A 72,089-nucleotide genomic window follows, 5' to 3' on the forward strand; every position below is an offset into this window, starting at 1 on the left:
GTGAAAAGTTTCTTGTAGGAGCGCTCGCGGGCGATACCGGTGCAAATTTAAAGTATGTATTACTAGCGCCGCAAACCGTGAGCGGGGCGAGCATGAGAATTCCATTACTGGTGCTGAAGTGACACGTTTGCCGCGTAACCCCGTCGACGTCGCTCCGCGCGTGGCCCCACCGCGTAACTTGCAACTCGCAATTTAAGTTGCTGGTTGCTCGGGGTTTTTTTTGTAAAGACGGCTTTTTGTTTGGTAACAAGAATTTATTTCCATTGCAAGACTTGCATTTACTTAAGAATTAAAGTCACAACAATTGTTTGCATGTCTTTTTAAAGAAGAAGAAGAAGAAGTGGTAGCAACCGGCAAAATTGGATACCTTTTTGCTATTTTAGCCTACCTTTAGCTAAAATTAGATATTGATCAAAAATATTTTTATCAAAAATTACTGTACCTATTTGCGATTGTACTAGTACCTATGACTAACAATCGAAATAGAACAAAGTGTGACAGCAATAAAATAAATAAATAAACATCAATAATAATCCTAGTAGTAAAAACTATTAAACCAAATAAATCTAGAATGAAATGATTGCATAAATCAATTTTACGGTTTGCAAAATAATACAGTGACAAAATTTATGAAGCGTTCCAAAACGTTATTGCTACTGGTAGCAATTGCTAGTTACACAATAAGGCGTCAGCAACGCTCGAGCGATAAGTAGTGGATTTATTTAAATCGCTCATTGACGTTACGCGTTTACACAGGGAATTATAGATTGCCACTGTTCTGTTTCAGTCGTGTTCGCCAGTTTTTTTTTGCGTCATAAAGTGCGCACAGAACATTTTGTTTGATGCAGTATGTTTTTTTTTTATATATTTAAACGCAGCAGAGAATTATTTAACTTGTTTGACTAGGGATGTGAGTTATTGACATTTCCTGATACTTAAAGTCAGTGTTAGTTATAGCTAGCTTTAAAGTAACATTTTTTGATAGTTTTACGCCTTCTCTAAGTATATTGTTTTTAGAACACATAAAATAATGAATAAATGTAAATACGCGAGCACAATTGGTTATTTTATTTGGAATCTCTAAGTAAAACTAAAAATAAACTATTATAATTAGGCCCTCGAATTTCAACTTATGATCATAAAACAGAAATGTAGACATGATATTATTTTATTACGTATTACTCTTAAAATATGCAATATATCGAGTGCTGCAATAAAATATTTAGTACTCATTAAGGTCGATGACCTCACAAAGTGCAAAATTTCAATTGCATTGAACCACGCATAAAATTACACTAATGATTAGTTCACAATTATCTAACTCGTTATTTGTGTATATTTGCATATAAAACATCATAATTTTAGAGCTAAAATTCAATTATACGGCACACCTAGGCTTCCAAAGCTATTTAATGAATGTATTAAAATATATTTTCCGTATTTTATTTAAAATTCCGAAAAGTTCGTAGTTAAAGATCTTTTTAACAGGTACTTACTGAAAAATAAATAAACGATAAATTCACACCTTTGTTCGTGATTATATATATTTTATTTTTCAATATATTACACCAATATTATTAACTGTAAAACAATAATCGAATCAATACCCGAAAAAGAAACATTGTATAAAAATGATCAACACGGAGAGCTCATTAAGCTTTTTAATTAAATTCTACGGTGTCCATATGACGCGGTGCACGGTACCTACGTAGGTAAGTGAATTTGCCTGACAGCCTGTGTGTCAGGCCCAGGATAATACACAGACGTGTGTTGAAATACTGGATGCGTAGAACAGTGTATGTTATAGTGAGGGGAAAATGGTGCAGTTTGTGTTAGAAATGGGTCCTTAAAATTCATTTATTTTGTCAAATATATGATGATGATATTGTGTAAAAAATCATATATGTATATCTTTTTATGTGTTTAATGGTTATTGTGCCATAAGGTTGCGGTTAAAATTAAACTCTTTTAGGAGATGTGGGGGTGATAGGTCAAACTCGGCGAATGACCATGACCACCAAAGTTTTTAAAATACACTTACGTAAATCATCACGCAAATATAAATAAAAAAAGTAAATCGATATATTTTTTTAAATACTTTATAGATAAAATGTATGCAACAGAATTCAAACTATGTAAATCTCTCACCCAATAGTTCTACAGTTTCATGGATCCTCGTTACTCACGATAATGGAACGGACATAAAACAACAATCAATGCTAAACAAAAGACGAGGTAATTGGTTTTCTGTACAAACCTATGTAGTGCACATTCGCTGTTCCCGCACAGAAACGACGTGGCGAGCTCATAAAACCTTATCTGTACCCTTCGGGGAGCGTTCGCACTGATTTTGCTACTTGCCACTCTCCTGGGATTTTGGGCGAGTACTTTTTTTTTGCATGGAAATAAAAAATACACCCTTGCTTTTGTTTCTTTTGAGTCTAATTTCTAGAGCAATGGTTTGTTATGGTCTGTGGTTGGTGACTATTTATGTCACAATTAGTTTCTTCGTGCTTCGAATGGCACATAATATCATTATAATTAGAGGAGTCTGGCTGTTATTTGAAAAAGTTTGGCAGTCCTTACTGGGAGTCAGAATCTAGAAAGTCTGACAACTAGTCCTACTAATATGTATTGTATTGTCTGGGTTGCAAGGTTCTGGAAGTCTAATAGGCAGTTACTGGTAAACTTCTAGATGCTCAATATGTTTAGGAAAAATTAATATACATCGATCCGAAATGGATGATAATTCCGAATCAGATTTTTGTGCAAACGATTAGGGAGAATGTAGGGGTAAATAGGAGAATGTAGACTACATAAAATAGTACCTGAGTGAGAAAAGGGAGTTCATGAAGGATTACATAGGGGTAGTAAATATACCAATTGTAATGGAGTAGGTAAATAAGGGTAGTACTTAAGGTAGTATAAAGGGGTAGTACATAAAAGAAAATAATAGATAGTACACAGTCAAGTACACATTTACTTCATTTATAGTAAATAACATTTTACTCTACGAATAAAAACGACCTCTCTGTGGTGGTTATGCTAACTATAACAATTTTCTGTAAATATTCAAAGTTTATTTTTGGTCAGAATCAATATTGGCCAAGGATAATGCATGCTTCAACATGACTAAATTGTTTTCACATTACCCTCGTAGACAACTTCAACACATATACGGATCATCGTCTCAAATTCTCAATAGACCAGAGAGAAAGAAGTGGGACGTCACAAGTAAATAAGGCATGCTCATAGAGCCCACTATAGAGTAGATCTGCCACTGCTTCGTACATAACCTTACAATGGAAAAGTATAAACCATATTGTTACCTTATTTATGGAAACTACAAAAAAAGCGAAGTATCCCATGACCGTTACTTTCACGCTATGAGAAATCGATATCTTCCTTGGAAATTCCGTTTGTTTATATTTGTAACTGAACTGGTCATTACAATATTTTATTAGCTATGACAATTAAATGAATCCTCCAACAAAAATAAAACAAGGAACATTTAATTACAGATAGCCTTTCACTACTCTCTCAAGAATATCAGAGAAGGCAAGTAAACTCGCCCGTTCAAACGCGCCAACGCGTCGGGGATTGAAGTACCAGCAACAATGACGGTCTTTGGCTTTTGTAATACTTTATTATGTGCGCCCAAGATCCCCTGACAAAACTTTATTGGAACATCGAGTATGAACACTCGCTGATATGAGACACTAGTTATAATAGAGTGATATTATTCGATAGACTCGTGACGGAAGCCTTATAAAGTAATGATTTATGTATTCACAAGTAATGGGCTTCTCTTGTACGGTTGTTTATGTTATTTATAGGGAAATTACGTTTTATTCGTAGTGTTTATATAGGTCGCAAAATATGTTAATAATTCTTTTTTGTTTTTTTTTTTTCGTAGATCACATTATTTTCAGATGTTTTCGTCATTTTTATAAAGTACCTACTTTTTAATATAAAAAATACATAACAGTTTCGTTATTACAGACTTTTTTTATAAAAAGGTCAAAGTAGTGTTGAAGACAAAGGCATAATATAAAAAGGAAATTACTTTCACATTAAGTACGAGTGAAAATATTTCCTGCAATTTGCGTAACCAAAAAAAGACTTTCAGGAAAACTTAATTTATAAACATTTCATTTTCTCAGTGAAATGTGGAAATAATTCCTGGAGAAGGTTTTATATAATGATTTACCGTTTCCCAAGTTTTGTCCTTGGTGTCATAGACCTATGTTTTTTTTAGGTTTAGTTAAAAAATATCATCACTGTTTTCATTTGGCGCCTTTATGTATTCACCAACGCGATCAGTTCATCTATACAAAAATGTAATACAGAGGAAATATTTTGTTGTTTGATTCGCTAAACTACTGAACTGATTTGATTTTAAGCTACATTCGCTCTTCCCGAGTAACATAGGCTATATTTGACCCGGTACACACAGTAGCTTCCACGGGACTTGGGTGAATCCGCGGTCAGTCGCTAGTTTCAGATAAAAATATAGCGTTAGTGTAGTTTACTTGTAAGTTTAGTAAGAGGTATATAATGACGAAAGCTGAAGTTAGTGACTGTCAGAATATTACAAATGTACTTATATTAGCAGACGATACTTCGCCGATGCGAAGAGGAACGCACTTCCTATAGTTTGACCTGTTATTTCGGGTTCAGTACATCGGAACAGTACACACTACACGACTTTTAGCCACCCACTCATTTCAATAGGTTATTAATTCGACCTTTGAAAAATTCCGTTATTATGCCTACTGGTTTCTACACGTGGAAATGTGAATCCATGAAAGAGTTTCCTGCTTCTGAAATACCTATTATTTTAAACTATGGTTGGCAACAGTGGGGACAGGTTATGAACTTTCTTCTTTGGTCTAACCCACCATCATTATTTTGTCTAGGTCATCTGATCGACTTTGGGCAATATGAAGTAAATACTTAAATAATACTCCGTGTTTTGTTTTGTCTATTAAAACAATTGATGGAGCAATTCAATTATGCAAAAATAATGAAAATGATATTAAACTGCCTTTCTTTTCTTTCTTCAGTATCATTACAGCTTAAGTATTTTCTATACCAACCGTGTGCACCGATTCGCTCTTGTCGTGTAACAACCACCATTGACTGGTCATTCCTCCTGCTGCCGCCATGTAGTCTAGTCAAAGACGATATAATATCACACTCCAGCGCAATCGCAAAGGTAATCACGACTCTTAAAGCTTAACTCACTTATTGAACCCTGGACATGTTTGTGCAATACTTAGAGGTGCCAAAATTTGGAATCAAAAGGATAAAGTTACGATCTAGTAATGGCAATGGTAATAGAATTTGTACTGAATGATTATGAAGTGACTTCATTGATGGAACTTATGTGCAAGCAACAAGATACTAGATGGTCTATTGAAAATTGTACTTACGTGTTCTGATATTTTGTTCCGTTCCGAGAAAAAAGAACTTTACAGAGCTATGTGTGCTTATGTAGTGCTAGTGATGGTAAAAAGTAAAATAAATTTATTAAGGTAGGGTAGGTACAGTTTTCACTCATTTTTAACCGACTTAAAAAAGTATGATTTCTTTCATTCAGATATCTTTAATACCAAAGTTACTTTTCTTTTACTTTGGACTTAATTTAACATTTTTGCACGTTGGTACCAGTTTAGCGTTTGTTTATATTTCACAGCAATAAAATAATTGCAACTTACATTTCGAATAACCAAACAGACCACAAATATCGCTTTCGAAATTATTACAGTTTATTTACACAATCTCGTCTGGAATGGCCAAGAATTAATTACTTAGAAATGTTAGCATACCCAAGACGACATTCAATGAAAGATGTACCTTCCAGTTGTACGGGTCCATTTATCATATAAATGGTCTACCCTAATTACTGATTCTACTCTAGTTAAATGAATCGATGATTACGAATGTGAACATTTAAATCTGTGTGCATCTGTGTGTATTAAACTGGGGGATAAATCCGTTACAGCCTTTTTATCGTCCCACTGCTGGGCTGCGGCCTCCTCTCACACGGAGAAGGATTGAGCATTAAGTGAGAGAGTTGAGTTAAGTGAGAGGAGGCCGGGGGATAAATAAAATGAAAAAAAAACCCTGTTGTGTTTAAATTGCAGCTGTTACATTCAAGTTGAGTTGACTATAAAATACTTCAAGGTTACTATTTTGTAATATGATAGTATTATATGGTGATCAAACACGTGTAGTTTTAATGTAGCAAGATATTTGATTCCTTTATCGATGTTTCTCAAAATGAAAGCCGCTAATAATCAAACTGGAAGTAAAATAACAACAGCAAAAACCTGTCCAAATTATATTAAAAAATGCGAACAAATGGAGTGATGTGTGCTGAGTTTTACGGCAGTAATAACTCATAAGTCATGGGCGTAATGTGCGTGAAATAGATTCTGCGCGCCCTCTGCCAGAATCTAGAAGAAATGTTTAAATTCTGCCGGCGCGGCCCGCTGGTTCGGAACGCTAAATTAGACTGCCACGCCGCAGATCGCGTTGTTTGAAATATTATGTCAAATGATATGAGTATTAATTCTTAGTTTTTGTTAATATTATTTAATTTTAAATTAAAACAAATGCAAATGTGTCTTCATTTGTTCTGATATCGTGGTATATTGAGCATAATGCCCGGGATACATGAGGCTAGTTTTTAAAGCCAGTACCCATGGCAGTTCTCTACTGAAATGTCCTGGGTTGCTGGCCGGCATTGAAACATGCGTATTGCGTGAAACACTAGTCACTAGCATTATGGGCATCTTAGATTAGTTTCTATAATAATGCGTACGTTAGTAATTTAGGTATAAAAATGTATTTTTTTAATTTTTTTTTTTTTTTATTGTAAGTGCATTAAAATCAAGATGTACTAACGCATATGAATTATATTTTGCATAATTGTCTTATTTATCTACGTATTTAATTTTATTATAATTTATTACTCTTTGGAGTACAACAGAAATTATCTAAACATGATATTGATAATTATTTAGTAGTCCCGAGGGTGCAACTTAGTAATAACTGATTCGAATCCAGATTCTGCTCTAGATTCTAATTGCATGTAGATATATACCTAGGTATTATTTTATTAAACGTAATTGTAATTAATTATAATTATATTTTTTTATTATTATTTTAGGTAATTAAGTTTTAAGTTATCAGTAAATTAATTTGACCTAATAAAGTAAGTGCCTAATGCAATTTCTTTTTTACACTAAAAACCCGTTAAATTTTCTTGTTACGTTCGATCCAAGGAGTCTTATTTACGTTGATAGCTAAATATCACATAGGAATACTACGTGTGTTAGCCAAAAGTAGTAAAATGCAAAAAATCTCAAACCACACCTATAAAATTCTAATAAATAATAATATCCAACCACATTTTACATTCATTGACATAACATTGGTACATTTGGCCTAATTCGCTAAAAACGTATTGTGCAAATTGGCAACGACAGCGTATTCCGCGTCGGAATCAATTCGTGAATGTTGAAAAACCACAACAAATTGAAATACACCGAGACCGACAAAGCTCGCAATATTATTAATTGATTGAAGTAGACGCGATGCGGATATTTTCATCTATTTGTTGATTGTACGTAATCTACATAAAGGTAGCGTAGGTTATGTGTGTGTGTAACTGAAATATACCTGCTATTTTTTCTATCTCCTAATTTATCTCATTTCAGCTAATTAGCCAATAAACGATGGCAGATTCAATTCTTTTCCATAAAACAAAAACAAAGTCACAAAACTAAAAATCAGCACCAAAGACATTGAAATAAACCTACGAGTACATAGATCAGTAAAGTTAAAATGCTCTAAAAAGTCCGGGGCGATAATAAAAAAATCCGCGCGGAATAACGGCGCGACGGAGCGTTGGCGCTGAAGGGGCAATGAATAATCCTAACGTCAGCACCACGCGAGCTCACTGCCCAATTAAAAACGTACTCTTTCCACGATTTTTAGCTTAGAATATTGTATAATAAGCCAATAAAATACCCCACTTAACGCCTTCCGAGCCCCGCTGCTATGAAATATGCACTTCTCAACCTCATTATGGCAAGCTGAAATTAAATGCAAGAACTACGACGAAAACGTCGCTTACAACTTAACTAATTGAAATTTAACGTTTTAATTTGTAATTTTATTAATATATTGTTTGTAGCTGGGATTAATTTTGGACTATCTAGTATTTAGAAGATTCGTACGAGTAATGATAAACTGTGCGTTATGTACTACTTTTGAGCCACCTAATAAGGTAGATATGTAGATTCATAACTATATAAGTAAGTGGCAAGCTTGACATTTAACATTTCAGTTGAAAGGTGAGCAACCGTGGTATCTACCACTATCATGCAAATGACTACAAACTTTAGGTTAACCATTTTCAGGCTAAGTAATGAACGTAAAACCTTCATAGCTTCTAAAAAGTAGATAAGATAGTAATGACAACTGCAAAAGTAAATAAATACTATTCAGTCGACTCTTCACTTGAGAACCGAATTCATTATTGTACATTTGTACATCTGTCCTATATTTAGCTCACTATAATAAACATCTTTACAAGCTCCAAAATTATCTACACTTAATTACATCTACCTAACTGCGATATTCTAAATTCATGCTTCCAATTTACGTATTAATGTATATGTTCCAGAACCTATGATTAGACACATCGGTATATAATCAAATTTCACACTCTGCCAATAGCTAATCTGTGCTAGGAACACACTGCTGTCTTTGACGTGGCGTTCTGGCTGATTCGAGTATGAAATGCATCGTGTGTACTTGCCTTGATTGCGTTGAAACGACATAGTTATTAGAGTAAGGCTAGCTTGGGACAGTTATTTGTGTTTTGCAGGTGACATCTGTTATTGGTACACTGAAAGCACCTTAACTTTGTACTTTACTTAGACCAATCTTTGACAGAATAGTCATGATTTAACAAGGACTCGAAAGCTTCGATAGTCCTAGTAACTGATCGTTTTGATCACGCCTTCCTCCTGTATTAATAGTATTAATAATTAATATTGTGTTATAAACTTTTGTTATAGAAGACACGTCTTAATAATGTATAAAATTGTCTAGGAAGAACTTAGTACCGCTATTCACGTGGTTCTCTTTGCTTATCCATAGAATTCGGTAACAAGCAGAAATGAAATGACTTATAGCATTCCAAGTGGAGGATCATATCCCCAAAATGAAAACATAAGGATATAAATCTTGAAAGTATGCAGCAGTGTTCAGGCCCGCCGTAAGCGGGCGTGCAGCGCGTGCACAGCACGCGGGCGGCACGTCCTAGGGGGCGGCAAATCTAGCGAGTTATCACGTAATATTTAAAAAATACAATATCTTTTTACTAATGATTTGATTTCAATATTTCCGAACTCAGCAATAGCGCTAAGAATATTACTTAGACTGCCGGTTTCAGTTAGGTACATCTGTTGAAAGGACATTTTCAAAATTAAAGATTCTTAAAAACGATTTAAGATCAACCAGTGGCGTAGCGTGGGGCAAATGCTATTTAGGGGGCGGCAAAATTAAACCAATAAAATTTCAGAAAAAGCCGCCCTAGCTTTGGTCGTCTCCTATCAATTTTGACTGTTTCACCCTTTGCATCTCCAAAAAAATTCGCGCTCGCTGCGCTCGCGGCTCCATGTCAGATGTCGCATTTTGTCTTTGTTTAATTGTTGAGGCATTCAATTCCGAAAAAACATTTTTCGCGCACGTCCATTATGGCTTTTTATGATAATATGTTTACTTCATGAAAACACTAAGGAAAAAATCGCGCTCGCTTCGCTCGCGGCTTTTGCACTTCACTTCTGTGCATGTCTTACTTTTTGACTTTGCTTTGTTAATTTACAGTGATTTTTATTTGTTTTGTGTCCTTAGACTAAAAAATTTTCGCGCTCGCTCCGCTCGCGCTTCCTTACATATGACATGTGCCTTATAAGTTTTCAACGGGAAACCCACCAAATAACATATTTTACTGACTTTAAACATTGTTATAGATATTTAAGTGCGTTAGTTTAAGTTAATCACAATCTTTCAATACATAGGGGCCACTTGGGTAATGATTGCACTGCATTGATGCCCTAAGCAATTGCTTAGTTTGCTTATGGGCTAACCCAGGACTGCTTAGGTTACTCTGAACATTTCAAGTAAATAAAAAGTTATGTGTAATGTATGTTATGTATTGCAATAGTTATTTATCCAAAAGTAGGTGGGTTTTCTGCAATCAGAGCGGTGCACGTACATATTTTTTTCTGTTGGACAAGTAAGATGGATATGAATTGGCGGGGGGGGGGACCCCCTGGATCCGCTCCCCCCCCCCTTATATATTTTTTGTCAAAACGTATGTAGTCGTAGGGTGGCATAATCAGTTTTGCACGCGGGCGAACAAACAGCTAGCGGCGGGCCTGGCAGTGTTGCCAAAACGCTATGTAAAGGTACTTATAAAAAATCATGAAAAGATCGTCGGGAGCGTCTTAATTCATCGTGAAAAATGGCCACTTTGCTACTTGTAATTTAGATTCAATTTACTAGAACATGTTCGGCTAATATACAACTTATTAAATTATATTGTAATTGTGATATAAATTAATATATTGAACTTTATTTTAGACTAGCTTCCACCCGCGGCTTCGCCCGCGTCAAGTTCGGTTATATCGCGTTTCCAAGAGAACTCTTCTAAAGTCCGGGATAAAAACTATCTTATGTTTTTTCTCAAGGACAACTCTGTATCTGTACCAAATTTTAATAAAATTAGTTCAGTGGTTTAGACGTGAAACCGCATTTATAATATTAGTAGGGATGTTAATGAATAGGACATGAAAATATGTATAAGTTTACAATGTAGAAATAACCATCATTGTAGAAATAGCGGGTTTTTTACAAGCCGAGCAGATAATAATAACTTGAGTTCAAAAAACTCTCAACATCGTACATAAGTCAAGTTATAAAAAACTTGTAAGTATGAAACCCATAATTTGTGTAACACCTCATTTAATAAATAAATTGGAACCTAAATATTAAAAGTGAGGGATCAAACGCACATTGTTTGTTTTCCTTCAGCCGTTCCGAAGCGGCAACAAGTGGCCCAAAATAAATAAATGCCCGTTATGGATAAATATGTTTGTGTTATGGTTCTCACAAAATGTAACCCGTTTATGGTAAAAGATAAGATGAAAATGTAAGATAGCTAGTTAAAAACTGGACTTTTTTGTTTGTACCGTAAACGTAAAAAATTATTATGTAAAAAAAATCGAAATTTATGTCGTTAAAGAAATCAATTTAATTTTTTTTTAACTGACTTACCAAAAAGGATGAGGTTCTCACTTCGGATGTTTGTAATTTCCGTAACAAATAAAAAAAAATCTCTGTAGTGATTTACAAAATATGTGAATTTATAATTTAATTCAAAATACTTTTCACTTAAAAAGAAAATTAGTTTTAAAGTAAACCCATATTCATAAATAGCATCATTATTTTTGCATTCCAGACCAAATTATAAGCATAAATAAATACACGCATATAAATCTAAATTATCAGTCATCATGGAATAAAAAATGAAAAAAATGTGGCAAATTATTCTTCATTATTTGTAAAAAATCGACGCAACCCCAATGTTTGTTTGTGCTCGCCCTAATTCAAGGGCTGTTGAGAAGTAAACAAAATGGAGTAACCATGGAGTAACATATTGCTCTCTTGAAGTGATGACAGGTGGTGAGAAAGACAATAACTTCTTCTAGGAAGATTTTTTTGATAAGGGTTTTTGTGATGTTCGAACGGCTTTACGTCTTATAATTGATTAGGATAGGTAAATGGTATTTTTCGTAGATATTTTTTGCGAGTATATTCTCCATATTGTAAAAGAAATAGTTATATGACTATTGAAGTTTGTGTTTACATTTTGAACACAACAGAGATCCGTATTTCAAGTCATTTCTTCAAAATTTTAATAAAAATATTTTTTACGTTCATTAACAAAAAAAATATATACATAGAAGTACTTATCATAATGCTAAGTAACTCCATTATACCATCATCATCATCCTCCTGCCCTTATCCCAATTTTATTTGGGGTCGGCGCAGCATGTTTTCTTCTTCCATACTCTTCTATCTGCCGTCATCTCACAAGTAACATTCTTTCTTACCATATCTACTTTCACACAATCCATCCATCGTTTCTTTGGTCTTCCTCTTCCACTATATCCGTCCACGTTCATACTCATCACCTTCCTCACAACATGACTCTCATCCCTCCGCATCACATGCCCATACCACGACAGCCGGTTTCCACGCAGTTTTTCTGATACCGGCGCTACTTTCAAACTTCCTCTTATATACTCATTCCTCACTCTATCCATTCGCGTAACTCCACACATACCTCTTAACATTCTCATCTCTGCCGCATGCAATTGTCTTTCATTCGTCGCTTTTGTGGGCCAGCACTCTGATCCATACAAGACAGCAGGCCTGACCATACTCTTGTAAATTTTCCCCTTAACTTTAAGGGGAATACGAGGGTCACAAGTTGTTCCCGTTACCTGCCGCCATTTCATCCATCCTGCGTTAATTCTGTGCGTAACTGTCCGATCTATTTCGCCATCGCCCTGAATAAGCGAACCGAGATACCGGAAATCGGAGCAGACTGGAAGAAGTGCGTTATCCAGCGCTATGGCTTCAGGACTGGAGAGACCGCCGAAATCGCAGAACATATATTCGGTCTTGGTTCTGCTGATTTTTAAGCCAACATTCTCCAGTCTCTGTTGCCAACTCCCCAATCTGCTCTGGATCTCAGGTCCGTCTTCACTAACCAGGACGATGTCGTCGGCAAACAGCATGCACCAGGGTGCCTCCTCCTGTATGTCCGCCGTCAAGGCGTCCATAATAAGCAGGAAGAGGTAAGGACTTAAAGCAGACCCTTGGTGCAGGCCCACAGCCACACTGAACTGGTCAGTATTGCCGGCCGACGATCGGACATACGTACAGGACTGCCTGTACATCGCACGAACAACACACACTCCATTATACCAACAACTAAACAAATTATAATAAAACCGTTTAAAATTACGTGCCTATTACCAAATTGGATAAAGTCTAGAACAGTACACGGAGACAATTTCTTTAAAAGCCCTTAATATCTTTTTAAGAGTTCTTATCGCGGAAGGGGTACTAAACAAGGCGAGTCGCGAACATTATTTAGAAAAAAAAAACCGCAAGGAGTTTACTTGTTTCGAAAAGGCGGGTGGTTGCGGCATCAGATAGTAGCAGATTTGCGGCCGCGCCATTAACAAATTACCTCTTTAAAGCGCCCCTTTATAGGAAGGTTTAGCCGACTTTATTTCTACATTACTTGTGAATATTTGCACTACTTTAAATATCATATTTTAGCGATTGATTTTTGGTTTAAAAACTTTTTCTTGATCATCGATGGATTTAATGATTTTGGAAAAGGTAAAATCTATTTGTGTACTGAAACATTTAAAAATACACAAATCAGTGTATTTTCATGAATATTGAATCGGCTATTTATTACCATTAAATATCGAAACGTCGGTGTACCACTTTACCTATATTTTTAGCTATTTATGAAGTAACTTAGTTCTATTTTCACACAAGGTCGCGTGTTTACATGCGATAATACAAAAATGTATACGGTCATTTTGTATAGAATCTAGTATATAAATAAGGTACATACATCCTACTCGCGTAGAACTCCTTTGTCTAGGATATTATCATAAATATCGTGAGCTTCTTTCTTTGCGGAACTTACTTAGATAGTCACGGTCAACACGATTTTATTATACCTATGGAACCACTTAGAAGTGAGTGGGTAAAAAGATTTGATTCTGGTTTGAAAAACACTGTTTTTATTCAAACAGAATGCCTATTTATTTTGGCTGTATTTTATTTAGCTAAAAAAATATTATATTAGCTAATTTTTCAGTGGTCTGATGATGGTTGCCAAGGGCTTTTTCAAATTGTACGGGGAATGCTAGCCTTTTTCAACAATATGATGATGATGATGTCCTCCTAGCCGATTATCGGCTACGGCGGCTGTTCTCATGTAAGGAGATTAGCCAACTGCGCAGGACATATTATAGTGCACAAGCATTTGCGCAGACACAGGTGCACTCCCTATTCCTTCACTCTCATAGCCCGATGGGACGGCAATCCGACACGACCGGAAAGAGATCAGGCGCAGGACCGACATTTACGTGCTCTCCGATGCACGGGTGAATCAATCACCAACTTCCAGGCTTCGGGCTGCTTTGTGAAAGTCTTCTAAAACCCACAAAGCGATTTCGGCCCGACTCGGGAATCGAACCCGAGACCTCGTGCTCAGCAGCCACACTTGCGACAGCTAGACCAACGAGGCAGTCAACAATATAATATTGTGTCGGCTTCACGTCTAAAAGACTACACAAAACAAAATATATTAAATATGTAAGTATTATTTTAGTTTTTTTCATAGTTACAAAGTTAGTGTAAATGCCTCTTGATGCCAAAAATCATGTAGGTAATTCTTCGTGTCAGTAACACAAATTATCCAAAGCCCCAAGCATGAATGAAAATAATATTTCTTAGCGTTTGTCGAAATATTTTCACTTCGAGATAGAAATATTTTACAGTTAATCAGCCTATTTAATTGTAAAAACGGCTCGCTATAATTTAGAACCTCGTGCCATAACTCAATTAAGTTCTTTAAATAAAATCTCATGCAATGCAATGTATCTTTTCTTTTTCAGGCAGTATGAATTATTTCCAAGATAAGAGGAAGTAACGATTATGAGGTGTTTTATATCTATCATATTTTTATTTCTATAACATATTCTATATGCAGCTGAAGATCCCCCTAAAAGATATGTATAAAAGAATACAACAAATATAGCTGCTTACATAAATCGAAATATGAGAGTAGGCTTGTAAGTTGTAAGGCAGCTAAGTTACTCCGAGCGTACATTTTAGTTAAATTAAAAGAGCATAGCTGGCTAGAACTTAATATAATAATTTTAAAAGCAGGGTCCGTGCAATATTAATATTTTTAAGAACGCGTCGGCTTAGATTAGAGTGGTAGGGTCGAGAACGCAGCCGCAGTCCGTTGCGGCCGGAAAGGAAGATTTACCCAAATTTCGAGCTACGTTAAACACTCAGTTTCATTTTTAAATATTTAAATGTACCCACCATATGTGCTCACTGAATGTAAAGAGATACTTTCTGTATCTTGGATACGTGTGGTCTTTCAGTGGCTTGGATAGGTAGACTTTTTTCTTTGACGTATAAAACCATATTGGTTTCTGATCGTCATGACTGATCATGCAGTTCTTCTACTGATATTTATGCAAAATTAAATAATTAGGTACTAATTAGCAAAGTTTATAAGTTTTCTTCGCATAATAAAATTTCGTGGATGTATCGTAATAGTTGTTCTTATTTTAAATGGGGCGTATCACGATGCGGAAGTGACATGCCGTGACGTCACATCCGGGCGGTGTTACGCACAGCGCAGGCGCAGGGTTGCCACCGGAAGCAGGAAGTTGTGGTGTTGCGGCGCACAATCTGGAGTTGGACGGCGGGAAACACTGAATCAAGTGCAGCCTGAGCTTTCTGTTTTATATATGAGAGTGTAAAAGATATATGGGTACGTTTTCATATCATCCGCCGAGGTAATTCCCGTTGTTAGGTTTAATTGTTCTTACATGCGTATGTCCGCTGTAGTGGGCCTGCAGTCGTGCGTATGTAGGCGTGTGCCGGCCGTCTCGGTGTGAAGATACCTACCTACATAGGTACTTGTGCAGTGACGGGAAAGGGGATTAGTGTAGTGCTACCGTTTCAATTGATTTAGACAATTAAGTTGGACTGATTTAATGTTATCGCTGATATATCTAATGGAAAGTTTTCCAAGAACGTCTGCATCATCTATTCCGTACATTATTATTTATTTTAGAAGTATCATAAAATTGGCTTATAAACAGCAACAATACCACCCTGTGGTAAATTTTAATTTTGGAAAGTATCCAATAAGGATCGACTTAACCCTACTTTGCATTATACTAACTAAATATAATGGTCTAACAATATCCATTTGATCACTTTTCAAACTTTAAAGAAACGCGTATGAAGTACAAATCGAATAGGTAACTACTGGAGGACTATTTGTCTAGCTAAAGCTCGTAGGCTCAGTGGCGTTGTAACGTAAGTGAGTCAATAGTGGATCTAGAAGGCGCTGAATCGCCCCCATGACCTCGATAACGTAATGAAGCGTAACCGAATGTTATGTCTATTTGAATTGACGGGGTGTTACTCAAAACCTGTACTTGTTTTTGCCGAAACATAGTTGGTTACTCTATCCCCGTATTGGTAGGAGGACAATCAGATAGGTATCTACAGATCGCGTCATTTTGAGCTCATCATTCGAATCTCACTATCCAATTTCATCAATTGTTTATGAAAATTATCACACAGGACTTATGTCGGTAAAGTTATTCTTAACGTTTTTTTTTTATGTAAAATCCAAAACATAGACAATAGATCAGACATAGAACACAATTAACCAAATCCATCGCATTAAACGTTCTAAAATAGTTTCGTCGAAAATCTTCATAACACAATCCGTTTCAAAATTTATTTGTAGACATCTAGAGACGTGGATTCCGAGACTTCCGAGACATGTGTCTGAACTTTCACTCGAAAACTTCATCGGAGCAAAGAGTAAAGCCCTGTTCTTGTAACGTGCACCGGGCACGGTTTTATATCTTCATAATTTAATAAAATGAGTAATTTGAGAGCTTTTACCGTAATTAAGGTTCTTATTTCTCGAGGAGTGCCAGTTTGAAGGAATATTTTGTTCCCGTTTCGAGTGTGTTTTGTTTTGTGGTACTTGAATGAGAAGTTATATTGTTTGTTTAATTAGGTACTTTGATAATTTTGTTGCTGAATTTAATTAGTTTTTATTGTTATGTGAAACTGAATTTTTAATCTTTAAGACCGAAATATTATTTTTACTTCATAGTAGTTTAAAAAAAATATGGTTCGTATGAAAAAAAAAAAACATTTAAGAGGTTTGGGCAACTATTTCCTGAAATTCGACACTAAAGTTGTCACACAATTTGTAAGAATCGGGTTTGAAGACTTCTAGCCCAATCCAATTTTTACGTAAGCCCTGGTAACGACTGTAGCTGGTGTCAAATTCTCTGAAAACTATTCGACTTACCGACCTACATAAGTACTAGATGACTAACTTAACAAACAATAAATAAGTACCTACTTAAAATAATTTATATTTATTTATGTAATATCCTATTACACTAAATCCTGGTTCCAATAGATCGAAATCCTTTAAACCCATTCGACTTATCGCTTTGAATTATCTTCGATATTGATAGAATCACCTAAAATTCTTCACGGACCGTGTTACCGGTGCATGCACCTGCATTTTATTCGTTATAAAACAGATCATAAAAGTTTAATCAAAACCAGACATTGGCACCTCAATTTCGGTTATAACAGATGTTGGGATATGAAGAAGGCGTACGTAAATATGGTGATTTCGGATTTTCAAGAAATTTATGTCTATTGAATGATAGCTTGGAATTTAACTGGTATTTTTAATATGCATTATAAACCTTGCTGCATCGCTGAGATCATGTCATTTACTTACCATTACTAGCTATTACTATTATATACTTACTAGCTTCCGCTCGCGGCTTCGCCCGCGTGGTGTGTTGATAAAAAGTAGCCTATGTGTTAATCGAGGGTATCGCCTATCTACATACCCAACGAAATCGGTTCAGACGTTTTATCGTGAAAGAATAACCAATATACATTCTCACAAACTTTCACATTTATAATATTAGTGGGAATAGGAACTAATAGGAATATTAGGATTTATAATATTATTCAGGAATATTAACGTCTCGACTTATCACAAATCCTAGATAATTAAACTGTTAACTGCATCTAATAACAAATACAACAATATAAATTTCGCAATTTACAAAAACATTATCAACTTTGCTTTGCGCATTCTGTCACCTAAAAGTTAGTTTTCCAATCGCAACTGCTGTACCGGACTAACTCCTGTTCTGCGGTTAAAAATTGTATCAGTTAAGCAACTGTTGTTAGTTTGCGCTCAACTTTACATACTTGCATGATTTATTTTTTTCAATAAACTCTCCTTTTTCCCTTTTATTTTGAGTATAAATAATTCCCATAAGATGTAGGAATCATATTGCATAAAAGTGGAGCGATAAGGCAATGTGTAAAATAATCAAACCTTTTTCATAGACCATATACCTACTTATGAAAAAAAATACGCAACATTTGTTTGTCATCAATGACATTATTGTTTCTATCGCGTTATTTTATAGCAAAGAATAATATTAATCATGAATTGCTTATTGTCGAAGCTAGTAAAAAGGACTTTGGTAACTTCGTTACCACGTAAATTCCTTATTGGCATTCCTGCTGCAGAAAAAGACATGCAAGTTAATAACCCATTGCTCATTGAACCGTTAGAATATGAAAGCCACACATTGAGGAGACATGACAATGCCAAACGTCAAAGGCTGTACGAATATGGTATATACGTAGCAGCGTGCCTGCCTAAGTGGGTGCAGAAGGTTCAGCTGCAGCAAACAGATGAGCTGGAGGTACTGATAGCCCCTGAAGGTCTGTTCCAGGTCCTCAGTTTTATGCGCCTCCACCAGAACGCTTGCTTTGCTCAATGCTCTTCGGCAACTGCCATAGATGTACCCAGCAGACCATTCAGATTCGAAGTAGAATACGACCTTCTTAGCTTTAGATTTGGAGAACGAATTCGTGTTAAGACCTACACAGACGAGTTGACACCTCTTCGTTCTGGCTCTGGGGTCTGGAAGTCCTGTCAGTGGTACGAACGAGAAATATACGACATGTTTGGAGTTATTTTCAGTCATCATCCGGATTTGAGGAGGATTCTCACAGACTATGGATTTGCTGGACATCCATTACGAAAGGACTTTCCTTTGATCGGGTATATTGAAGTTCGTTATGATGATGAACTGAAAAAAATAGTTTATGAACCAATGGAATATCCTCAAGAAGCGCGGTCGTATGAGTTGCAGACACCGTGGCATTATTTGAACAAATTTCATCCGGGATATGATGAGCCTAAGCCTCCGCCTAAACCCCCTGCACCCGCTGCTGGCTCTTGTTAGGAATTTAATTTATATTCAGTAATACTCAGAAAGTGTGTTATGTTATTTGTCAATAAATGTTATTTAATTTCAAAATCTACTTTGCATAATTTAAACTCCTCAAAAATATGCTTTAATATCCAATGTCTGAATTTCTTTAGGCGTTGCTTCGTTTGAATCCAGCTTATTCACTAATGAGCTTTTGTCTTGACACAATGGGCGCCGCTTAGTGGAGCGTCACACATAGCTCAAGATAGCTCCCCAGCCAGATGACGGCCCTTTCTAACGCCTCAATTAATAACTTGGAAATTAGCGGAAAGTGGCTAATTATTCTATCTCGGTTTCATTAAGTGGCTTCGTAAGTTGAACGGTGTGGGTCACTCAAATTGGATTTCGATTCCTCATTATTATGCAGTTAATGCGGGATTTTAAATTGGTTGAATTATCTTTTTAGAAAGAGTAGCTGACTTTGATTTTCTTTGTTAGTATACGATGAGCTAAACTTGGATCACTGTTTTAGCTATATTTCCACAGAGTTTACCTGTGATAAAACAACGATATACGAATAGGTACATTGTGTAAGAAGGAACACAGCATTTGTTCTTACAGAAACACAGAAAACGATGGTGTTTCCAGATATTAAAATGAAAGAAAATTCTGAGAATAGAATAATACTGAAGTCATATCAATTATATTATTTTACTGCAATGTAAAATAAAGATCAATTGTTGTACAGTTTTAATGAATAAGCTATCCAATCCATTCTCTGAAATAACTTTTTAATACCATAAACCTACTTACACAGCAAACAATCAGTATTAAACAATTAATTACAGAGAAGGCGTCAACAAAAACCGACTCAATAATATTTATGATTAAAAGGGAACGATTCTAAGAATTATGAAAAAACTCCCCCGAGAAAACTGCCGCTGTTGATTCAAAATAAGTACTGAGGTTGGGTAATGAAAATACCTACAAAATTGTGTGAGAAGATTGTTGAATTTTTCGAGGGATTCCATCGGCTTCATATCTGGCGATCATACGGACATCTGCGTAAGAATAACGACAGAGTGGAGAGCTGAATGAACAATTGGTTCAGTGTGTGTCGTGGGCGAGAGTCGTGCGCACGGCCGCGCGCTCCCGGGAGACCGGGGAAGTTTCACGCGCTCGGGAAACTTTACACAAACATTGGGACCAACGAACAATAACATGCGCTCATGTATAAAGAAGCAAACGTTCTGGATCATTCTAGAAGTTAATTGGTTTCTTTATTACTGATTGACTTCTTTGTAAAAGGTAAGTTGCATGTATTTTTTTTTTATTTTTTTGGTAGACTTTCTGTTTCCGTTTGTGTGATTACTTATTTTGACTGTCAGTAGTTTCAATAATTCTAAAATTACTAGCGTTGATTTATTTTTAAGGTTTTATTTCAGTTTAGAACACGTAATTATTCCCACTTTACTTGATTGGCTTTATAATTTATTGTTATTTTTTTTTAACTTAAATATTTAAAAAAATTACCTACAAATTCCCTAAATAATAATATTTTACTACCAAAGGCGTTTTATATTATTTAAATTTGTAGATGTCAATTACGTTAAATTAATATTAAATTGGTCGTAATTCTAGGAATAATAATTGAATTATTTGTCTTCCATAAACAATATGAAAGATTTTCATTATTATGAAATTAGACGTTTACATCGGCATCGGCATTCGTAGTAAAAGTTTATTAATATTAAAAAATAATATAATGAGCAAATTACTGCAGTATTGAAAAAAATCGTACATTATTTGCTTATAAAGGTATTTTGTTATGGAATTCCCGTGTAATTGCATCATACCTAATTATAACAAGGCATGTGTTTATCAATAGGTATCAACAGCCTCAGGAAGCGTTGATATAAAAGTTAACAAAAACAACTGAGATAATTATAATATTTATGAAATTCCCTGCTGATAAGAAAGTATTATTTTTAGTGTACTATCCTAACTAAAGTACATATTATTTTATTTTTCCCATAGCATATTAACAACGTGATTTAAATACACAATTTAAAATATTTTATTTAAAAAATAGATAAGAATTCAATGAAAATAATTAAATAAATATTATCTCGATTTTAGTTGGACAAAGTACGCATTTAATTTTTATACATATTTTCATAATTATTAATTATAGGTAATAAAATGTATTCAGTGTAAATAACTTCAAGGGAACACTTCCAAATTACAAACAGTAACAGCTAGTAATAAACATTTACACGATATTAGTAACTAATGCGTTTATGAGGCTTCTTTCAAAATTCCTAACACTTCTTTAAATATTTATTTCCTGCTTTCCAAAGGAGTTTAACACTCGAGATGTTAATTGGAAAGCCCTTACCGACACACTTGTTATGCTATGGGTACTTAATTAGTACTCATTAGAACATTGTTCTTAGGCATGTTAAGAACAGTCAGTATGGTTAGCATGTTTATTGGTTGACCTATGTAGCTACTTTTGGCAGATTTAGGCTAAATAATTGAAATGTATTTGGGTATTTTTATACCAGGAGAATTAAAGTGGATTCCTTTAAGTTCTAATCGTAATCTTTTATTTTTAATAGTAGGTACAGTCGGCATTACTAGTAAGATGTTATTGAGTACCTACTATGACTTTTATCTGAATTCTGACCGTTACTTTGTCAGAATTTATGGCTTATTTATGGAATCATAATTCATAATATCTGTATATATATATCTGAATCTATACGTGGAGGTCTGTAATTGGCTGTCCGTTTACCATACTGTTCTTAGTTTATTTTCTTTAGCTGTAGGTTTCCCATGTAAATAAATAAATAAATAAATAAATAATAGTATGTCTCTCAATCAGAACTGACCTGTACTTAGTTGTTGAGATTTACGCATTCAAGCAAAGAAACCAACAAACTCTTGAGCTTTATAGCATTACCAGGTATAGGTAGATACATTGAACTTCGGAATACCTAAACATTATCCTCGCAACACTTGAAGTTACGCGTTCATAGTAAATCTACTTAGTATAAATGTTTAGGGTATGAAGTTTGCCGGCCGGCCGGTATGAAATTTCCGACAGCACAACGTTTGCAAACTTTGTTCCCACTAAGTTGGGGAGTCTAAGACAGGTCGTTCAAGACAATGCACATCAAAGCAAGGCCTAGAAAATTATTGCGATTATAGTTACTTTAGTTTCAACTGCTTTACACTTTGGGCTCAACTGCTTTACACTTGGGTATGTCAGATAACTTACTATCTTTGGATATCCGTGATATAAACTTTGTTTGACCTAGAGCCGCGGGCTTAATAGCCAAATATGGTGTCGTGTATGTGCCAAATAAACTTGGTTATTGTCGAACTCTGTCTTACAAGTGCTTGGCTTTATTAAGTACTAATAATGCAGTAGTTGTGCGTTCATTCGGATGAACGTGAAGTTTGTGTAACAATATTTTTTTACAATATTTTTGTCTAACTAAAATAACATTATTTAGCACATAAGACAAGCACATTGTGAATTATATACATGGTTAAGAAAGTTTTTACATTGTTTTTTTATTTATTTAAATTATAACTAGTCAAAATGTAGGTGTATAAAGCTATGCAGGTATATTTTTATTGTAGCGGCAGTACAAAAAATATATAAATCCAAAAAATAAGCAACATTTATGACGCATTTCTTTTTTCATTTTGCTTTCGACTGTCCTTTTTGGGCACACGTTGTTTTATTTCTAAATGTTTTAGGAATGAAAACCAATATATTCGATTGCGTTGTAATCCGACTAAACTGAAAGGGGCAGCTGACGGACAGATTACATTCGCACTGGCTTTTAGTCTGACATCTGTAGACTTATACTACGTATCAATGGGTATATAGCAAAAAAAAATGGAATTCACTAGCATCTATACCTATGCCTGAAAGAAATAAACGAAAATATAATTAAAATTAACTTAACTTAACTATTTTTACAGCACATCATTTGGTAACTCCTGTAACCAGCATGTTTTATGTAACCAAAAATATAATTAAGTACATTTCATTTCTTATTTTTTTTTCGTAACTGCTGAAGTAAAACCATATAAGAAAAATAGGTTTTTCATTTTAGTAACACAACAGATTTGTCATTTTATAACACTATATAAAAAAAAAACATTAAAAAATACTAGAGGTATATCAAAATAGCACGCAAAACAAGTCCCCATGAACAAGGCATTAGTGACGTTGTAACAAACAGTTATGTATAACATGTTGCGACACTGCCAATAACAATTGAGACCGGGATTATTCTTCGACAGGCATGTTCCACTGACCCGCCTGTCACGCTCCCAGCATTTACCTTATTTATTTAGATATTTCGTGTTTCATTACATTTTCTGATTAAAATCGATGCCAATTCTAATACAAGGCCGTGTTTGGCGCTTTGTAAATTAATTGTTTGTGACTTTCTATTATGTTTCTGTGGACAAAAGGAGTGATGGTTTAAGAAATTATTTTGATTGAAGGTGCTGTGATTTTAAGTTGTAGAAAACTTTGAAGCTCTGAAAACATTTAGTGATAAAAAATGTACCCAAATAATTGAGAGAATCAATCGGAGCCGCTACGCATATACACCAAATGTAATCAGTAAATATCTCAGTTAGTACCAAATGCTCTGTTATGAGTACATCCTTTAGATTTCAAAATGACATCTCACAACACCATATATTTTTATCTAAACGCACACTGAAATAACACGGTTCATATCAATACGAGGGTGTAGGCAAACTGATTTTTTCTCAAACATTATATCTTCGCGGAAAAGTAGTTACCGGTGCTCGATCGCATCCGTGCTCATTTCACACGCTCTGCCGTTGTTATGATGTTCACACGAACGACTCCGATAAACAGGAATAGTCGTAACAACGAATCATTATTGAATCGTAGGGTCGGAACATCGAACTTTCAAAGGTTTCTCCTTATGTGGCGCGCGTCATAATTGCCACAGTGACAATGAGCCATCAAAATATTTATGCCACCTCTCTCGTTTTATGTTGATGCGATGTATCATAAACACCAGCTTTAGCGGTTATGGAACAGCAACTTTTTAGCCCATACTGTATCCTTCTAAATGGTATCGTTATGATATTAATAGAAGTCATAAAAATATTGGCTCGATGTTTGTATTATAAATCAATGGGGAGATTGTGAGATGTTTGGAGAACGTTATGGTGGTGTTAGAGAGATCGAAATTCTATTTATGTACGTATCGTGGTATTGGTTTTGAATGTATCACCGTGCAGCACACATTCTCAATCAATTATTTATTGTCAATGTTCGTTTCCCAATAATGGCGGGGATTTGCTTCCTAATACCTGTCGTGTAATGTGTGTATTATATCTACCAATAATTACCTACATCTGTGTTTCATACATGTGAGGACATACTTATAGTATAGATTTCCATTCATTTCGCAAAAAGGTAACACAATGTTAGTATTGTGTTGTTTGGTTGCAGTGCCATGGCAACCAGAGGCTTTGCTTGAGAGCAGAGCCGGTCGGCGTGCCTAGAAATATGCAGCAGCCTTGGTGGTCCATATACTTACTGGCTATATTCATGCTAGGACTAGACTCGAAGCTAGTTGGTGAGTACATAGTGCAACAGAACACACAAAATAAACTTTGAATAATATTATATTGACATAAAAAACAGAAAAGCAAAAAGAATATCCATAAATTATGACCATTACTTATCTCTAGAAATTGGTATCGCAAGTCTTCTGCTGTGTTGATTTTACCACCGAAATTAAGAAATATTTTTATGTCAACAAATAATAAACAATATGATTTACTACAATGAGAAACAAGGTTATGAAATAATCGGCTCTTTAACAGAAATATTTTTTATTTGTACTTCTAAATAAACCTACACAATATAAAGTAACAATCCGTTATATACTTATAATATGAATTTGTAATAAAAACAAGAATTTTCAGGCCAAGCATTTCAACCAGAATTTGCTGAGTCACTAATGAATCTGACTGTACCAATCGGCCGGGATGCAACTTTCAGATGTCTAGTACAAAACTTAGGCGGATACAGAGTAAGTATCAGGATATTAGTAATACAGGTACTTAGTTATTTCAATTTTCTTTTTAATCAATATTTCAATTGCGTTTCCCAGGTAGGATGGGTAAAAGCCGATACTAAAGCCATTCAAGCAATACACGTCCACGTAATAACAAACAATCACAGAGTCGGAGTATCACATAACGGTCAGACCGTTTGGAATTTACACATTAGAAACGTCCAGGAGGAGGACCGGGGTCAATACATGTGTCAGATCAATACGGACCCAATGAAAAGCCAGGTACGTACCAATAACTTAATGAGCCTTTGAATACGCAGACTAAATTGACGCCATTGCGCTCCAAGACACATCATCCTTGCCAATTTCGCTGCTTGAGTCTGTTTTCTCTTTTTGCTGGCAGACAGTAACTGGCTTCTTCTTCTTCTTATAATAGCCTCGTATACGTACTTGTCGGTACAAGAACTCTCTCGTCATTATTTCAGGTACAAACATTTTTCTACTTCTATACAAAATCTTGTCTTTAGGCCCCCAACTTGTTTTAGCACAGAATAACTTCGTAAGTTCACCTCGACGGTAATATTTTAATATTCGTGCTAATAGCCCGATAGTTAAAATAAAAACATACATGCTCAGTAAAATATAGAGAACAAGCATATCACAAGACATAGCAATGGAATCAATATAATATGAATCTTTGAACTCATATGTGCTTATAATCTCCCATCGAGCGTAGAGAATAATAGCTACAAAAATCGGATTTAATAACCATGCTAATTTCCAAAGGACATTAGTTTTGATTCCTATCATGAATATTATGTCCACGTTATGGTTCTTAATGCCGTAAAACCAATACAGGGAAACGGAAAAAATTAAACAATTCATGGCCTGAATAATTTCTGTAGCATCTGTGAGGATACTAGCGACGTCGGAACATAAAAACGGCAGAGTGCAAATTATTACACAAAGTAACAAAAACATACAAGAAAGTTTAATGTAGTAATGAGCCGTGCTCAGTTGAAGCAACAGTTCTTTTAAAAATATGTATAATATCCAAAAGTTTATGAATAAACTAAAAAATATGGAAGAAAACCACAAAAATCCCCAAATAGGCAAAGCATCAAAGTAACTCAAGATTTCGGTCATTGAAGCAAATGCCGGAAAAAATAAACTGGATCCAATTTCTAGGACATTAACTTCTTCTCCATGATAATAAGACATGGTTTTAATACCGCTATATGCTATTAGTGCTAACATGAACGTCACAAATAGTGAAAATAATGGCATACTTATAGCAGTCATCGTGGCATGGCTGCGGAATGATACATCGCGAGTTAGGAAGATTATTATACCATACCCGGTGCCTACTGACAGGAACCCCCTTGTAATTGTGCTGTAACAATTCAGGAAATTGTAGTGACTCCAATTAATACTAATTTTTGTTGCGTACCAAGTCCCGTTTGTAGACAGCGCAACACAAAAAAGAACTAGTATTACAATAGAAACATAGAATGCTGAGATTTTAGCTGCTACCTGAATCACTTTTTCCTTTTTAATGGATAAAATGAATACAGCCATACAGATTGAAATAAGAGCTAAAATTGTCTTCCATGGAATCAAGCAGTATACTCCAATTTCTATAGTAGAATTATCACCTATTTCACGTTCGAAGAAGCAGTTGCTCGCAGTTTTCATGCCACAATCCTCTTCAAACAATATTTGGGCTTCTAAACAATGTTGGAATACTGAGACATTGACCCGTTTCACCATACACTTGGTATGTCCGTAGTCGTCACAACTAAGCCAAGGTGGTACATCCAAGGCCGCATAAAATGAGTACACTAAATACCAAGAAGCTAAGACCAACAAGTGTATTGTTTTCAACCAAATCAAATATAATGTACCGTATCCAACATTCCGGAACAGGGGGAAGAAATTCCACATGGTGAATATATTGCAGTTGGTGTACTGAGCCACACATATCTCTGAGTACGCCAGTGGCATCCCGACCACGAGTACTGCCAATGTTTGCAGCGCTGCATGCGCATAAAATCCATTATGCGATATCTCAGCAGGGGAGAACACCACCGTTATTTCGTTCATCATCCATGCCCATACGAGGACTTTGTAGCTGTTGTAACTACTCCAGCGACATTTCTGTTCGGGGCCATATGATCCATTAATTTCACTTTTCTGTTCTGGCATTTTTCGAAACAATTTTATTGTAATTTTGACTGCCAACTCAACTCACATCACGGGAGCATTGTGACCATATAGATTAAAACTATTCCAGTTGGTATCTTATCGTGTCATTTATATAAAAGTGGAATAGTGCCCTGGGAAGAATAAATGTGCGCTGCATATCAGAGAAAATTAAATTGCAGTTAAAATAAACATTGGAGAGATAAAGTGAATTAAGCCACGCAGACGGGAGCGGGCGAGGGACGCAGCGGGTAATGATTCGTGCATGGTGCACCTAAATTATTGCGCTGCGCTGTAATTTATACCCGGAGCTGATAACGACATAAATCGCTCGCGGCGACAGCGCTCGGGGTTTCGACTCCGACGTTGACGCGCCATGACGCCACTTGACGCAATGTGCTTTCGATAATTGTTTCACATTGTTTTGTACGAAATGCCTTCTCGTTGTTGTTAATTATTTTGCTATGAAGGGGTGCAGCAGGCGTTTTGTGAATTCTTATTAACGATTTTAACATCAGTACAGATTATTTAAGAATACGATTGCTTTCATTGCAGTCATGAAATAACCTACTTGTTTCTCTATAGATTTGTGGATAATTACGCAATTTAATACCAAGAAATAAAATATTACTATGGCGAATTTCATTAGTTCTTTCTTTTTGTCAGATGGGCTACCTAGAAGTGGTAATCCCACCAGATTTTATACCAGAAGAGACTTCAGGAGACATAATGGTACCAGAAGGTGGTACTGCCAGAGTCTCTTGTCGTGCAAGAGGCATGCCAGAACCTCGTGTTCTTTGGAGGAGAGAAGATGGAGCTGATATCGTTATCAGGGACCCAAATGGTACCAAAACTAAAGGTGTGTATATTGTCCTAATTTTTTTTAAGACTGCTTTGCCATTGTTTCACAATTCACGAGAATATATGTTTCAAATATTTTAAAACTGTACATCATCTTTAACATTTGCCAATATTCTTGCCTAACTCTACGTATTCAATGTATATCTTCTTTTTACGATGTTTAAAGAAAATGCTGTTATTTATTGAGTATATATTTTCCCTGCAGTTGCCATGTACGAGAAAGACGTGTTAACACTGACGAAAATATCTCGTTCGGATATGGGCGCATATCTGTGCATCGCGAGCAACGGTGTGCCGCCCACCGTGAGCAAGCGAATTACTATCAAAGTGCATTGTAAGTAAACTTAATGGATTCTTTAAGGATTATTTTTATCATTAATTAAGAAATATTTTATGTTATTTAAAAAAATAAGAAAAGTATGAAAGCTTATACAAAATTATGTATATCTGTCAAATTATATGGATATTGGATAAATATATACATGTTGCCTTAATAAAAATGGCAAGACTAAAGTACCGATTAGGTTTCCTAGGAGTCTACTTTTTCTCCCAAAAAATGTCTTAGGACCATCATTTTGTAGACGAAATAGGTCCTCCCCAAATTCGCGGTAATTGTTGTTTATCTTGGCAACTTTCAGAGGTTTCTTGTTATTAATGGTGTTATTTAATGTCAGCGAGTAGTAGCTTTTAATTATTTTCTGGCTCCAAGGGACTGTTTGTGTCTTCGCGTCAACTCGAGCGGACAGTTCGCTTTTATGCAAGATTTAACTTAAATATTATTAGCCCACTTCTCTTAAACAAAATTCGGGCTAACGAAATTTTCTTATTGCATTGTGCAGCGTGTACAATTTTGTGACTTGTTCTTAAGTGATATAAGGTTCATACCTTTGTACCACAAAAACTTTTAAATGTCTGTTGAACACTTGTCTAAAATAATGTCAGATTATGATGTTGAAATAAGCTTCGTTTTGAAACCACTCTTTTTTTAGACAAGTGTTTAAGTTTTTGTAGAAAGTCTGTTAGAGTTTTATTTTGGGTCTTTTGTTCAGTCCACCCGGTGATCCAAGTGCCCAACCAGCTGGTGGGCGCTCCACTGGGTACTGACGTCACCATAGAGTGTTACGTCGAGTCATCGCCCAAGTCTATCAACTACTGGGTCAGAGATTCCAGTAAGTAACTTCAAATTACCTCTTTATCTTTTAATGTTACTTAATCAACGAATTTATTTCATCTCTATAGCCTATTTGGACTGTAATTAAAATCTGCGTACCTGTTAATATTTTTTGCAAACCTTGCAAGATTGAAATTTCAAAACCACAGCAGTGAAAATTAACTTTGACTTTCATTGTTCTATTTAATTTTGTATTTAACTACGTTATCTGACTGAAACTGTTACCGAAAAATTCAAGTAAATTAGACGAGAACTTCATTTTGGAAATGTTGTATTTTAGTTGCAAAAAGCTTTGAGATATCGAGTTTAAGCATAATAGTCACAATTATTAGCAACGCTTTGAGATTTGAGTTAGGTACTTATTTTTTTTACATCCACTTAAAAATAATTATTTTTTAACTCATTTAATACTTACAAGCTATTATTCAAAAATATTTGAACTAGTTTCTAAAAGTTTCTACAGAGCATTTGTACCGCAATAAATGAATACACAAATGCAGTTGAATTTACAAACACACACGTGGCTGTCAGTGCTGCGTGCTTAGAGCTCGTGGACATGATTAATTTTGCGTTGTAACAACAATTTCACGAGATATTTCAAATTGCCTACTTACTTATCTCATGGTAATATTTATCATTGTTATGAACTTTATCGTGCGTTTAAAAGACTGTTGCGTAGCACTGGTCTACAATGCTACGCTTTCTTGGCTACGAAGCGGTGCAGTCGCTGTGTAGTAGTAGGTATATCTGCTGTCAAAGTGATAGCATTTTATTATGCAGATGATTTTGTTATTTAGAAAGAGAGTCGTGAAAAACAAATCCTATGTTATCCGTATGCTAGGTTTCTATTTTTTATCATTTGAATTGAATTCAGCATTGTCGTACTATATCAAGCAGCAAAAATTATAATTATTATTCTTTGGAAATACATCGCCAAAAATGTCCGCTTCCTAGCAAAAAAATATTTATTTCCAAACTGTATCAAAAGCCGTTAAATAACGCAGATTGTGTTGTGTCAGTAAGACGTTTGGTGTCGTGTCCAGCTCACTTTAGCACTCCTTAGGGACCACGATTCTCGGTTGCCATAGCAACGGCACGCAAGTGACCTCTAAAACGCTGAGTTTAATCGCAATTGCACAAGTAATTTAGGACGACATCACTTAGGAAATAATGCTAATTACGACCAAGATTTATTTTGATAGTAACTCTGTGGAGTTCGCTTTTGTATTTGTGAAAAAGTGGGTACTTCAGTTGTTAAGGGTCATTTGGAATGAGTAATTAGACGAGTACACTTATTAAGTACTTTGCCATTTTCATCATTTACGTCCCTGAAGTTACTTTCGGTCAAAATAAAATTTTATGTAACTAGGTATTATTTCGTGACTTTAGATTCTCTTCTAAGAGATTTAATACCATTCTGTGAAATAAAGTAAAAATTAAAGTTAACATAATTTATAAATATCTTCAAAATTTTCAGACAAAAAAAAAAAAACTGAAAGCATTTAAACGCCCACAAAATTATTGACGGTTCATTAAACAGGCACTTAGAAACAAGGAAATGTAAGTGACTATCAAACCAAAAAACGTTATGAAATTGATACGTTACCAACCTAACTTAAAAAAATATATATTTAAATCTGGAAAATCCGAGGTGAAATAAAGAAAGTCTGGTTATAATTGAAGTTTTTTGGCTCGAGCCAAACCGGGCGTAACGCTTGCAAGTAATGAGATATTAGTTTAAATTTACGAGTGCGTCGGTTTAAGTCTTAAGAAAAGTGACCTATTGTGGTGAAATAAGACAATGCTCGTTAGTTCCGTTCGACTGGACGCGTTTACGACTCTCTTCGTCCAACAATGCCTTTATAATTTACTAGTTTCTTCCACGCGGATTCACTCTTTTTAAAAGGGAACTTTATTAAAATAAAATGCGTAAAAAATTATACGGGTTATCTCCTATATCCAAAATAAATTTCAACAAAATTGGCCCATCCGTTTGAGCGTGAAGCAACGAACACACAAACTTTCTCTTTTATAATATTAGTGTTATAAACTTAAAGATGTACGATATAACGAAAGCCATTAGCTTTTATGTGGTGCAGTGTTTTTAAAATAACTAGCTATTAGAAATTTATCGTAAAACTGTGGATGCTATAGCAGTTTTCTTTCAAGACTGTTCAGTGTTCGTCGTTGTAGAGTTTATGGAGCGGCTCGCGGACTAGTTAGGTAATGGGATGCTTAACGGTTGATATAGTGGAAATTATATAGCTATAGTTAAACTTGAAGTTACCAGATGAAAGTGAAAATGGTTTAATTTGAACCAGTAAGCTTCTTCAGTGTGTCTTCAATTTGAATTTGCAAGGACAACTTTAAATTCTTTATATTCCTCTCTATAGACATATGCACACTAAAAAATGCAATAATTGTAATAAAGGATTTTCCAGGTACATAAAATATTATAAAATAACTACCCATACTGACTACTCATAATCACCTAAACCCAAAACCGTCTTTGATACAGGATAACAGGACGTAAATACATTAGAGCGTACACGATTCGTAGCAGACTAGTTATCTTAGCATGAAGTCTGAAGGCAACACCAAGTTAACTGGCAGTGCAAACATTCCACCAACTCCAGTCAAGCTTTTGATTCAGTAAGTTTCTGCTTAAGCGACCAAGTCGACCGACGACTTACTGCCACTGCTGTATAGATACATGCCATGTTTGGGGTCTAGTATTTAGGTTTTAGATAATGATGTACAGAGAAATAAATTATTTTAGTTATAAAGCAAATACCATACTTTCATTAAGTATACAAACTACGTTTTTATATCGGTGAAATAGTACGTAAACAAAAAACCATCAGTTATTGCAAGAAGACACGTCATTAGGTAGCTTCGACGTATGATTGTATTCAACGGAGATATTAATAGACTTCAAGCAACATCCACTCTTAGCTCATTTTTAATGACCGAACCAATAACATTTAATGCTCATCACACCTTTTTCTCACCCATAAAAAACCTTATACATGCTATTAACCTTTACAAACCCCTTATGTGCATCGCTATAATCACAAGGTCATAAAAATGCTATCAAACATAAAAGCAAAAGCAATCACCTTAAAAATCCAAGCCAGATTGACAATGACTTGAAGATGTACCCCCATATTCACAAACATGGTATATTTGACGGAACTCGAGTGATCATTACACACTCCGTGCGAACAAGGTTATTCGAGCACGAAATGTTCGTTTATTCAGCTGATGAATCCATATTTTATTCATATTGCCATGTATGAGGTGAGGAAGGCCTCCGTCTCTGCAGGATTCCTTCTGAATTTCATATAAAATTCTTTACAGACACCGAGTTTTCGCATAAATCTTTTTATGTGCTACGATATTAGCAGTTGTCATTCGAATGCTCTTTATCAGTTAGTGCTGTTGATGGCGGGAGATTCTTTTGCAAGATATCTGTTTTGCTTATTTCGTTTTTTTTTCGTGTTTTTAAATGAAGTTTTTAGATCTTATTCTAGAATATATTATTGAGTTTTTAAAGCAAAAATAATATTTAAACCTTTTGTCTAATTTAAAATGTCACGTTTTAACTAATTACCAACATCAATCCATGTTTTTTTGAAATACCTTGTTGTAACAATGTGATGATCGAACTCCTCAAGATTGTAGTAAGACTGACATGCCCGCACTGTACCTAATACTTCCAGAAGAATAAAGCTATAAGAAATGTGGAAACTACGTGTCGTCATGCGGTAGAAACCATGACATATATATAGCTTAATTTGAATCGCGTTTCCCATACAAAAATATCATAGATCCCATTCCAATAATCGGCTCCGTCACGCAGCCGAGAGCTCGTAATACAGTCGTATAAACCAAATGTTCACATTGAAAAGTAGAAAACATTACCAAAGGTATCATAATAAAAGCCCACGTGATATCTTCTGTGAAAAATCCATTAACACTTATCCTGGCGTAAAATAAACCAAAGTAACTTAGGTACTAGGTACGTAATAAAACAATAAATTCTTCTCCGCAATTCCTTTTGATAATAAGATATCTGTGCTGAGGGTGTAATGTGAAAGTCCAAAATCATATTATGATTTCGCGAAGAATGATAGCGCGACAGGCAAATAAATGTAACAACGCGTGTGTGTCTTACTTTGGAACAAAGATCGGAATTGTTTATGTAATATTATAGCTATGTACAAAGCTACAATTCTAGATCAGTATGTGTTAAAAACAGTCCTGGTTGTGTAACTTTTTGTTGGTGGTGGTAAAAAGAAAGCAAGAGATTTGGTATTTTCGATTCAGACACCAATTGACTGCATTAAGTATCTTGTGCTGGGCACAGGATAACAAAATGGTATAACAACATAAAATTTATCTAATCTCAATATTATAGCGAACTAAAAATAAGAGAAGAACACAACACACGATTAAATACAAACCCCCAATTTTTCCATAAACCTATTTTCGAATAAAAAAAAAAAAACAATAAACTATCACAAATCTCATAACCCTACACCAATGCAACGTGCATATTGGCCGCAAATATGACGTATCAAAATCAGTTTCCATTCACACAGTGAAGTAATGAGCTGGTTGGAGCCCGTGGCTGTTACTTCGTTCGTCCCCGCCCCCGCTCGGAGCCGTCGGCGGTTTCGCAAAGTTCCCCATTCGGCACTTGTCGCGCGAAATTTACGGGTTAATTTTCAATGGGACTGGGTTTTGAGCTTCTGGAAATTTTAAGTTCCACATTATGCTTGGCTCTCATCCGCAGCGGGAATGTATGATGTAATAAAGGGAGAAGTTTCTTTTTTATGTTCGCAGATTTTTCTGTTTATGAATTGTTGATGAATCTGGGACATGATTTGTTATGGCGAGCTTCTAGGTTGTAGCGTAGGTTGCTGTTCAAAGTTTCTATTCAAAAGATTATAATCTTGTTAGACTTTATAATATCTTTCATGTTATTTTTGGTATCAATACTTCACGTTGTAAAAGAAATATTTTACCAAAATTATGTTAATCTTATAAAGTGCCTACATAATTTACAGTTACCCTTACTTACGTACCCCAGACTTTCACCAACATTAAATACGACCTAACATCAACAAGCAATTTCCACAGCAAACAAGATGACTTGCAACTAACGCCCCGATAACAACATCAACTTTCTCCAGACTAATTCAAAAGCCACAGAATTAATATCAGTTGTTGTTTCGTAAAAGCACATTCATTCCATCAAGCCATTTCTCTAACATATGCAAAGAGTTACATAATAATAATTTAGAACATAAACTATTACATTAAGGGGTAACTATATTAATTAAGTAACTAAGCCAGTTCCAGTCACAGACAAATGTGAACGTGATAAATCATCTGGGTGTTGTGATTAGTTTTATGATCGTAATTGTGTGAAATCATTAATAACAAGTTAAGGTAGCTGAAAGTCGGAGAAGGTTTTTTTAATGCTGTACCCACTATGTATCAAATATATCGCCAACTATTTTAAATTTTCTCATCTAATTATGTAATAGAAATTGGTTCTGCATGGGAACAGAACCCGCAAAAGTGTAGCAAACAATCGCTTAGCCTTCAAACTAAACATTTCCTTTATGTACGTAACGTTCTTTGTTTGTATTGTGTTAATAAAACAATTTGCTCACTCAAATTACTGTCTTGCTTTCTCTGCGCTACAAACTAAATTAGATTTCTAAATCGACATATTTAACGCAGTGCTGAATTTGAACGAACGGGAATCACTGAGCTTACTCACTTTGCACGAACAAAATTTAAGAGATAGATGAGGTTTTAAATAAATATAAAGGCCTGTTTTTTATAATTTTCTTACATATTTACCTAAATTAAAAGCACATTAGCCAATTAGCTCCCACAACTACAATGTTCGCTGCCATGGCAACAGTATGCGTTGACATAGGCGAGATTTTCAAAACCATTTTATAGCGAGTTGCTTAACGCAGAAGCTTAATTTAGTTTGGCGATAGATCTCTGCTCACCCATTTACCCACAAGCCGTATCTGAGTAATAAGTAGCCCCTATGTTACACATAATTTCATTACCAGGCATGGTTTGTGGTCGCCTTTAGCACACGAGTGCTTTGTTCGCTTAGTCCATTACGCTGCTTCGCACAGCTCTCGGAAAACCTCAAGGGAGACCAGTAACAGTCATAATAACTTCTGTCGAATGGTCGATACTATTGCTCGTGCCATTCACACAACTCAATATTATCTAGCTGGGAAGTTGGTTCGTAATGCATACTCCCCTGCTTTATAACTAGTGTAAACTATACGGGTGGAAGTGCATTCGTTTTATAATGTTAAAAGGAGATGTAGCAAGCTTGTGCTTTCTATACGAGGATACTGAATGACTGACATAAAGGAACCAGTTAAGAGTATGATTCTGACTTTCGCTCTGAATAAAGTCAAGTCATTTCAAAATATTGTTCACCCAGCATCTGTATAAAAAGTTCCGTTCTAAAATTCAGACCCGTTGGCCAAAATGTTAGTATATTTATTCTGCGTAGCCCAATTTATACAACATCGAGGGCTAATTATTAAAACGCATTAAGGTCACAAGTTGTTTTACGTCTGCGTTATGATCCATGGGGGCTTTGTCGGCCGGCGTACACAGGCCTTTGTTCGGCCGCCAACTTGCGCCCAGTGACTGGCGCTTTCGCTCCGGCTCGCTTCCAAGCCCAGCCCTAAAGGGTAACACTACAGGATCGTCATTTTCGTTTGTCATCAATCTATGTTAGGGTGGCTGACATGTAAGTGTTAATTAAGCAGGCCTCACTCGAGCGTAATTAAGAGTGTTACAGTGTTATTTTAGACATTAATTGAGATGAAATTTCTTGTTATAATGAAACGAGTAGACTTCGAGATTGTCGAGTAATTTCCTCCGAAGGCCATCTTTGGCGCACGTCGTAAAGTCGAAGCACACTGGAGAGTAAACAAACCGAAGTTTCGATCGGAATGAAGATTAAGAAAGGCGTTACTGGTGTTATCGTTTCCTTATAAAGTTCATAGCGGGCGATGAAGCTTAAATTAATGTCTTTCTAAATTATGTTGTAAATATTTTGGTTGCTATAAATAGTTCGGCGATATTTTATTGGTTCTAATAAAATGGAGCGGTTGAAAGGAGTGTTTACAGGACGAGCGCCGGTGCAGTGTTTCCGAAAGAAAGCTAGTCGCTTTATCATTTGCGGACAACAGGCGGTAGAGGCTTACCATCGCTCGGCGGCGGCGAACGACATACTTACGTAGCGCACTGTAGGGATTGTTTGGGCCACCTCTCTAAAGGGGTCCAGGAAATGTCGGCGATTTGGAGCTTCTTGAAAAATATCGTTTTCCCTGCAACGGAATTTTGTGAGGGACAACTGGGACACTGTTTACCTTATCTGGTAAACACTTGCCACAGCTGGATACAACACGCGAGATAAGGGGATTTCACATTTCTCGCGTAATAACTCGTATTTTTCCTTACAATTCAAATGTTTTCGAAATAATAGCCGGAAACTCGGTGCAGATATATCATACTTCAACGAGCCCACGGTAGCGTGTAATACTGTTTAATAGATTATTGTGTGAACCCCATGTTTCTAACTTTCTTATTTTCATGAAATATATTCATGAAATGGAGTGTCAAGTAAAAGAAAACTGAAGACATAATAATTCTTTTTATGAGTTCTCTTCACGCAGATCTGAAGGAAAAACTTCACTGTAAACTATTTTGCTTTGCTCTGAGGTAGTGAAATTGTATTATTTGAATCTGTTTTTCTTTTTATATTCAACAGTTTATTGCCCTAAGTTTGTTGGAGTTCACTATGAATTTATAATGTTTGCTTTACGGCTTACTTTTAAAGTTTTGATTCAATTTGGAACTTAGTTTACAGCCCTGGTGTTGAGGGCATTTTGTAGTAAACATGAACATGTTTAGTTATTTAAGAAATTATAATATAATGTCTGAATTAGTACCTAATTCGATGTTTTGAGCAAACTAAAACACAGGATTTAACTAAGAACTAAAACTCAGTACCTAACAGGACATAAGGATTGTATTTTTTTCAATAATGTTCAAGAGACAGATTGTAAGAATCCGTAATTATTCAATAAATAATATTAATGACTTACTATCACGTTTAATATTGATACCTAATGAACGATTTTTTATATGTAGGTACATAAATAATAAATGTATCCCAAATTGGCTACTTTGTATGTCGAAAACACCCCATATGATAAACAATTCACAACAAAACCTCAGAAACTTAAATTCCAATTTTTCCCACAGATGAGATGGTGATATCATCAAGCAAGTACGAGGTGGTGAACACAGTGGTCAGCTCGTTCGAGAGCCGCATGACGCTGACGGTGCGACGACTGACGGCAGCCGATGTGGGGGGGTACCGGTGCGTCGCCAAGAACTCACTGGGAGAAGTCGATAGCGTCATCAGGTTATATGGTGAGAAGATGCAATATTTTGATAATTAATGATTTTCTTACATACAAGGCAGGTATTAAATCGATTTATTTCCCATTAAATACAAATAACATCAATATCAGTTTATATGGTTCAGTTAATAAGATAATTTATTTTATCTTTTACTGTGCATATTTGAACCACCGTGTCGACAAATTGTGTCTACCTATTTTATTTCAAGAAACTTTAAGAAATGGACGAAATTGTATGAATAACTACAAGCCTCAAATCTCCACTCGAGGAAAAGGCTGTAATTTTATCTTTTTCCGCCATGATGGCCATTGCAGGAAAGTTCTAAAAAGTTTAATTAATTAAGAACCACGACAAGGCGAGAGAATACAGCTAATTTATCTGTTGCAATGATATTATATGGTTTATAAGATTTTGTTTCTTATAATAATAGTAATTTATTTTTAAAGGGAAACTGCTTGCAAAATCAATATAACCTAAATATTAACACACAGAATAAGCATAAAATTATTTACATGTATACTTCGATACTGCTTGATTAATGAAACAAAGGACGTGTTAATTATATCCGACCCTAAAATACCAACTTTATAGAACTTTACGAAACTGAGGTTTTGCTAGAAACTTTATTGGCATGTTCGTCCACAGAAATCCCAGGGCCAACTGTAAAGAACACGAGTCCAGCATACAAAAGAGACGACTACAAGTACTCGACGCCGATAGAGGGGCCTGACAATCAATTCGGTTCTGCTGACAGCTCAGATGACGAAGATGAACGAGACACGGCCACATACACCACCGACAGACATTCAAATGCATACAAACACGAAAACGTTACTAGAAACAGAACAATCCATTACCCCCCGACAACGGAACAAAAGCTCAGCAATAAAGTCCGCAAAATTATTAACAAATTCGAAATAGAAGAGTTTGGTAACAACAGATGTTGTGTGCACTCTCTTCTCGTAATAAACTGTATTCTTTCCTTAGCAATTATTGTAGTACTAGATTATACGTAGAGAAATATTTGTGCTAGCTGTTATTGCTAAATGTTTACAATGTTCACCTAACAATACTTCGGTATTCATTCCAGTATATTGTAAGTTACGTGGATGCAAGATTTTAGCCTTCGAATATTAATTAATTGAACGTTTTGAAGTGGATGCGAAATTGATATTGATGAGAGAGTTCCGTAGCTATGGAAATTAATATTACATTGACGCGATATCGATACATTACATTATTATCCATTATAATCGAATATTTATAAAAGCTTCACCTACTCTGATACGTGTGTGATATGATACCAGATTGTGATGGATATAACAAAGAAGGCCACTTATATCAAACAGGCTATTATTGACTTATCAGCCGTTATTTTAACTAAGTATTGGAAAAATGCCAAATGATGATGAATCCGTCTGATTACAACATTTTCCTTTGATTGGCATACATAATTACAGATTTTAATTAATCATAGCACAGTGAAATGCTTTATTGTAATTTTAATACCTAATTGAATTAAATAACACATGAATCATGCAATTTTATGAACGAATGAAAACAAAAGTTTTTTAATAAATTGTCTACTACTGAAATTGGTTGTTTGTTTAAAATAGCTAATAAATATTCGGCAAGGGAATAAATGAAAATGGTCATACGGAACGATCAATTTTAATCTGGCAGGTAGCTAAATAACAAACTTATTATGCTTATGTCGACATATTACGAGTAGATACATTTGTGATTCCACCAAAATCTACATTCGAAAAAGTTACTTCAAAGTTTGTTTTTGTTTTCTTTAAGCTCTTCAGAACCGTCATTTATGCACGTTTTCCCACAAGATTTTTACCCAAAAATGAGTACTTGAAAAGGCTTGTCGTACACCGACAGACACGATTTTTTATTAATGTAAATGCGGCTTTAAATGCGAATCCGTGGCGGATACAAGTATGAATGGATGTTGGTGACAATACTTTTTCTGAATATTTAAAATTATCATCCCATACCATGTGTTGAGGTTTTGTTTCACTCTTAACGTTCGCTTTTGAATTTTGCGCTACACGTTAAATCTTTGCTCATTTGTTTGTCTTTGGGAATAATGTTCAAAGTTATTTTGTTATTTTTTGTGTGTTACAAACATGTGCATATGATGGGTAAATAAGAAATATTTTATGTTGTAAAAACTTTCATTCTGTTTCAATAGTATCTACAGTATATTTATTCCATAACCGATTTACACTGGTGAGGAAGATTTTAACACGTAGTTAAGTACAACATACTAGCTTCCACCAGTGGTTGCATCTCTGTTCTGTAGGAACTACTCTACTCACCAGGATAAAAGTGTACAGCTTTCCTAGATAAAATAAGTTTTCTAATACTGAAATGTTTTCCTCAACTTTTCTACTTATGTCCGTTCATTTTGGGCATATAGCGAGCGAGTATTTTGAGTGAACAATGTCTCAATTTCAGTCACGAGAAGGTATTGCTTTGCATTCTAGTAGTAGTTAACTAATTCGAATCTGTAGCAAATGTTGTGATGCACCAACACTTTAAAATACCTTTTTTTTTTTTTCCGACGTCAAAAATCATCAAATGACCCCTCCCGCTGTGGGTTAGCAGCGGTGAGGGAGTGTCAGACTCTTACTGACTAAAAACCGTCGTGTTCCGTCATAGGCCTTTTATGTACCAGGGCCGCGGTATCTCTTTCGAACAACCCGCAGCCCCGGCAGGCCTTGGCCCTGCTGGGCCCCGCTGGGGTTGCTGACATCTCTTTGAGGAGCGCGTGGAACAACGCGCGCCGTCGACACGGGTCTGTCGTCTAAGTAGACAGAGGGACGATGAGCCACCCGAACTCACCGCCCACAGACCCACGCCTACGGTGGCCGGAAGTCATCTCGCGACACCCGGCGCCCATGGTGTCTACCTGGTCCAGCGCGGCGGCCGGGATGAGAGATGCGAACTCTCTGGCGTTCCGCCTCCTCCTTCTCGAGCATGACCGCTTCGCAGAAGGAGGCGACGGCATCCCATTCCCTCTCGCCCCGGACCATGGCCTGAACCAGGGCCGGACGCGAGAGGTCGCCGCCGCCCAAAGCCTCGACGAGGACCCGGCGGTGCCCTTCCCATGCGGGGCACACCTGGACTGTGTGGTCCACCGTGTCCTCGGGGCTGTCCGCACAATGGTGACACCCGGGCGCCTCCTCACGACCGATGCGGTGCAGGTACCTCCCGAAACAACCGTGTCCGGTGAGGACCTGCGTCATGCGGTACGTGAGGGCGCCGTGACTCCTCCCGAGCCACTCCTCAAAGAGGGGACTTACCGCCACGATGGTGGCGTGCCCTGCACTGGGTTGCGACAGTCGCTCCCTCCAGGCCACCATGAGATCGCGCCGGAGCTCCGCCCGCTGCGCGACAACTTGCCGCGGCAACGGGGTTTCCCCCCGGCGCTGAGCCTCCTCGCACCAGTCGTACAGGCGCAAGAAGACCCTCGCCTCCAGATCCCACGGTGGCAGTCCAGCAAGTACACTTTAAAATACCTTAAATGATGCGTTTTTACTATCCGAAAATTTTCAATTTAACTTTTTGTATAAGGAGAAAAACCATGTACTTGTTCTTCAAAGGTATGTTCTGGTATCATATGACTCACGAAACCATTTATTTATACAATTAAAATTAAGTATTCCTTTTTTATACTGAACTATTGGACACAAAAACAATAAAATTACTTACTACTTATAAAATCACAAATAATATTTGCCGAGTAAGAGAGAAAGAAAAAGTTATCCATGTAAAGTCCGTAAGTAAGAATCATGATTCCAAATAATATTAATGACCAAATTGTTGTTGAAATATTGACGACCATGTAAGTTTACCGACATATTGTGTCTCACAACACGAAAATAATAATTATGTTAAATGTCGAAGAATACTTTCAGCATTTATTTAAAAAACACAACAACTTCTTAAAGTTTATGAAAAAATGTTCAAAGTATTCTCGTCATGAAAAATTGTATATTGTAACCAATTCTATGATCATTGGAACTGAATCGCTAGATAGAACTTGTCATTATAAATAAACAAATAAATTATTATTCTAAACATGTTGTTTGAATCGACATCCAGTATTTTACAATGTGGTTTTGGAACAAATGCTGCGCACTGATTTAATGGCTGACACCATTTTAACAGTTCAACGGGTACATTCTCACTAAAATGTACATTAATTTCCAATGCAATTATTTGTGAATTCATTTTATGTCTAAACTAATTTGCAGTGAGAAACACAATACATTTTTCATTTTGTACTTAGCGTCCAATGCACAATAAATTCAGTAATTTACTAACTAGGGCTTTTGTTATCCGTGCCTACTGATATTATTGGGTAGTCATTGCGCCTTTTACCATGAATAATAATAATTGAATGATTATGAGGTCTTTTACATAACTTGATAACTAAGAGAATTGAAACAAGACCCAAGTATGCAAAACTACAAGAATGGCTTTATAAAAATAAAATAAAATACACTATGAAGTCGAAGAGCCTATTAAACTTTTCAAACTTAATCCCTTCGACTTTCAAAACGTATAAAGATCGCAAAAACTCAATGTACAGCCAACATTAGATAACAATACATATCACGTATCCACACGCCTGAAAAATAAGTGCCAAGTCTCACGAGTCAAGTTGGAAGACGCCAAGACTTGTGGTTTGTAGCAAGTTTCTCGCGATGTGGCGGATTACCCTTCCCTCATCTTCATTATACAGAAGGAACTTTGCCATTTTCACACTCCCACACAAGTCGGCCGTGTTTTGTTGCTATGTATGCAAATCAGGCGTTAAGTTCACAAACAAATAAACTTTTTGGTTATGCCGAGACGTTAGGTTAATACGCTGTGGCTGGCTTGTTTAATTTTGTTGAAAAAAGTATTTTGATGGAATTTTATGAAGCAAATGGGTTAGAAAAAACATTTTTCTTTCCTTTTCGTCTCGTAACATGGGGTAAGTTATACAAAAATAAAGGCCATAGCTGTACTGCCTTCCGTAGGTGAAGCTTCGGTGGGTAGTCTTTGGCAATATTCTAGAGTAACGATTTGCGAAAGTTAGCAGAAGTTGGATGTGTCAAGCAAAACGCCGTACGAGATAGCATACTTAAAGAAAATCTCAATTAAGATAAGTTAGTATTTCCATATGGTTTTTAAGTTAAAAAAAAATATATAACATCTTCACAAGTGGTTTTACAATTAAAAGTTTTAATTGCCACGTAACACCAATACCAGCTGTCAATTCAAAAACTTTCGCTAGTCTAACTAATATTTAGATGGTACACGTATGGAACAGTTTGTTCTCGCGCCGATCCATTGTACGGTTAATTAAAACTCCACTGAATTCCCGGTTGTAAATTTTACGTTTTTTTTACTGAACTTTTCGACAGAGCATCCAGTTTTGTTTATTTATGAGCTTTGGCCAGTGCGAACGGACGAAATGCTTCGCCAACAATATATTCACATTAATGTTGGCAATACCGATTTAGGGACACGAAAACATACGAGGACGTTCTAAAAGGCGGCCTTTGTTTAGGACGTCTTTAAAAAAATATACTTTAACGCGATGAATATTCAAATGTTCTGAGAATGCGGGTTGTCGTGATGTTTCAGGCAAAGCCGCTGATAAGGGGAATAATTAAGTTACTTTAGAAAACATTGAACAAACAAAAAACTCGTGTACGCCTAAGTATATTTAGATAACGAATTTGACAATCCTGCATTTGTTCTCAAAACTAACTTGTGCATTACTTTTCAGCTATGAAGGCCATAACAAAATAAAGTTGCAAACTGACTCGCTGGCACTCTATCGCTCTTCCAGACATTTCTGATTAAAGGTAAAATTAAAACTATATACGACAATGTATATAAAACAACGGAAGACACGGACGGAGTAACGAGAAAATAATCAATCTTCCAAGTCCACTTGGAAGCAATCAACGGTCTGTTATTGCGTCCGTCCAATCCGATAAAAGAGCCGATATATCAAAGACGTCCGTGGTTCAATTACTAACCAATGTGCTATCTCTTAGAGGCAGTAAATCGAAAATGAAAATACTAGCTGCTCGCTGCAGGCCTACAACATTGCATTGAACGATGGGTATGTCAACAACAGGGACGATGTCGGGGCAAATCGATAGGCGACATATTGAGTGTACTTAGTATATTGATACGATTGTTTTTTAAGTTCATATTTTATTATTACTTCGCACATATCTTTCGACTCATGACCGAAAGCGACAAGAGCATTGGTAGCGGCCTTTCAACTTTGTGACCATTTTTAATAAATAAATATCTTTATTTAGTACGCTCTTATCACACTCAAATAATTTCTACTTAAAAAGACGCACAATTACTTAGGTTTACTTATTGTAATTGTAGTTTTTACCAACTACTTTTATTCTTTGTGATAAATATTTTTAATCGAATTTTTGCAGCTATTTTAATACAAAAGTGACAAATATTTTACTTATCACAAATGGTAGGTATATAAATATAACAGCTTAAGAGAAAGAGCTTTAAAGTTATTCCATCGGAGTAAAATTTTACGCTTTTTTATAACAATAACGCTGACAAAAAGTGTTAAGATATTGTCATCAAGCCGGCTTTTCCATGCAAGGCTATCACTATTCACGTAGACAACTCACTCGAGCTGATTCAAGATTTTTTTTTAATTACCCCATTAGTGACTTCATGCTTACTATGCATCATGCTCCGGCGCAGACAAGACCTACAACCGGATAGTAAGAGTCGCAAGTATTGCAAGTATTATGTAAGGATGAAACGTCACAAGCAAGATTAAACTATGCACCCAAAAGTACTTCTTTAATAAACTCTTTGGAGAATAAACCTGATGTTATTTCGTCTTCAGTAAATATCGATTCGAGACTCAACAAAGCATAGTCTTCAAAAGAAACATAATCAAAGTACAGCACAGGTTCATCTAATTTCGTAGGTGTCGTACGTCGGGACATATTAACGCAATTACGTGTTAAAAGGCTCGTGGAGTGCCCGGGGCGGGCTCTCAAAGACACACACCTATTGAACACCGCCCGTGTAGGTTTCACACAACGAGTTTGCATATTGTGGCGCTGTTATTCCCCGTAACTGGCTCTTGTTTAGAGTTCTGTTTCCAAGAATTAGCAAAGAGGTTGAATGTGTGCGAGTGAATTGCTGAGTTAGGTTTGTGTTGCTTTTTGGACTGATTTATGGCAATGTCTATCCGATTTGCTTTGACAAGCCTTTTGTAAGCATGGTCATCAATGCGCATTAATTCCCTGTTTGAGAAGAGGCAGTCTACAGCATTGGTGCACTACACTGACCAATAGCGGGGGCCACAACAACCTAGGTATGGTTTACTTTCATAATAAAACCATGTCAATAAAAAGTTTTATTAGGCATTGTAACCTAGATAAACGGATAGGAGAGAAAACATGATAAAAATAAAGCAATACCCGCTTAGTTCTTGCCCTCCTTTCCTGCTGCAGTATTTCTTGGTAAATGTCTAGTAAAATATGATATTAACATTCACAAATTAAGATCCTACTTTGTCTCCGCGTACAAGGTGGAAGTTGTTTAAAGATTCATTCAAAAATTAAACGAAGTGTATTTCCCTTTCAGGCGCCTCCCAGATTAAACCTTCTAATAAGGTTCCCGCCTTCATACCAAATTGTTTTAGTGTGTTTAACGGCCAATTTGAGCAAGTTCGAGCTCATTTTGTATACATAAAGAGAAATTAGGTAATTTGTTACTTGTCCCTTTTTATGTGAGTCTTTGTTCGGGAATATTTACTGAACGCTAGAGCCTCGATTTATTGATAATCTTAGATACATTGGGCGGCATTGTTAGTGTTTTCGTATTGTTACTGCTCATCTAGCTAGTAATATTTCGTAGTACAAGTTATTGTAGTCATTAATATCTAATGTTCACAACAATATGCCTGGTAAATAGGCATATTGTTACGAAGATCCACTGGGGCAATCTAGGAACACTAATCAATACAAATGATTAATAATTTAGAAATAGAATAAACATCTATATTCGAAAACCTATATCCAAAAGAGGAAACCTATATCAAACCTGTTCACAATTTTAAATAATTATAAATATTAGACATTAAAATTATCCATATAAAGTAAACTACCGTATATTTAAAGTTACTGACCACGCACTGTACAAAAAAAGGCATCACAACCACTGCCGTATATCAAAAAGTTCTACAAACAGCCAAAGGTTTACGAACCCTGTCCCGACACAGGAGTGCACAACTTTGGGTAGGCGTTACAGTGCAGGCTCTAACGAAATTCAACTGAAGTGAAGCAAGTGGCCCAATTCATCGGGATTGAACTAATGTGAGAAACAGAGCGGATTTAGGTTTCAGAGTAAACGAGCGACGCAATTGTTTGCCTAAATCTGACAGCTGTACCTAATATCCAGCTGTAAGTAGTTTCGACTATTCGCTGGAGTTTCGGACCCATGGTATTAGAGAGCGGGAACACAGACATTTTAGCATATAAATTAATTTAATTTTAAAATAGTTAAAAATGTGTTGATTTCTGACACTTACGCGAATATTAGACATTTAAATAAAACTGCCTTTATGGATGCTATCGGGATTAAATACATTTTTATTTAAAGTAGTTTTATTTAAAGTTAAAAATATGGACATAACATAATTAACATTTTGGTATCATGAGAAAGAATACGTTTTCTACTATTGTAAACTGAAACAAAATATCAGTATTTTTATTAAACGTTTTGGAAGAATGAATTTTAAGTAGACGTTAAATGCATAGTAAGTTATTGTTTCTACCTTCTCCCATATGGTTTGTATGAGAATAGTAAATAATGGACAAATTATTTATTTGTCTGGTGAAATGGAATTTGTAAATAGAAATAGATTTTTTTGTTTTTGTTAGAAGTTTTAGTTAACAATAAATAGGGGGAGAAATTTGAAGCAAAAAAACTTACTAGGATAAAAATTAACATTTTACTTAACGGTGAAATGTAATGGGGCGGTATTACGACGTAAAGGATAATTAATTTTGAAAGAAAGTTATAAAAATTAATCGTGTTAAAGAATATTAACGGCACGCGTTGCACGGAATTGTATTAAAAATAATGGAATTACTGACTTTAAAGTTTTATTTTACAGCATATTCATTTTTTATTTTACTTGTACGTTTCTGATGATTTCATTTGATAAATGGGAATGTGACCGATGATCAGCTGTTAAGGGTAATTCACGGAAAGGAGCATCAGAGAGCTACATTAGAGTACCTGCAATAACAAAGTTTGCTAGTACTTTAGAGAATAAGCAAATTGGAGGATATCCTTATTTAAACAGAGTTTTTAATCAATTATAACAATAGTCTTAAAATACCGGTTGCCTCAAATCGTATCGGCGATATCTGTTAACGGCGCGGTGCGAGTCGATCGCCTGAAACGTGCCAAAAAGCCAAAGAGAGCATCCATCGTTTCGCACCCATGTCCGCTATTGCGCCTGACAATATTTTATACAGCTGTGAAAATTGCAACCGCTCTCCAACTTTAACAATTTACACGCTCGTGCAGTCGTCGCTTGCATATTGCTTCACTAAGGCCGCGCCATACTGTGTACATGCGTCTACATCGATTGCTGCGACGAAACGGATTCGGGTCTGCATACAATTCCAAATTCAAAGAACACCGCAAAGGGGTTGTGCGAAATATGGGAGCAGTACAAAGGCTAGATTTGAAAGGATTTTTAAGTCTGTCAAATGCTCAAAATTAAATTTCCCTGAAATTCTGTAAACCCAAAAGGACGTGTCTGAGGCATATTCATTTAATTACAACCAGACTGATGTACTGAGAACTGAGCAGTGCAATCTGTAATCAATTTGACAAACATGACTATGGCTACAGGTGTGCACTAAAAGGCTGAAAATAGTTACAAATGTTATTGTCATTAGTAACTATCAATCAAGTGCAGTAGGTACTGTGGGAGGCTCGCATGAACTAGTGACCCGAATCACTTGTCGTTACATTGCAAATACAGCTGCACTACACATGTCGTTTCGCTCCAGTGTGTGCACTCAAAACATGCCCTTACAACGCTCCTTGTGCGCGTTTCTCTGATTCTAGGCTTAATTCCCAAGCAATAAGGACTATCGCTCTCAGCACCAATTACACAGTTACTAACAACCTTTTCAGATTTACAACGTGTTACAAGAGAAATACTGAAACAAAGGCATTTATACATAACGCTTAAGTTTTACATGTAATTAATAAATTAACTTGCTTACATACTTGGAAAGTGTAAGCATACTTGACATGCCCCTTGTATTCCGAAAATAATTAAATCCAAGTTGATAGAAGTTTGGAACGGAGGATAAACTAATTTTGATAACCTCATCATTTAAATACAGCTGTCCCATTATCGTAATTGGATAAGACTCCCGTATAATTTCCGATTACACTGAGGCCTCACCCTCAGTTACTTAATAAGGTACATACGACTATTGTTTGACTTGGAAATTCATTGATAGGATTTAGAATCCTCAAATAACCGATAGTCAAAACTACAAATAACCGATATCACGAGACGGAAAAAAATCTAACACTACGAAACAAACCAATTCAACCACAACGTTCAACCAACAAATAGGAACAAAAAAAGGCTTAACATAAAATAATCCCTTAAACTGAAGTTCCCTAGGGGTGAAGGATGAAATATTATTTATATAATTTGCTACCATGTTAACCATGCGTCTTTCCGCAAAGAGGATATTTGGCCCTAAAGGCGAGACTATCCCTTCGTCAGTCACGTAGACCCATACGTGATGGGATTAAAGATTTCAGTGTGAAAATTGTAACTTCCAACTACGTTTATCGTATCATCGTACATACATGATAAACTAGATCGTTGGTTATGTAGGCTGTAATACTTTAGATATGATATTCCTAGAAATAATTTGTGACGAGCAGATATACTTTTTAGAATATCGCGACATTAAGTAATACGCATTTATAAAACGGTGAGACAAAGAAGAAGTGTGTGTTGGAAAAAGTCTTTCAAATCCTTTAAAACAGGCTATTTTTATAAACCTCTTCAGTGAATAAGTTATTACTAGCTTCTGCCAGCGGTTTCACCCGCATCCCGTGGGAACCTCTGCACGAACCCGGATAAAAAGTAGCCTATAGCCTTCCTCGATAAATGGGCTATCTAACACCGAAAGAATTGTTCAAATCGGAACAGCAGTTCCTGAGATTAGCGCGTTCAAACAAACAAACAAACAAACTCTTCAGCTTTATAATATTAGTATAGATGAGATTGGTTAATAAATGTGTCTCAAATAAAATCTAAGTCCTTTTACGTTGCTCTTAGATATTTTATTCAACAATACTTTATGAATTTCATAAACCCTTCTATTCGATACTCAGAACAGGTACAATACAAACTCTTTACACAGTAAACAGAATCTAATTTTAGAAATATTATAAAACTTTTCGCGTGGGTGAAGTCAGAAGGTTTTCAATAAACAAAATCTCTTTATAAAGAACCTTAGTAAAAATACGAATAATCCAATTAAAGTTGTCCAAAGTTGCAAATATATGAGCAAGTTAGCATACAGGCTTATCGGGTATTGAACCAGTGGCGTAGAAACGATGGCAAATGAGATATTCACTAACGTGTATATATGTATATACATACCTACAAATATGTTTACCTATTATGTTTATATATACGTTTATTGGAATTGAAAATACGAGTAGGTTTCGTGGGAACTATAGTTTCGTGGTTTCACGGCCTATGTGCGGATCCTCCTTGAACTTTGTGGTTAGTACGCTAAAGGAGTATGAGGTAATGATGGTTGATCAGTAGGTAGTCTTTCTACTATGTAAGTATCAAGGTTATAATGAAGGCAGTAAAATAAGTTTAAGAAAAAGAAACTATAAGATTCGCATTAAATTGCCAGTTAAAAACTTGTAGACAGCAGTACCTGAATTGTTGTTATATTCAGTCTAGTTAATTAAAACTATAAAGTAATAATTTCGGTATCAAACTAAAAACCTAAGAATGAAAGTTTGTTACAATTCATAAAATAAATACTCATGAGTAGGTATGTATGTATGTATTTGATAAACTTAAACGAAATAAAGCATATAATTACCTAAAAATCCTACAGTATGATTAGTAGTCATTAGAACCCGAATACAAAACAATTAAACAGAGAGCAGTATTCTACGACAATCCGTATTTATTGCTCACACGTGGTTTGGGTAAAACATTACAATTGAAATGAGACCCTAATTTCACTGAAATATTTTCCTAAAAACCGCTAGAACTTTACTCTGCTCTTATCAGGCTCAACACAGCACATTTATTAAAACATCAGTTGTGTACATAAAACTCGGCGAGACGCGACAATTGTTTTTGTAAAGGCGTACTCAAACGTTATTATGTACCTAAAATATACAAATGAGGGGACATTTTTTTCTTGTACAACGCTAATCCGAGTCCGCACGTACCTACGTTATTAGCATGCGGGGAAACAAATCCAATCTGCCAAACGCGTGGTGGTAACAAGACGCGAGAACTTTACGGAACTCGGCACGTATACGCGAAACGGGAGCGTGTGTACATACACACAAACTTTTTTGTGCACGCCTATACAATTGTATTGGTACCGAATAAGGTTTAGAGTTGTTTGAACAAGCTGTATAAGAATTCGGGTGCAAATAGGAGGTGTTTCTGTTCAGCTAGGAGTATTTCTATTCTCTACAGACATGAATCACTTGCACGAAGTAATGCACGCTCGATGCCACTGTCGTATTTTCAAATAATAATATTATATTTGGGGACAAATTTTTGAAGTGTCTTTTGTTTTCTTTTATTTCGTTGTTGTTTTATATAACTTTGTTATTATTGGGACTCGTATGTTATGACTGGTATCTTCTATAGTACTTAGTGTACTATAAGGATTAAAGTTATCAGATGAGTATATATTAAAAAAGTTTATTCCTATTACTTGCAATAGAAGCCTGAAATGTTTACCCTATTGGTACCAATAAGGGAATCCTCTATTAACAATAAACACATTAAAACAAAGCGGTAATATGCAAGGTATCTGTAAGGATAGTGACTTTTAATTAATTAACAGTAATTTGAAATACCTACAAACATGAACAAAACTGCTGATAGATGATGTATTTTCGTGGATTTTGTGCTAATTGACTTATATTTTATTACTTTTACATTTTAATCTCGCGATTACTACTTAAAAAACTCATTAAAATAAAATAAAATTCTCAAATTGAAATCGTGCTTACTTAAAAACATAGCTCATTTTTAAATTACGTATTAATCAATGACACCTTCTGTGCATAGGTTTATGGTAAGTACACAATACTTAATGTGGGACAGACGATTAGGTATACCTATTTCAAATGTGAGTCATAATTTTGACCGTAGGTACTTTCCCCGTATGCACTTAAAAAAATTACATGCTTATTTTGAAATTGGCCTTACCCAGAAATATAAATAAAAGATAAGTTACAAAAAGTTACCAACTACTATCAATCGTGTATGATGCCCTCTCGACTATGCATTTTGAAACTACTTCGTAACACCACAATGCCATCTATCGAACATTTTCTAAAACAAACACAGAACACGGTTTGCTACGCTGGTGCTCCACCGATGCTACGCCACGATCGTAGCTACGTAGCGCATTATGAAATCATAGCGCCCTCTGTCTGAAATGACGACATTTTCAGAGGAAAAGCTTGTACTGAAAGGTTCTTAATATCACCGAAAGTGAGTTATTCATTTCGAGGGTAGTTTGAGTATGTAACAGGCGTGGTGTCTCAGGAAGCTTGGGACAGCGAATCACAACTGATTCACAATAGATGGCGCTTTTAAGAAACGACGATATGTACTACTCTTTACTGATGAACCCAAAGTGCATTTCTCTTTATTTTTATATTATGTCGAGATAGTTATAGCTTATTAATATAAACAAACGAGTATAAGTCCAAGATGTAAATGAAGGATCATTCATGCTTGCATATTGTAATAAAAACCCAAAACTGTTTTTTTTGTTGACTTTATGCATTTATCGCGAGACGCGTGATATATTTAATTATTATTACCCAAGTTGCAAGTATATTTCAATAGCCGATAAGAGCATTCGAGTGAAGTACTTACTTACTTTACTTTTACGTGGACAGTTGACTTAAGTTAGTGAATCATAGACTTTGAAGTATTTATGTAAACCGCCAAAACATGTGACTTATACAATTAATTCGGACATAACAATTCTCATAGCATCACTATCATCTAGTTAGCCAGTTATATACTATTCGCCAATCATCAAATCCCAAAGGTAATCATAACGTCAGTAATACAACTTCACATTCATAATATATTGATGCCGCTAAATTACATTGACGTAACCAGGTTTGATTGCTATGAGTACCTACTGATTTAATTACCGGGGCCTGAGAGACCGCATTGATAGCAATAAGCTATCAAAGATGACAATAATTGATAGTATCTAACTATAAATGTATACAAATACAAGCTGTTGATTTGCATCCGTGCCATATTCAAGGAGGTAATTATGCTAATGATTCTCGACCCAAATCAATAAAAAAATTGGTACGTAATTTTTTTTCTTTAATTTTTTTTCGGAATTCCGTAAATGTCATCTAGCCTTATTTAAACTTGGCGCGTATGTTACTGGCGTTAAAACCGTGCTGCACCCTCACACAAACGCAAACACAAAGCATACGCAACGATCACTCATAATTTTCATTCATAAAATTGGATTACTTCGGAAATACCACGACATTACAATGACAAAAAAAGCAGTGCATATTAGTTATTTCCCATCTACTGTAATTCCAATCGATTATTTACGTATTGTATGTCCTCCTCCTGAACTATGGCACAAATGCAAATCAACACCTTGTATAATAAAGAGATTTTTTTTGTTTGTTTGTAAAATTCATTGTTGGAAAGCTACACTCTTACTGAGTAATATAGGCTACATTTTATCCCGATGAGAAAGAATCGATGGTAAAAACAAAAATATATTTGTGTAAAAGAAAAACAGTCGATAGTACTCCACAAAAATAATTATTGAAATGTATAATGCAAAAGAATTGAAATGGTAATAAAATAAAGTAACTTAGTGGGCACCCGATAAGGTCCTAACAAGTAGAGTTCAAGATAAAGGAAAGTATTAAAATTCTCAATGCATTCGGCCAAATGAACCAAGTTTTTACAGATGTTTGAGTACGAAGTCTGTGGAGTCGACGTTTTAAATATTTAACAAAAGAAAAATAACATAACAATGTTTTAGAAATTTTACAACAAAATGCTTAAAGTTTACATCTTTACTGGTATGTTATATGAACAAAATCGGTTACGTCTTTATTTATACCCACATATTGTTCACTATCATTATCAACCTTAACCCAAGTTACAATTGCAATACAGGCATCAATGACGTTAGACCAACTAGTCAAATATTATTTGGTAAATAAATCGAACTGTGTATTTTTTATCACACAGCTTTCATGAATAGATAAATTCCATTAGTGTTAGCAATGCAATCTTCATTTTTAACCGAAATTCGTTGGTTCCATACCTATGCATCATGTCTTTTGCAAATATTGGATTGCGTTGGTGATATTTTCAGCTTCATTGCAGGTTTATTTACATAATTTAATCAGAGAAGATGTTTTTTTTTCTACATTATTTAAAAAGCCAATTTGACATCACTAAAAAAAAATATTAAAAATATTTTAATAAAAAATCAAAGATAACTACTCCATTGATCTATTGTTATGGCTCAGGATGGAAAACAAGAGCACCTATTGAACTTCCTAGTGATTAGGTTTGTGTTTTATTTTTACTTTCTACTTTCAACGCGTACTTCTGTGAACTAATTTAATTATAATGTTAATACTGTAAACTGGGAGGGCGCACTAGTACCTAACATAAAAAAATACTGATTTTCACTTCAATGTGAAAATCTTCATAATGACTCATCTACATATTCTATATGGCATTGTACGAGTCATCGTATCATGTTTCGACACTATAATTAATAAAACAGTGCAAATTAGCCACTCGGCGGAATCGGTCGTTTTCATTGACAATACCTTTTCCCCTACATCTCGACATTTTCTATCACCTTTGACTTCCTATCAATTATCCTATCACTAAATGTAGAGATCACTACATTTAATGGTCCTTCGAGCCGGATTTCCCGGCTTATCATTCCCTCGTACCCTGTTCGTGTAATAGGCGTCGCGTTACTTGACATTATCAACTTTGGACATTATCATCGACATCGACAAATCCTTCGGAAAAGTGACATTCAAGTGTGGTTGCAGTGTTTCGTTTTCCAAGTGTAGTAGCGAATCGGTTTGACTGGCCTCTCACAAGCGAGAATCACCGGTTGAATTGAGACAAGGGCGCACATACTGCATAAGGATAGCAGACACGGTACTTCAAAGTATTCCTGACATTTATCATTCGACATGGAGCATCTTCTTCAGCGGCAAAACGAGTTGATTCAGGACATCAATCGAGTTGGGCTGAATTTCGCGAAGGACAGCGCGAACCGCAAAACCAAGGAATACCTCGACAAACGCACTACCGCCCTAGATCAATTTTGGGGTGAGTTTGAACAGAACCATAGACAACTTTTGGCTCAGGAAGACGATTCTGAGTATTTCGTCAATAACATATTCCAACAAACTAAAGACTTCTACGAGAAACAGCGTAAAATGATCGCGAGTTACCCTCCGTTATTACCGCCTTTTGCTGCCACCGGTGCCGGTTCTAGCAAAGCATTCGACAAGAATTTTACCCGTGAAGACCGTGGCACCAACCCAGGCGGCCCCGTAGAAGAACTTCTTTCACAACAAAGGACATATTTTAGAGCTTTATCTCGTGTTATAAAGCGTCCAGACATCAATAACATCGAGGAAAAATGGGAAATTGAAGACCTACTAAAGGACCTTCAGCATCGTTGGCGTATAATCGACGAATTACATATGCGCATCGACAACATCTTAGAAGGCAGTGATCGCGACTACGAAGACGAGTTTATGACATATGAAAATATGTACAACAAAATTAAACGACAGTTAAATCGCAAATTGAGTTCAACTTCACATCTCCAACAATCGACACCCAAGATCGACATCCCGGTATTTTCTGGGAATTATAGGCAGTGGCCAACATTTATCGATCTCTTTAACGAGACCATACATAACAATAATGGCATCAGCAATGCACAGAAAATGCAATATTTAAAGGGTAAACTACGCGGCGAGGCGGAGCGCCTCATCCAACATCTTACCATATCTGCGGAAAACTACGAGACGGCAAGAGATCTTCTCATGCATCGCTATAACAACACCCAAATCCTATTCACAAATCAGGTCGAAATATTCCTATCACAACCTTCTGTGCACCGACAGTCTTCATTCGAATTAAAACGCCTGTATGACACTACTATGGAGAGTATACATGCGATCCATAATCTTGGGGTCGATACGACATCATGGGATCCTCTGATTGTGCATTTAATTTGCAAGAAGTTAGATCCAGAGACCTATTCCGATTATAAGCAATCTCGCAAGTCTCCTCGCGAGCTTCCGTCATTTGAAGAACTCATGAAATTCATTGAAAGCAAGTTTACTGCGCTCGAACCCTTGACAAAGAAAGACACCGAACCAAAGCCTTCGTTTTCATCTAAACCAACATTCAAGCCTGGTTTTCAAAAAAGACCATCATTCAAGCCTCATCAAGCTGGGGTTACATTCACACCAAAGTGCGCATTATGTGAAGACAAACACGACTTGTACCAGTGTAAACGGTTCCTTAACATGAGCCCGGAAACACGCCTGACGTCAATTGCTAAGAATGACATATGTCAAAATTGCTTGTATAAGCATAATGGCAAGCCGTGTAATTCGACGAAACGATGTAAATATTGCCATGAATATCATAATTCTATAATACACGACGACATTTTGCAATCTAGGTCACAACAAAATGCAATTATTTCCTCGCCCTCTACGAGTACCTCGAATGACAATCGACAACCAAAACCGCATAGCAACAAGCCACCTAGTGTTAACCACGTTGCTGCGGATGACGAAGAGATATTATTGACAACCGTATCACTGAGAGTAAGGGCCGCTGACGGCAACTTTATGACACTTAGAGCACTTTTGGATCAAGGCTCTCAAATATCTCTAATCTCAGAGAATGCAGCTCAGACATTAGGACTACAGCGCCGACATATTAATGCATCAGTCTCGGGGATTGGCACGACCACCAAAAGTGGCAAAGGCATCGTCTTTATCGAGTGTCAATCTATATATGAAGACTACAGCTTCACGACACAAGCCCTCGTCATATCAAGAGTCATCAATCCCTTGCCAAACAACACATTCTGCAAACAATCATGGCCACATTTACAAAACATCAACCTCGCCGACCCACACTATAACGTATCTAAACCGATCGATCTACTACTGGATGCGAGTGTCTATTCCGACATTATCATGTCTGGACTTATCAAGGGGCCACTGCAGGCTCCCATCGCTCAACAGACAAGGTTAGGATGGATACTGTCCGGCAACGTTAGAACGTTTAACTGTCACGTGGTCATCAATGAAGTGGACGATTTATCTAAGTTTTGGGAGGTCGAGGGCATACAAGACAACACATCAAACTTGTCTGAACAAGATCAATATTGTGAAGATTTCTATCAAACGACCACTCAACGTTTAGACTCTGGAAGATATCAAGTAGCCCTTCCTATGAAGCAGGGATTCGAAAATCTCCTTGGAACGTCAAGGTCAAGAGCTATCATGCAGTTTAAACAGTTAGAAAAAAGAATGTCTAAAAATGACACCATATCAACTGCATACCGCAATTTCATGGACGAATATTTGCAACTAGGCCACATGAGTAACGTGAGCGAGTCGCGCAGCCACGTGACGTCAATGCCTACGTGTTATTTACCTCATCACGGCGTTTTGAATATGAACTCTACAAGTACGAAGTTTAGAACTGTTTTTAACGCCTCAAGCAAGACTTCAACTGGATACAGCCTTAACGACCTAATGGAATGTGGTCCTAACCTGCAGCAGGACCTTCAGGGACTTGTTCTGTTGTGGAGAACTCATAAATATGTCATCACGTCAGACGTTGAGAAAATGTTTAGGCAGATCATTATCAGAGAACAAGACAGGGCACTACAAACTATCGTCTGGAGGTCGATTCCCGATGAACCCCTAAGTGAATATCGCCTAAATACCGTCACGTATGGCACAAAGGCCGCGCCATTCCTTGCGATGAGGACATTGCGCCAAATAGCTCTGGATCATTCCGAAGAGTATCCTCTTGCCGCTGCTGCGCTACAATCATCATTTTATATGGATGATCTCCTGGCCGGAAATGACGACAAAATCCAGGTTAAAGAGCTACAACGACAATTAATCAAAGTTCTGCAAGGAGCCGGCATGAACTTACGTAAATGGTCGAGTAATAGCCCTGACATTATTAACGATTTGCCGTCCAATCAAACCAGCTCTCCTCTCGAGTTCCGTGATGTAGAATCCCGTAAAACCTTGGGACTCAGGTGGAACCCATCAACTGACACATTCAGTTTTCATAACAAAATTGACCATAAGACAAATGACAACCAGAAGTACACTAAGAGACAACTTCTGTCCGACATATCAAAGATCTACGATCCTTTAGGCTGGTTATCACCTCTAACAATTAAGGCAAAAATTATTTTTCAACAAACATGGCTATCAAACTTACAGTGGGACGACGAACTACCCACCGACATACATACAGGATGGCATTCCCTGAGAGAAGATCTGAAAACCATAGAAAGATTTCAGATTGACAGATACCTGGGTGACAAACAAACTTATCAATTGCACGGGTTTTGCGACGCCTCAGAAAAGGCCTACGCATGTGCCGTGTACATTACAACATGTGACAGTAAAGGCGAGTACACAACGCGCTTAGTCATGGCAAAAACTAAGTTGGCCCCACATAATAAACAAATATCGCTTCCGAGATTGGAATTATTGGGTGCCTTACTTTTATCACAACTGTTGAAAAAAATTTCAGAAATTATATCCGTATCCACGGTCAATGCATGGACAGACTCAATGGTGGTGCTGGGTTGGCTAAATGGAGACGTCAATAGGTGGAAAGCATTTGTAGCTAATCGAGTAAGACAAATCACCGAAGTCATCCCGCCATCTCAGTGGCATCACGTGAGATCAGAAGACAATGCCGCGGACTGTGCAACGCGCGGTCTATCGGCAACATCGCTACAAGAGCACAAGTTGTGGTGGGCAGGCCCGCTGTGGCTTAATTCACCGACTTCTTGTCAAGACACACCCTCTATCAAAATTGAAACCCCGTTGATCGAAGTCAAGAAATCAACGAATGTGAACGCAGCCTTACACCACAGTGAAAATATCATTATTAAATTATTACAAAACAATAGTTCATTGACACGAGTAAATCGCATCGTGGGCTGGATATCACGTTTCATCGCACGACTTCGGAATTGCACTTCGACACAAAATGCTGACACTCTGACAACAATCGAGTTAAAAACTGGGCAAAACATTATTATCAAAACTATTCAATCCCTGGAATTTGCAGACGACATTTATCATTTGAAGAAAGAAGGTCGCGTTCGAAGCTCGAGCAAGATCTCAGGCCTCAATCCTTACTTAGACCAAACTGGCCTCTTGAGGATTGGCGGGAGACTAGAACAATCATCCATCGCTCATTCTGCAAAACATCCTGTGATCATACCGGGTAAAACCCGGCTGACAGAACTTATCATAAACCAAGCACATATCACGACATTACACGGCGGACCCCGATTGACATTATCATTTATCCGACAAAATTTCTGGATTATTGGGGGTATTCGCGTTGTAAAGAAAATCATCCGACAGTGCATCAAGTGTAGACGCTTCAGTCAAGAAACCAGCAAGCAAATCATGGCGGACCTACCCCGACCGAGAGTCAACCCTTCACGACCGTTCACAAATACAGGAGTGGACTTCACTGGACATGTAGAGGTCAAGGCTAACAAGGGACGGGGGGTTAAAACGACGAAAGGGTACATAGCTGTATTCGTTTGCCTTGCGACAAAGGCAGTGCATCTTGAGCTGGTGTCTGACTTGAGTACACCTGCGTTCCTGGCGGCATTCCGACGGATGGCCGCTCGCCGTGGCACTCCTCGGCATGTTTACTCGGACAACGGTACCAACTTTGTTGGAGCTGACAAGACACTGAGACAAGAATACAAAGCAATCCTTGACACTATTGACACGTCATTCATCAAAAGCATCAATGAGCTCGGCGTCACCTGGCACTTCAATGCGCCTTCCTGGCCCAGCGCTGGCGGGTTATGGGAAAGCGCCGTAAAGAGCATGAAGTTCCACCTGAAGCGGGTCCTGGGACACCAAAAACTGACATATGAGGAGTTCATTACATTGTTACATCAAATCGAGGCGTGCATGAACTCCCGACCATTGTGCCCGCTGTCTGAAGATCCTGATGACGAAGTTCTCACACCTGGACATTTTCTGGTGGGTGACTCACTGCTAATAAGGCCACAAACCGATCCTGATAACATTAACTTATCAGCTCGATGGCACCTTGTGCAGACTATGAACAAGCAGTTTTGGAGAAAGTGGTCAAACACGTACCTCCAACACCTACAATCCAGATCAAAATGGAGACAGCCTAGTGAGAATATGAAGGTCGATGACATTGTCGTTATTAAAGAAGACAACATGCCACCTGGGAAGTGGGCTATTGGACGTATCATTGAAGTTCACCCCGGGAAAGACGGCTTTGTGCGAGTCGTAAGTGTGAAAACACAACACAACGTCATAAAGCGCCCTATCACTAAACTTGTTAAGCTGCCTGTCCACAACGACTCACAACGTGATCAAGAACATATGCCAAAGGGGAACCAGAACCAAGGACAGCATCGACGTGTTGGCGGCAGCAAGAAGACATCTATGAGTAACTTTATATTCCTAACACTTGTTGCATTCATGTCAATATTATCACCAAGTATGCAACAGGATATAAACCTCTTTAAAATCACCGCCATCGATGAAAGCCAGAATTTATATTTTGATAAAATATCAGATTTACGACACATCAAGGACGAGTGGAAGTTAGTCATATATTACAACATGACATCTTATTGGCAAGGGCTCTCGGCGATAAAACAGTACGTCACTCATGTGAAGTCATTGTGCTACGTAAATACACCTCACGATAGTGCCGTGACGCAACTGCAACATGAGATCAACGAAATCGAACACTACAACAACTTACTGCGTTATAAAAACAAACGAGTACGAAGAGGCCTTTTGAATGGCGTTGGCTACTTGGCAAGTTCATTATTTGGAGTTCTTGACGAAAGATTTGCTGATCAATACAGAAGGGACATAGAAGCGATCACTCACAATGAAAATCACCTTCAAACCCTGATAAAAAATCAGACACTTGTGATTGAATCTGAATACAACATCATCAAACGGAATGAAGAAATAATGAACAAACAAGTTAGCTTTATTAAGGACACACTTAAAAATGTCACCTGGGAAGTTGGTCAAGTGCGACTAGACAATCAAAATAGCAACTACCTCATTTCCTCGTCTTTAGCTGCAAGCATTATCCTGACAAACCTGCGACGTATGCAAGATGTGTTGCTTAACACAGTCACGGATATAAGTCATGGTTACATAGACATACACTTGTTTTCGCCTGAACAACTAGAACATCAAGTTAACATTATATCTGGACAATTGCATGGAGACCTCGCATTACCGACCGACATAAACGATATAAGACAGCTATACAAACTTCTAAAGGTATTCGCGAGAGTCATTGAGAACTACCTTATCATCGAAGTCAGAGTTCCTCTCGTAAGCAATGAAGTATACGAGTTAAACAAGATTATCACTGTGCCCGTAAGGGAGCGAGGAAGGATGCGCTATGTCATATCTCCTTATCAATACATAGCATTCGACCTCAAGAAAGACACTGCTTTCCTTTTGGCGGATCATCATTTACAAACTTGCATTTCTACCCAAAGGGATACTATTCTCTGCTCCTTGGATGAACCACTATATGACTTGAAAATAAAGAGTTCAATCTGCAACATAAAACTAATTGTAAATGATGTCACTACAAATGAATCACCATGCTTATCACTCGTAGCGCCGTGCACAGCCGACAAGTGGATCAAGTTACACCCGCAAAACAGCTGGTTGTACTCATGTTGCGACAAATGCATGGTGCGCATATTCTGTGCTACGGGAACAGCTGTGCATAGTTTAAAGGGAACTGGAATTATAACGCTAGGTCAAGGTTGCGTGATTAAAGGCGAAACCTTCACTATTCGTTCACACAACCAATTCCTGAGCAAGATGCATCAGCAAATGGACATTGTGGAAGTTCCGAAGACATCTATACTGAATACCATCATCAACAGTAGTTATATAGACTCATCCATCCCTGTCGAAGATCACCAGTTGATATACAATCAGTTGCAAAAGGACATTGATCAGCTAAAGGAAAAATCTTCCGAACAAATCAATGCTCATGACATTCATCACTATGCTGCTACCTACATCCTACTAGCATCAATTCTGATTATTACATGTTGCGCTGTTTACTATTGGAGACGTCGTAAACAAGACCTCCCTGCGCCGACTATTGAAGAAGAAACCATTCCTCACGCAGTCAGCACGTTCAGCATCGATCGAGGGACATCAACTTCTCCTATAACTACGCAACGATTCAAAGTGCCTACTATTAATGTTTAACCTTAACTTTATTGTTATTATGTCCTATTTTTTATTATTTGTTTGTTTCTTTTAAATGGGCAAGATGTACGAGTCATCGTATCATGTTTCGACACTATAATTAATAAAACAGTGCAAATTAGCCACTCGGCGGAATCGGTCGTTTTCATTGACAATACCTTTTCCCCTACATCTCGACATTTTCTATCACCTTTGACTTCCTATCAATTATCCTATCACTAAATGTAGAGATCACTACAGGCATTATTTAGGTACAGGCTCGAGATTTAACCGTCAAAATAAAACTGTGTCAAAAGTAACCATTATATTTATTCCTTTGAATGTAACTACAGAAAAATAAAACTCGAGGAGAATTCCAACTGTAATAAATCCGGGCTCGCCTCAAACGAAGTAGCTTAATAATTTCATCTCATAAAATACTTTTTCGTTGCTTTATGTACCAGGATTCCATAGAAAGGAGTTGGTTCTGTATTGGACTGAGCTGCATGCTGTTGTAATGTTTAACTTAATAACAGCGAGGTAGTGAACAGCGTCGCAGCAATTATTGCTACATCCCAAACGTCTTTAGGGAGGTGCTGTGGTACGATGGTCTATTTTATTTTTGCTAAGATTTCGTCGTATGTAACTAATCATGTTGATAAAAAAGAGTTAGATACAAATCATTGTGTTTTTTAGGCGAATGCGTATTGTTAACAAAATCAAAAAATTTTATAAGAAAAAAAAATTCGCAATACCCTAAAAAATAGCATTTATTTATTCTTCTTTCGTGTCGATGGCATGTCTTATAGTGAGACTACACTTTGTCAGCCCAATATGCCGCCATAGCGAGAGCACGGCCGGATGCACTCATGAGGTCCTGCCGCGAGCAAGTTTCAGGGCACAGTGGACATGTGATGAGGTGGGACATGGTCTGCATAGCAGCCCCGCACTCGCACCCAAGGTCCGTCCCGCCCGTGAAACCCCACCTGGACCGATTGTCTTTGCTTCGGCCGACCTGCGTTCGGAGTCTGTTTAAGGACTGCCAAACTCTTCTCGGGAGATCGTGTCCAGGAGGGAGTCTTTCCAAGAGCGGGACAAACGGAGTGGGCAGTGAAATTCTCGACCGCCAAAGTTCCCGTCTGGCTAGAGAGGCCTCACCATCGACAGGAGCAACGATCTTGTAAAAACCCCTGCGACTTTTGAGCCGCTGTGGCACGGGGGTGTAATTGTGCATGGGGTGTCGTTGGTCTGCTTCGAGTTTGGCTCTCTTGATGCCAGAAGCCACGCTTCTGCGAACATCTGGTGGGGCAATGCCGGCCAGTGGATACAGCATCTGTACCGGGGTCGGCTTGAGGCAGCCAGTTATAATGCGGCACGTTTCGTTCAGTGCTACATCCACCTGCCCGGCGTGAGCGGAACGACTCCACACGGGACATGCATATTCGCCCGCGGAGTAGCACAGTGCCAGGCCAGTGGTTCGTAGCGTTGCCAGGTCTGATTTGTTTTAAATCGGTACATGAGGTTAAAAAAACGGGTTTTAAGGCTGAACAGTAAACAAAACAACAGGGAATTTCTAAGTCTGGGTTTAATTGATTGATTTTAAACAATCTATGGCGCAAGCTTAGTATGGTATTAATTGTCTATTTTTTTTTTATTAGTCGGGACATTCAGCGTCTTGATCAGATAATAATCGGGACACCTGGCAATACTAGTGGTTCGCAACACCGATGGAGAGGCTCCCCAGGTCGTGCTCGTCAGCCTTCGCAACAGGTTGTTGCGGGAGGCAACTTTCTGCTTCGTATTCTCGCAGTGTTTCCTAAAAGTGAGCGACCTGTCGAGAGTTACACCCAGGTATTTTGGAAGCTGGTAATGGTTGATAGGTACACCTCGCCACTGGATGTTAAGGGTTCGACTCGCTTCTCTGTTGCGCAGGTGGAATGCGCACGACTGAGTTTTTGAGGGGTTTGGTTTTAGGGCGTTCTCCTGGTAATAGATACTCAGATCTTCAAGTGCCTTATTGAGGTTTTCCTCTACCTCCTCAAAGGAAACAACTAATAAATCGCCTAGAAACAAATGACTATCGTGTACCTAAACAATAAACAAACTCCCGTCCACCGTTAACACTAACAAGTGTACTCATTACCCGGGCGCTAATCCAGTAACCGAACACAAACGCGTTTATAACACAAATCACATCGCTGCAGCCACTTTCGCGGCGAATTTAACGAACAAAATTTACTTTATCCGAGATATCGATATTCGCCCGGGGCTACGCGCAGCACTGTCTCCCAGTGACTTATGTTCGCCTAGTGTTAATTTCACGACGTCGTCTGACAAATTCACTCGAGGCGTTGCGCGCACTCTCACACCTTTTTAATGGCCCTCCAGACCCACCCCTAGATCCGCTAAAGGCTTTCTTTTAGAGAATTAGTTCATAATAGCTGCAGCACGGTAGTTAAGTTTACTTCGCTGAGTTGTTAAGAATCTCTTATATCTCGTTATTGTAATCTGCTTATTTCTGCTTCGTGTTTCTTTTTTATTTTAAATTAGTGCATTTTATCAACTGTTTTTAGTAGCGTATTGTTTTTAAAAACGACGACGCACGCGGTATATGTAATTACGTTAGTTACGCTACACGGTTCTCGCTTTTGACTATATTTCAGCTAAAAAGTCAGTGTTTAAAAAAGCCTGAGTGGAAATCGAGGTGGATTTTACAACCATAGCAAGAAGAAGCATAGCAGAAGCAAGTCAACAAACATTGTTATCATATTCAGACCAGCGCACCTACAATAACAAAGCTACCCACTAAATCTAAATCAAAAGCTTCTAAAAAATATTTACTGTTACACGGTCGCTAGCAAAAGATGTTCTGAACGCAGACAGTTTGCATGAAACTTTGCGTCTTAAATATTGTTCTTCAAAAGTGCTTTAACACCTCAAAATAGGAGGGTATAAGGTTTGAATTTGCGTGGCATATTGTGAAAGTTAGAACAAGTATTTTTAAAATGTAGTTGCGTGTTCCCAGGGCATACTAACCGTAGCACTGAATAAGTAAACGCCGGGAATAAATCAAGTTAATTGCGTCGGAGCACCTCCTTGTATGAGCCACCAGGCCTCAAGTGCAGTTTCGATAGATAGTTATATTGTTCGCATCCGGCACCTCTCTATTTTAGAGAGCTTACCATCAATTTATGGCTGGAAAACGTAATGTTGTGAAGTGTAATTTTAAAGGACCTTTTCATTTTAGCATATTTTATTTTTTGCTTCTTTATATTTATGTTTTTGTAAAAAAAAAAAAACATGCACAAATAGATTAAAAGTAGACTTACAATTCTACAGTAAATACTACATAAAGTTTATTCCATTTATTTGATTCATAAATTAAAAAGCTCGACTCTTCGAACAACTTTATGAATTCCAACAATTTCTAACATTTCACAGCATACCTACTACAGACTACAGCCATTACTTGAATTGTAAACATTTTAACATTAATAGTGCAAAATACTAAACACTTACCTACATTTTACTATTTCCTTCTCAAGAACAGGTATAAAATCATCATCATCTCCCGAGCCTTTTCCCAACTATTGGGGTCGGCTTCCAGTCTAACCAGATGCAGCTGAGTACCAGTGCTTTGCAAGGAGCGACTGCCTATCTGACCACCTCAACCCAGTTACTCGGGCAACCCAATACCCCTTGGTTAAACTGGACTGAAGAACACGTATAAAACAAATATCGTAAAAAAACATCAGAGTAAACATAACAAGACTGTAATTAATTGAAAAAGTATTTAACATCGGAACCAATGAACAAGAAAGGATTGCTTACTTCAGAAGCGTGATTAAAACTTTAGATTAGCCCCAACTTGAAGTTTAAATAAAAAGCGCCAATATTGAACTATACATTTAATTTGAGCGAGCTAAACTCACCCGAAAATGCTAAACTCGTAAAGTTGAAAACTAATAATGCAACTTGCGTAACAACTAAAGAGTAGAAGGAGGTTTGAACAAAAACTAAAGCTGGCTCCAACTACGCCAGGCATTCTTCTGTGCAAATATTAAATACATTGTTGGAAGATTACGGGTAACGGGCTATTGGAAGTTGATTAAAAACTTTCTTGCTTGTTTATCTAACGTTTAATAGAGGTTACGAGGAAAATGTGGTCGCATATAATTTTGTTTTTATTTTTGAGCTGGAAATTGAAAGTTACCAGAGATCCGGTGACGATATTTTTTTGCAAATTGTGGAAAATTATTTTTAAAATCTTTACCTAGATGCAGAAAACTCATACTGGAAATTCCACAGGGAAACTATTTAAGACAGCATCCATTCATTTTTTAGTAATTTATTATACATTCTTAGATAACAATATGTCGGAGTGCTGTTAGTACTAACTGAAACTATTCATTTTGAGTATGAATTAAAATGAAATCAAAGTTATGACATAAATTATTAAATCTTTTTTTTATGTTTAAATTGTTGAGCTTATTTGACAATGACACAAATATGTGCTTGGAAAATTGAGTTGTTTATCCCGAGATAGTCAAAATACCACATCTGTGTGTTAATAACACGAAGCCAGAAATAGGTACGGTAGTAAAGCCGGTTTGGTGAAGGATCACAAGGGGCTTTACTACTGTGAAACTACTAACTTCAACTAAGTTCTTCATACAAGAGAATTCCTAATATGGATAATTACGATGTTAGATTTCTGAAGTATAGCATTAATTGCTAATGTTTTTGCTCGTGTAATATAGTTTGAAGAGGTGGCTACGATCTACATATTTTGTGTACCTGTAAAAGGATCATATCATTTCTATAACTTGCTATACTATGAAGGTTATAAATAAACAATACGAATGCAATTCTAATGCATTACACAAAGCTTAGACATCACAGAAAACCTTGAGTTACATCATCACCAAATGTAAACAAAAGGAGAAATATTACGTTTATCAAATAAGAATTCCTACCAAGCGTATTTTTGCTACCAGCAAATAAAATTATGAGACGAATGAGAGCAAAACGCAAGTTGATTTTAATATATGTACGTATTCGCGAGGATAGCAATCCTGCCGTTTAAAAATGCTGGCATGCTCCCCCAAGCTTGAAATTACATTCAAAAGGAAAGCAATACACTTTTTATTCCATTATATGGCTTTTATTTGAACTATAGAACCGCCGGAAACAGTTCTTCGAGAGCAAATGTTTTTTAATCTGTATTTTTATCTTTATTGTGTCCACATCTCATACACGTTAAATAAATATTCTTTCAGAATTAAAAATAATAAAAATATTTTGTAGTAAAGTTACAAAAGTGCTTGGTGCTTTTATTTATTTATTCAAGAGTTGTGTTATCAATGGAAAAAGCGAAATTCAGTCGGGAAAGTGTGAGTGAAAGCTTGCAAACTAATCAAAATACATAGCATAGTAGAAGTTGTTATTTCATATTCGTATGGTTCTGTTTTGTGAAGCCGAATAAAGCAATTTGTTTGTGTTCCAGAAATGGTTTAATCTCATGTGTTTATCATTTATGTAAAACTATGTAGTTGCTTACAACTGGTCGTGGTGGCCTAGTATGGTCGTGGTGGCCTAGTGGGTAAAGAACCAACCTCTCGAGTATGAGGGTGTGGGTTCGATTCCAGGTCAGGCAAGTACCAATGCAACTTTTCTAAGTTTGTATGTACTTTCTAAGTATATCTTAGACACCAATGGCTGATAATAAAGGTGAAGGAAAACTTCTTGAGGAAACCTGGACTATATAGTCTGAAATCACCAACCCGCATTGGGCAAGCGTGGTGATTATTGATTAATCCTTCTCCATGTGAGAAGAGGCCTGTTCCCAGCAGTGGGACGATAAAAAGGCTGTAACAGTAACAATGATAATAACTATTCCGAACTCTTGCTACTCTGACCACATGGTTAGTTTCTGACTCTTAAAACGAAGCACCATTTACACAATACGCGCTCACCCACGCTTAACACATAACCAAATTAACTATCGTAAAACGCAAAACAACTGAATTAATAATTTAATGCGTGAAAGATAATTAGCGCAAATCAAACACAGCAACATCAATTATCGCAAAATGGCAAACAATCGTTTAATTACCCAGTGGCATGGAAACCGCTAAATTAAGCGACAACCGACCCCGTGTCGTAAATATGTTGCAGACGATAATTAACTTTACATGCAAGCTGCAATCACTATGTAATAACAATAATTGGGGACACCTATATGTTGTAGTAAGCTTCCATTGAAACTAGACAGACAGTAATTATTTTCAACTAGGAATTCGTGCATCAGAGGAAACTTAAACTTCTTTACATATTTATTAAGAAAATAACAATATTCTTAAAGTGTATGTAAATCATACAAAGCGTGACATCTTGCTTTTAAACAACGTGCAATGCTGTTACGGGTTCAATTAAATATAAAGTTCCTCTTCACGAAGATACTGAAAATATAGCCGGGGTCAAAATCTTTATTTCCTCACTTCTTCTTGTGAGCACTTTCAAAAAGGTCATTATAGAAGTCACCCAATCACCAGACGAGATAAAGATGTAAACGACGATAATACCAACACGTAACATGCATTATTATTTTAATTTCTTACCAAACAGAGGTCGGACGCCTAGATAACAACAATACTCAGCGGAAACCGCATATTCCTCTAAACAAAGAGATCTGGAGACGTTAAGGCGACCCCACTCGCTATTGTTTAAGAAACTCGCTTAAACACGTCGGGTGACAATGGAAGGACATTTATTTAAAATTTATACAGTTCGACATTCTGTTTTTAAAATGGTTTTTCGGAGATAATAGATGTTGGGTAATGAATGAAAATAAGATAGGTATGAGGTTATCAGACGCCTGAAGAAATCAGATACTAGGACTTGATAAGTTTGAAAATGCAGGGCAATCGAACTCTTAAAAATAAAATAGCATAAATTGAAACCAATTTGTAGTTTGGATAATCTAATTTCAGTAAAAATTTTCATGAAAAAAGGGTTAATTGTAACAATACCTGAAAATTAAAATGTTTTTGAGTAACTAATAGAATGGATTGAAATTTTACATAGCTCTGATACCCTTAATAAACTTGTAGCGTGGGTGACTAAATGGATTTAGAAAACGAAATAAACAAAAAAAGGTTAACTGATTTTAGTCCAAGCCCACTGGGTATTGCTTTGCTCAGATCTTAATGTATCTAATTAAAATGTTCCATCTATAGGTAATACTCCTGTATTAGATAATATTTTACTCACAAACACAAACTGGTCATACTTTTAATGTATGTAAAATCATATCAATATCAAAACTAAGACAAATTATACGCTACCACAACGCTGGCCCTATAACTTAAAGCCGCAAGAACAATTTCCAAAGGAATCATTTTCACAGTTCACGCATAAGTCTAATTCAAGGTATGTTCTTATGTTCTTCGAACTAGCCAAACACGACTAACCACGTAGACCGCCAACTACGAACTTTAAGAGTCATCCATCCAACTAGCTGTGTACCGAAACTTCACTATTTGAATATTATGAAAACGCCAAAATTAATTCGGGCGTGCATTAAAATAAACTTGTAGAAATTACATTGACATGAAACCAATTAGCAGATGCCCCTTGGGAGTTATTGGACGGACAGAAAATATTATCCGGTTAAATATGTTCGGTTTAATTTTTTAATATTATTAAAATGCTGATGTTTTAATTGATTAAGTGGGCTGGCTAATTAATTGATTTGTTTGTTTTGCTGTTTAATGAGTATGCTTCAAGGGTTATCGATGCAAAGCTCCACCAAAGAAACATAAATAAATTAAACTATGACTCTATGTTTAGAGATAAAAAAATGTGGATTTTGGGACAAAATTAAATAAAACTTTGGTGACGTTTTGATTGAATATCGAAAAAAAATAATGAGTGCTTTTGACAATATTTTATATAGAAGTCTACACGTCAAAATTAGGGATAAGATTAATCTTTTGACAGGTACAAGAAAACAAAACACAACTCACTCAATTGCTTGAAGAGGCATAACAAGAAGAAATCATTCATAAACCATTGAATATACTGTCGTGAGAGTACAGGTGAAGTTTTCTCTTTACCTAAATGTAAATAAAGAAAATTTGCCTAATATAAAACAACTTTCCGTTCAAATGGAAGGCTCCTTCCCCTTTATCGTATTTTCCTGTTTCGCTCTATAATAAAGTTTATTTATGTTCATTTCATTATCTAGATATTTTGTAATAAAATCTTCACTCTCAACGCTATTTGTGAAAATTGAGGGTATTGGAAAAAGTGTAGGTATCTACCTAATTTTCTACGAAGTAAACACAACGAATATTAAAAGGGTTTAGTTAATTTTCATACCTTTTGTTGATGGAAATAGGTACATTACGTATTTATTTTGTTATATCGAAAACTACATCTTTTTCTGTCTGCCAAAGTTTTTCCCTAACGAGTGGCAGGTATATCAAATTACAGACTAGCTTAATGTTTGATACGGCACAAAATCCCAACCAAGTAAACAGAAATCAATAAAAGAACTGCATAAAAATCAATAAACTCGTTTGACGCGGTAATATTTCCGCCAGTTGAATCATCGAAACAGCGTCTAGTGAGGCTCGATTCCGAATCCCTACAGGATTGACTTAATCATAAGAACGGCCGCGAAATCGCTCCGGATCAAACGAGGCCCGAGGGAGCGACCGACTATCGGCCTCCTTTATTTTGCTTCCTTTGCCCCGAGACGATCTAGCAAACTTCCCAGGATTACATTGGACTTAGCCCCACCAACTGCTGTATGAAAAACTTGAGCCGTTAAAGTGTTGTTGCATTTTTTGTCGACTTTTAAACGTTAGCTCGATTTTAAAAGTAGTTCAGTTTAAAAACTACGCTTTTACGGAGGTTTCGCTTTTATGATTCATTAGCTACGTAAATAGTTTGTTACCTGTTCGTCTAGTTTATTTCACGGTTATTGTAGCTGTTTATACCGATTTGATTGAACGCTTTTAATTTTATACAGAATTTTTACGTTGAGTTATCAAGATTGTTTTTTCTGTACTTTATACATTGAATTTTAAATAAACAGTCTCTACAAAACAGATATAAGCTCTTGCTACTTGCGCTACTTGTCAGGTCGTCCAATGACTTTACCTTTAAAACAGGGGCTCTACTAGTCAGGACAACATTAATCTATCATATGATATTTATTTTGTAAGATAGTTTTAAAGGGTCTTCTATTATGTCGTTTGATATTACATATATGTGAAATCTCAAATTCGAGATTAAATTAGATACCCGTCATGAAGAGTTTGTAATTTAGGAATACTCATAGCCAGTTTCTTCATCAAAAGTAAAAGTCAAAGTAATGTCTAAAGTAAAAGTAACGGTCAAATTCAATTTTTCTATTAGTTTTGCTGTCACTTTAGCCTTGAAAAAACGTATTTGACCGTTACTTTTACTTTAGACATTACTTTAACTTTTGATGAAGAAACTGGCCGTCAGTCTAAACTATAGCTGTCATTATTTTAATAGTTAATAGCAATCAAGACAAAAAAACATTTTGAGTTCCTTTTTTGTTTTGACTTCTGTACTACAACTCCTTACAAGATTACGTGCTAATTTAACAAATCACTCAGTTTATTCCGAAAATATGTATACCTAATATGCCTTAGTCACCATCATCATCAGCCTTTTTATCGCCCCACTGCTGGGCACAGGCGTCCTATCATATAGAGAGTTCTTTCACATACACTAAAAGTTAGCGGGAAATTCATTTGATAGATTGATTGAGTAAATATTGCTTAGATTCAACTAGCTGTTTGATGATTTTTCAGGTTTTTTTTAAATGTTTAACTTACTATGATTTGTTGAATGTTACCATAAATCGGGAAGGCAGCAGATCTTGGATCAAAATGACGTAAAAATAGCAAATTGCCTATTTACATTTTTATTTTTTTCATTTTAGATAATTTGATGTGTTTCAAAAGCAGTAAATAGACGAATCCTGGTTTTTCTCGTTAAAAGTTTCTTCCTGTTTATGTTGAACCGTCATCCATATCAAAAGGTTAAGAGTTTGGTTTGCATGGTTAATTTGCATTTTTCAAAGAATGCTATAAAATA

At 36.5% G+C, this 72,089-nt stretch overlaps 2 protein-coding genes across 3 annotated transcripts; both read left to right on the forward strand.

The window, feature by feature from the left end:
- Positions 1–18,434: 18,434 nt before the first annotated feature.
- LOC124633827 (NADH dehydrogenase [ubiquinone] iron-sulfur protein 3, mitochondrial-like) lies at positions 18,435–19,244 on the forward strand. The gene has a single exon (XM_047169191.1). The coding sequence runs from the start codon at positions 18,435–18,437 to the stop codon at positions 19,242–19,244; it is 810 nt and encodes a 269-aa protein (XP_047025147.1).
- A 1,073-nt stretch (positions 19,245–20,317) lies between these two features.
- On the forward strand, positions 20,318–40,568 carry LOC124634332 (lachesin-like). Of its 2 annotated transcripts, XM_047169875.1 has the most exons (9): positions 20,318–20,519; positions 24,733–24,859; positions 25,212–25,318; positions 25,400–25,585; positions 28,172–28,364; positions 28,572–28,700; positions 29,416–29,535; positions 37,866–38,036; positions 38,673–40,566. In XM_047169875.1, the coding sequence occupies exons 2-9, from the start codon at positions 24,790–24,792 to the stop codon at positions 39,041–39,043; spliced, it is 1,347 nt and encodes a 448-aa protein (XP_047025831.1). In that variant the 5' UTR covers positions 20,318–20,519; positions 24,733–24,789; the 3' UTR covers positions 39,044–40,566. The 2 variants fall into 2 exon arrangements, with proteins under 2 accessions (XP_047025831.1, XP_047025839.1); XM_047169883.1 differs by lacking the exon at positions 29,416–29,535 and having other exon boundaries at positions 20,337–20,519; positions 38,673–40,568.
- Positions 40,569–72,089: the final 31,521 nt, after the last annotated feature.

The sequence above is a fragment of the Helicoverpa zea genome, chromosome 1 (genome assembly GCF_022581195.2).
Source record: "Helicoverpa zea isolate HzStark_Cry1AcR chromosome 1, ilHelZeax1.1, whole genome shotgun sequence".
NCBI classification, from domain to species: Eukaryota; Metazoa; Arthropoda; class Insecta; order Lepidoptera; family Noctuidae; genus Helicoverpa; species Helicoverpa zea.

Coding starts and splice junctions, on each gene's coding strand:
- LOC124634332 (XM_047169875.1), top strand. CDS start 24,790: ATGCAGCAGCCTTGGTGGTCCATATACTTACTGGCTATATTCATGCTA. Junction 25,586..28,171: donor CGGACCCAATGAAAAGCCAG/GTACGTACCAAT, acceptor TCTTTTTGTCAG/ATGGGCTACCTAGAAGTGGT. Junction 38,037..38,672: donor TAGCGTCATCAGGTTATATG/GTGAGAAGATGC, acceptor GTTCGTCCACAG/AAATCCCAGGGCCAACTGTA.
- LOC124633827 (XM_047169191.1), top strand. CDS start 18,435: ATGAATTGCTTATTGTCGAAGCTAGTAAAAAGGACTTTGGTAACTTCG.